This window comes from Strix aluco, chromosome 14 (genome assembly GCF_031877795.1).
Source record: "Strix aluco isolate bStrAlu1 chromosome 14, bStrAlu1.hap1, whole genome shotgun sequence".
Classification (NCBI taxonomy): Eukaryota; Metazoa; Chordata; class Aves; order Strigiformes; family Strigidae; genus Strix; species Strix aluco.
Genome location: NC_133944.1, coordinates 3395192 through 3463963, shown reverse-complemented (window position 1 = coordinate 3463963; position 68772 = coordinate 3395192). Strand labels below are relative to the sequence as shown.

Genomic DNA, 68772 nt, shown 5'->3' with positions numbered 1-68772 from the left:
TTTGTCTTGTAGCCCCAGTACAGCTGTAATCCTCCCACCTTAGGAGCAGAAACAGGTATTACACTCCCACCAACCAAAGGATGAAAAGGGCAGAGGGAGATGATGAAAACTGAGCATAATTTCCAGGCTCCAGCCCTCTGATACTGACCTGATAAAAGAGAATTTAACTACTTAACCATCACGAGTCTGCTCATCTTTGCTTGTTTCTCTAAGGCAATGTCACTCAACGTAAAGATGGCCCAGATGTGCCTCTTTTACTTGCATAAACTCAGGGAGGTGATGCTGAAAGAAAGGAAAGGAAAAGCTTAAAATCATCTGTCTTCTGTCTAAATGCTCAGCCAGCAGGCAGGCTGGCATTTAACCCAGCTGAGGATCTGGCCAAAGGACTTTGGGAACCAGTGTGCGAGGGGCGGGTGTAAAATCCAGTATCATAATTACTAGGAAGAGGCACAGGACCTAATTCAAACATAAGATTTCCTTTGCAGGGGTTTGAATGTGGCTTGTAGCCAACCACAGCTCCATTGCACTTTTCGGTGCTTTGCAAAGAGCTTGAGTAAATATTGAAACATGTTGATGCTCTGTGTAATTTCTATAACAAAAGCTGACAGCTATTGTTTCCTCCTTGAGGGAGCATTATTTGAAATGAAATTGCAATGAAAATTATTAGCATTGTGTTTTCAACTGTCTGTTTACTAGGAAATCTGCATTATTCATAATGCTTTCCAATCCACAGAAATTGCCCATGCAAGAAATAACTTGCAAATTCTTACTCGATTTCCAAAAATGTGGGAAAGTTTATTTATTTCTCCATGCATTCCTGATTCGCAATGTGCTCTCTAAAAATGTCGCTAAGATTTAGGCTAAGCAAGCTCATGCTAAATTTAGCAACTATATTTTAAATAAACATTCTTTACGCTTTACTGAACGGGCTTTGAAGCTGGCTTAAAACAAATTGCATTCACATGAACATTAACAATGTTTTACTTTGGACTAAGTGAACATCTGAATAAGTAATAATGTATTATTCAGTATAATCTGAAAATGGGATTTAAGAGATCTAATTCAGCCAATTTTGGAAAGGTTCCTATGAAGAATACCGAACCAGACCCATATTTGTTTCTGGAGGAGTCCATTCTGTTCTCCTTGACCACACAAAACTTTCTTCTGGTGTCTTATTAGACACTGCAAGCTACGAGCCGCAGTGAAATCAGCTGTGACTTAGCACGCATTGCGTTTGAGGAATCTGGCCCATTTTAAAGCACTTAATGATTTGTCTGGATAAAGCACTAAAAATATACTGTGGGGAGCAATTATGTAATGTCCAGACTGATGGATTGCATAACCTCATAGACCTTTTCCATCTGTAACTTCTCTAATTCTGTGATCTTGTCTCCTTGCTCTTTCGCTTAAAATCAAATATGTGATCTGTTTAATATCCAAAACGCTGTCTCCCAGGAGACCCCTTTTCTGGGTGTGCGGGGCTATGAATCAAGTAACGAGGCAGATCATTCTCCCTGTTTCATTTCGGGCATTGGCTGCTCTTCACAACAGGCTTAGGAACAATTAGCAGGAGGCCAGTGGGTTTTGGTGTGAAAAGGGATAATCTCTCCATTAGGTGTCTTCTTGGTAAAGGATGGAAAGAGAATTAACTATTAGAAGGGGATGGTTGGAAAGTAGAAGCAGTTACAAAGTCCCTTAGAGTTGTGTCACCTTGAAATCAGAGATGGACAGCCATGAACTTCAAGTGACAAGTCCTGAAAATGGCTTCTGCTCACAAGTAAATACTCGATTATTTTTTATATATGCTATGGGACCAACTTTAAGAGAACACACACTGAGCATATTTAAGGACTGGAAGCTGTATTTATGAGAAATTAAATTCCTGAATTATTTTAATATGCCAAATTTTCAGTTCCCCTCATAAGAAACCTGTGTTTGGAGTGAAGCTGGTCCATGAACTGAACGCCTCCACTCTGAACCTCTTCCACTGTGTGCTCTTCTCTGCCTCTATGAGTTAAAATTGGCTGCAGACCTTGGAGACGTGAAACCTTGCTCGGTTGGGAGAGGTCATTCCTCTCCAGTGGAACGGAAAGGCATATATATCGCCCACACAAGAAGTATGCTGTTTATACTGCATCGTAGGCTATTTTCTACATTTCTTCACAGTATTTCAGACTTGTGTTTATAGCCAACACCACGAGGTTGGGAAAGCCGAGAGGGGGAAGATTCCGGGGATGAGTTAAATACTGGGTGGCAGTTTTGTGTTTGGCAGCTGCTTTTTTGGGTCGTGGAACAGGTGTGAAACCATTGGCATCAATTATTTGCAGCTTGTCAAGTCCTTTATATTTGTATGACACGTTGTCTGGTTTGTGCTGCACAGCACCAAAATTCACGTGATGTATAGAGGATTAAAGGATGCTGAGTTACATCCAAGTGGCAGGTACTGGTGTATTGACAAGCACACTTAGTTCTCCACACTGAAGCGCTGTTGTTTTTATTGCACCATTACTTCTTCTCCTCTATATATAAACAGATGACGTGCAAAAGCCGTGTGCGGTTAGTCATTCTGCCTGTTGGCAATAAGATCTTTTTTCTTGGTATTCATCCCCTGCAAGTTACATCAATGGCCTGATCCCAATGAATTCCAAAATGCCACTCATAACTATTCACTCGGTTCTGAGTTCATCCGAGTTAGTGTCACTTTTGTGCAGAGTGTGTTAATTTTACTAATTTTACTCTCAAGTGAAACCAAAATCAGGCCCGGTGTGGCTTTTAAATACGGCAGCTGTATTTGGTCCCACTCCACTACAACAAAACAGAAATAAAATCAAATGTCACCATGAGCAAAGCTTCGCAAAAAATAAATTCCCATTTCATAGAAGAAGTTGAATCTCAAAAAAAACATGCCTGTGATAAAAATATACATTGTGTACATATCAAACTGCAGTCCTAATGTAAGACTTACTCCTTCAGATGGTTATTTTTGACCGGGACCTGCCACTAAAAACTGTCCTTGTACAGAAAGGGCTCTGAGGTGGAGGGAGTGCACCTGTACAGGCAGGAAAGGAGTAAAATCCCTGATGTTTGCAGGTCCAAAAAGGTACTTCGGGAGCTGGAATAGGAGCTGAGAGATTACCAAAACCAGGAGGGTCACAGCTGGGGTGTCAAGTTAGGAGAAAGGGAAGTAGAGGAGCCTGAAGAAACAGGTTAAAACTGCTTTGGGGAGGATTTAGTGGATTTTTCTTTGTGTGGGGCTGTCCTCACGCCCCATGCATGCAGAAGCAAGTACTCGCCCTCGCTGACAGCGGCTGCTTGCCCCACACAGCTCTCCCTGTGCCTGACGGGAACATCCACAGCTCCTTCAGGGGAGGGTTTTTAGAGAAGCAAAAAGGTTTTTCTAAGAATCAACCACCTTGTGAGACTGAAAAACCATGAGAGCATAAATAACTGCTTTCTGGGGGTAAAACCCTTCTGTGGGCCAGGCTGCAGGGAGACCAGAGATGTAGGATCCCCACCTGTGGGAACTGGCTCAAGAGCTTTATGGAGACCCAGCTTTACAAGTCCTTGGAGGTAAGATTAACCTCCTCTTTCACACACGTGCCCAAGTCCTAGCACATGCAAGCAGCTGGGGGTGGAGAGATGATTTGAGGTCTCTGCTGGGCAAGAACTAAGCTGGATCTTTTCCCTACCCCTGCAGCTTCCCGTGAGTGATGTTACCACACGGACTCCGAAAAGACTGGTGATGTCATCCCTGAGCCTTGGACAGAAACCTCCTTGCAAGGTGGCCACTCACTGAACTGGCTATAATACCTGTCTGATTACACACAAGAGTGGCACTGCAGGGACATGGGTTTCATGCAGAGAGCATTAACCCTCTCAGCACTTGCCCAGCCTTGTAAATTATGTTGGGGACATGTGGCTTTGACTGGGCAGTCACACCTTCACTTTTACAAGTGTTTTTTTGTAATTGAGTGCCATAGCTTTAAAGAATGGACTTAATAGATATTCAAACAGGAATTGTCAGAAATAGGAAGCATATATGGGATTTTATTTAAATAAAGTATATCTTGCAAATCTATATAAAAAGTCCCCATCTCCTTTTTTATTCTCTTTTTTCCTGGTGAGAAGTTGTAGCTCTGCCCATCCAGGGGTCCACTAAAAGCATCTTTCTTTTGGGAAACTCAACATTAGTTCCCACCTTTCGGAGATTTTCTGTACCTCCCCCCCAAGAGCTCTTTGCCTTGTATTGACAAGCCCCCCCCTGAGCTCCTGGTCCAGATGTCAAGACAGTTTGACGCCAGCCATCCTCTGCAAAAGCTGAATCACAACTCACCTGAGAAACCCAGATTTCCTATAGTCCAGGTGCTAATTTAAGGACAGGTTTTGCTACTGAGATGGGGTGGGATGGAGGAAGGGGAGAGAAGGAGAAACAGAACCATTGTGGGAAACATTCTCTCAGTTTCAAGGAATGGGTAATTGCCCAGGCCCCTGTTTTCAGCCTCTCCCACCTTTTCCCTCCTCCTGGCAGCGGAGTGCATCGTGCCATCACCAGGATGTTCGCACCAGAGCTTACTGCTGTGTCCGGCAGCAGGCCCCGCTCCTCGGCCCTCGGGCTGCACGAGCCGAGGGGTGTTTTACAACGCATCAGCCACAGTCCTGAACAAAATATTTTTATTGGATATAGGTTCGGTTTCATAATGAAAATTGAGAATATAGATTTTTTTTTTCCAAAAGGGCATTTATCCACTAATATACAAAAAGCCTCTATTTATGGCAAAAAAAAAAAAAAAAAAAAAAAAAAGAAATATTCCTGATTGCTTGTAATGTGTCTGGATTCTTCCTTCTTTAAGAAAAAAGAAAACTTTAGAAATATAGCTGGTGTCTTTTTTTTTCCTGGTAGTTGTCCGGGTTGTTAACACAGCTCCTTCAAAATGCCAAGACCAGCCTCCACAATCCTGCTTCAGTCTTTTTTGGTCAGAAGCAACTGATCCCAGCAAGACATGGAAATCGGCCGCATCTCCACATTCACAACGTGTTTGCTCGTCCATCCCCCTCTCTCTGGCCACATCAGTGAGACAGAAACGCAATTGCGATACTCGAGAAGCACAAGTGCGAGGCAGGAAACCAGCTTGCGTTAACGCCATGAATTATATACGGTGCTGAGTCAAAGCAAGCAGGATTGTGCAGAATGAGCCATGATTGTTTCATCTGCCCTTATTCCAGATCTGGTTACCTGCCTTTTACCCACTCAGGAGACTGGGCCAGTAGGGCAATATCAGGAATTATTACATGCAGGCACCCGTGGGTATTAATGGCAAAACAAAACTCAGCCTCCTCGCCCAGGGATGGACGAGGTGGGTCTGATTTTCAAAAGAAAAAAAAAAAAAAAGAAGAAAATCAGAGACCCAAAGGGCTTGGCAGAAACCAGGTCTGAGAAACCGGAGGGATGCAAAGACTAAAGGTGCAGAGCAAACGTGACGGGGGTTGGAGGCCAGCGTGCCCCCCGCCCCCACCCCCCCGCCTGACTCTGTACCTCCACCGCCCACGGGAAAAGAAAACTGTTTTACCTTTAAAAGTCGATCTGGCGGGGGGGTGGGGGGCAATCGCTAAAGAGAGCTCCGCAGCAAGACGTGCCTTGAAAATGCCCTGAAATCCTGAGTCACCTTTAACATCGCCTGGTTTGGGGTTTTTTTTGTTTGTTTTTTACCCGCTTGGTGAGGTCTGAGTCCGGTCTCCCCCTCCCATCGCGTCCCCAGAGCAGCAACCAGACGGCGGGGGGGGTATAATTATGGGGCAACTACTGAAAATTCAGTACCGCCTCGGAGAAGTGGAGAGGGAAGCAGGAGAGGAAGGGGATGCCGATGTGATAAAGCCTCCCGTGCACCTGGGAGTCGAGCATGAGGGAGGCATTGAGGGCCGGGCCGAAGCCGCCGCTGGCGACCAGGGAGCCACCGAGGCAACCGACGGGGCTCTCGCGGGCCGCCTTGGGGGCTCCCCCGGGGGGGGGCTGCCTCAGCCCCTGGGCGAGGATGCTCTCGATGCTGAAGCTGCGGCCCCGCGGGCCGCTCTTGGGCGGCGGAGCGGCGGCGGGCGGCCGGGGCGCGGCGGGGGCCGGGGACAGCCCGGGGGGGGCCGCTTCCCCCTCTACCCCCGTCTTGGGGACCCCGTCATCGCTCGAGTCCGCCGCCACGCTCCCTTTGGCCCTCTTAGGCTCGTCGGGGCGAGCGGCCGGCCCCGGTTGCTCGCCGGCCGCGGGGGCCGCGCCACCCTTCGGCTCCGGTGGCCCCGGGGCTTTGGGCTTCCTCTTCCTCCGGCGGTAGTTGCCGTTCTCAAACATGTCCAGGCAGCGGGGGTCGAGGGTCCAGTAGCTGCCCTTACCGGGCCGTCCCTTCTCCCGCGGCACCTTGACGAAGCAGTCGTTGAGGGAGAGGTTATGTCGGATGCTGTTCTGCCAGCCCTGCTTGTTGTCGTGATAGAAGGGGAAGCGGTCCATGATGAACTGGTAGATACCGCTGAGGGTCACCTTCTGCTCCGGAGCTTCTTTGATGGCCATGGCGATGAGGGCGATGTAGCTGTAGGGGGGCTTCTGCGGGGGGTCCTGCCGGGAGATCGCCGCGCTGGGGGCGAAGCCCAGGGCGGCCGGGAGATACACCATGGAGGGGCTGCCCATGGCGGGGAGGTGGCTGCCGTAGATGTGGCTCATCGCCGGCGAGCTCTTAGCTCCGGGTCTTCCCCCTCGGAGCCGAGCGAAGGGACGGGGAAGGGCAGAAATCTGGGACGAGTCCACCGGGGAGCTATTTGTGCGAGCTCAGATCCCAGCCCTGCCTGAAGGAGCTCGCTCTGCCTCTGTCCCTGCTTCATAGCTCTTAAAAAAAAAAAAAAAAAAAAAAAAAGGAGAAAAAAAAAGAAGTTAAATAATTGTTGTAAGTTTGCTATTATATGTTGACTTAGCACTGGAAAATAAATTGTCTCTGATAAACAGTCGTTTGTGTTCTCAGCCCACCCACATTAATTAAAATTTCATTGCTACAAAACTCCAAGCTCTCTCCACGTGTCTTGCTGGTACCAGCCAATGGTCTCCGGGTTATTCCTTCATTTGTTTATAGAATTAGTCTGTTGATAAGTCTGCCCACCCAAGTCGAATCAAGCTGTGTTTATTTGGAAAAATTTCCGGGCACCCAATATATAAACGCACTGATCTGATGTTTGAAATATCACGTCCACCCTTTGACGCTGTAAGCACACACAGCAGAGCAGGATGTACACTGCTGGAGCTCGGGGAGGAGCGGGCAAGGATCCCCGCAGGAAAACTGGGGCATAAACGACAAAATTTTAAAAATAAAAAAAAAAAAAAAAAGAAAGGAAGGTAGAAAAAGGGATGGATGAGGGGACAAGGCAGCGCTGCGACGAGGAGGAAGAAGAAGGGGCTGTCTGGAGTCCCGAGAAAGGGGGAGCTCAGGTGTGGCGGGGCTCCCCGGCCCGAGCTGCACCTCCCCGTGCGGGGACCCGGCTCGGAGCGGCAGCCGGGCCCCGGCCCCGTGTGTTCCCCCCTCCCCATGTCGCGACGGGCCACCCGGGAGCGGGCGGCGGGTGAGCCCCGGGCTCTGCCGCGGGCAGGCAGGGCCGCGCCGGGGGAGACGCCCGGGGGCTGCGGGGAGCTTCGTAAAAGGGGAATTTGGCAGGCGCGGGGAGGAGGGTCAGTATTTGTGAATGCGGGCCTGTTGCTTTATATTATGTACTTTCCTGTTTATAACAAGGAGGGGGATTATAACAACTTTACAAGTGCACACAGCTGGCCGGTGCTTACATTAGGAATTTGTGATGCTCTTTTTCTGTATAAACGTCCAGGTTTGGGGCTGTGTTTTCTGTTGTTGGATTTTTTTTATTATATATATTTTTTTTTTTTTTTTTTAATTTACTGATGTAAAAGCTTTAATCCGGAGCCCCGAGGGATTCCGATGCAGTTGGAGGTGCCGGCTGTTTCCCCAGCCCCCCCGTGGCTCAGACCTGCGTTAGGCCCCGGGGAGACTCTGCCGTGGAGCATCATTTCTCCGGGGGAGGGAAGAGGAGGCCTGAGGGGGTTCCCTTCTTCCTTCAGAGAGAAATATCCCGTCAGTGCAGCTCCCACGGCCGTGGTGGGACCTTTACCTGGCAGGGGAAGAGGTAAAAGCCGGGCCCGGGGTGTCCCCCAGCACCGCCCGGCCCTGGCCATGCCCCCCACCCCCCTCCCCGCACCTCCCTGCAGGTTCCCCTTCACCCGTGGGGTTTCTTGCCCACTTTTACTCCCTTCCTGCCGTTCCCCCAGCAACCAGCGAGAGAAGGGGCTTCCCCCCAGGGGTAAAAACCAACGCGATGGCTGTGGAGCCGCAAAATGAGTCCTAAAAGCCGCCATGCGAGCCTGGGAAATACAGCCGGGGTGCGGAGGGAGGTGGCTCCTCGGGCGGGGAGGGGGGGGGGGGGGGCTCCCCGATCACTGGCTGGCCCCACGCGTGGGAGGGAAAGAGGGAAACCCACCCCTCTAACACCGCCCTTGCCGGTGCTGTCGCATCCCTCCCCCGCGATGCACACACCCGCCGGCCCCCGAGCGCTGCAGGACCCATCTGGCGTGCCATAAATGCAATAAACCCCTAAATAAATCAAAAAAGGAAGGCAGAAGAAAGGTTGGGGGGAGTGGTGGGGGATCCCCTTGTCTTGATACTGGGGACCAGCACTGCCGGGCAGGTCCCTCCCCCCCCCCCCCGCCACGGTAGCATCCTCGCCGAGGAGGGATGGGGCTGCTCCAACCCTCCCGACGCATCCTCAGGGCAGGCTGCCGATGGTCTCCCCCCCACCCCGCCCCAGCTCCAACCCCCTCCTCTCCCCACCTCGGGGAGTCCCCCCGCTCCTTGGGACAGTCCAAGCACGGATTATTAAAACAATAAATACTCGCGTGTACGGCAGGAGACAGGCACACGGGGTCCCGCTCACTCCCCGAGCTCCCTCCCCCAGTAAAATTCTGGCTTCCTCCTCGTTTTCCCCTCTTGGCGGTCGGAAATCCTGGGAGGCGGGGATGCGGCTTTTCTCTCTGCTCCTTCTTCCCAGCTCATGTGCTGCCCTTGTCCCCCTCCAGTATCGCTGCTTTATCCGCACGGGATCAGCCTCCGAGCGGCTCCCACGGCTGCGGGGCGGGGGGAGAGCTGGGGAAGCGAGAGACGCGGCGGAGAGGGGGGGTTCTTGTTGATGTTGTTGTTGTTATCGTCGCTTTTACCCTGAACGGGGGGAAGAAAAAAAAAAAAAAAAAACAAACGCGGAGACGGCGGCGGAGGCGCTCCTGGACGTGTTTCCCCTCCTCTCCAACTGAGAAACCCCTTTTAAAGCAGCAGAGAGGAGCGCTCCCGCCCGGGCCCCCCGGGGGGGGGGGGAAGCGGGGGTGTAAATCAGTGCGCCCCACTCCTTGATGCATCCCGGCCCTGGGGGGAGCAGGGGGTGTAAATCAGTGGTCCTCACTTCTTGCTGCATGCCGGCCCTGGGGGAGGGAGGGGTGTAAATCAGTGCTCCTCACTTCTTGATGCATCCTGGCCCTGGGGTGAGCAGGGGTGAAAATCAGTGGTCCCCACTCCTTGCTGCACCCCGGCCCCTGGGGGGAGAGAGGGGTGTAAATCAGTGCACTCCACTCCTGCTGCAGCCCGGCCCCTGGGGGGAGCAGGGGGTGTAAATCAGTGCTCCCCACTCCTTGATGCATCCTGGCCCCTGGGGGGAGCGAGGGGTGTAAATCAGTGCTCCCCACTTGCTGCATCCCAGCCCCCAGGGGGATCGGGGTGTGTAAATTAGTGCTTCCCGCTCCCAAAGCAGCCTGGGCCAGGGGTAGCAAGGGTGTAAATCAGTGCTCCCCACTCCCACCACAGCCCTGCCTGGGCTCCCTCAGCCACGACCTCCCAGAGGGGCCCGGTGGGAGCTGCCCACCCCTTGCCGTGCACGGCGCTGTACGGTTGCGAGGTCGCTTGATGTTGACCCGGGCCTGGGGGTGCATTTCTGTCTCCTCTCCCAGCCCTTCAGCGCCTGGTTGGTGCTTTCTGCCAAGTCCCCTCCAATGTGACAGAAGAGCTGGTGGCCTTCCCCAAACTTCCTGGCAGGCACCTTCCTACAGCACGTTGCCAAGCTCTAGGGAAGGTGGGATGGCTTAGGGGGGACCAGACAGCTCCTGGGTTGTGCAGAGGCCGGAGGGGCTTCCTGAAGGGACTGTGTTTTACCTGGGTCCTGCAGCAGAAGGAAAATTGTCCCTTGGCCGGACTGAGGGAACACCCCATGCAGGAACCTTCCTGGTGGGGACAAGCTGGGAAACCCCTGTCACTTCCCCTCCCAAGACCCAGAGCTGTCTGGGCTTTCATACAGGTTTGCAAACCATAGGTTAATGGCAGTGCAGCAAGAAAAAAAAGCAAAAAAAACCCACCCAAAAACCCCCATCCACCATCCTTATCTGTTGCCCGGAACCACGCTAGGCCCTGGCCTGGTATAACCAGCCATGCAGCAGCTTCAGCCAGGCTCCCCCGGGGCCGAGCTTGGCCCTCCTGATCTGCTCCAGAGGGGTTTTAAGCTGGTCCTTCAACTGCGAGGGTCTGTGGAGCCCAACCCGGGCACGGCTGTCTGCAGCAGCTACGCTGGGCCTTCCTCCTTCCTCCCTTCCTCCCCCTCCGTCCCAGCCGGGCTGAAGTCACCTGTTGCGACAGAGGCCTATCGCATTATTGACCTCCAATCTCAGCTCTTCCATACAGCCCTGAAAAGATCCCTGTGTCCCACACGTGGCTCTCACCTCGCGTGCGAAACCAGTCCACCCTAAAGGTCTCCCCTCGGCATGGTGGGGGTGACTGGGGCTTGATGGAGAGGGACAGAGGGGGTCTGACCCCCACCCCAGCACGGGCCACAGCAAAGGGACGTCGGTCTCAGCCCCCTAGCCCTGGGAGGAGGGGGCTGGATGCCCACTCCACCCCACTGCAGCTCCCGGCCTGATCCTGCAAGCTCCCAGCCTGCACTAAAAGAAGGGTTTTCATTTTGTCAAAATCCTGAAATCATCTCTGAAAGCTGGTGTGCAGCAGGGTGAGGAGGGGGAGAGGGGCTGGGAGCTGCGCAGACCCCACGCAGGAGCGTCCCACTGGGACAAGATGGAAAAAAAAAAACATCAACAAGGGGTTGTGGGGGAAGAGGGGACCCCCAAACCCACCTCAAGCTGCACCACACCCCCCCCCAGGAACTGTCCAGCAGCAGAGGGGGGGAGTTGCAGAACCCCGGGGGGACACCCCGGCCCTGCACCCCTCGGCATCCCACCAGCGAGGGGAAGGGTCCCCGTGTGCCCAGCGCCCTTAACCAGCGCGGGAAGTTGTGGGAGCATCGGCGGCCCCAGGATTGCTCGACATGCATGGGAAAACCCACAGCAGCCACCTGACTTCAGCCAGCTCCGGGAGGGGGGGGGGCAGGCACCCACCCGGCGCTCCCCTGCTGCCGGGCTCCACGCAGGGAGAAAACCCGCGGGGGAATGGGTTGGGCCAGGGGAAAAGTTCTTCCCCGCTTTATTTTTTTTTTTAATCTTTTTACCCTATTTATTTTCTTTTTACCTTTTTTTTTTTTTTCCCTTTACCCTATTTATTTTCTCTCTTTGAAATAGCACTTTGGATTTTGTTGCATTAAAAAAAAAAAAAAAAAGAAAGAAAGAAAAGAAAAAAATAAAAAACACCCTCTGAGAGCCAGGAAAAATGGCAAGAGTTTTACAAGAATGTTCCTTAAAATACAGATCTAGTGAGGCTCGGACATTTTTTCTCATTTAAATAGAGAGTTTCAGTGCTTTTTGCCAGCTTTCTAGCGCATGTGAAATCTACCCGATCAAAACCAATTTATATCATCGATTTGAACAGGCTACCACGGGTACAACCGCTCTCTGACCCAGCCGGGGCTACGAGGGGTACTGGGGGGGCTGCGGGAGGTGGAAGGGGGGCACGGCCGGCAAATTTTCCCTGGAAACGTTGGACGACTGAGGCTCTGCAGCGTCTGGGCAGCTGGGAAAGGAGTCGGGCTCCAACAAGCTGGGCTTGAGAAGTCCCAAAGAGCCGTCCTAAAGTCTGCTTTAGGTTTTACCGGCATTTCCCTGCCTTGAGCATCGCGATTCCCCCGCTCTTCGGGGCTTGGGTAAAGCTGCTTTAACAGGTTAAGGTTGATCTGGGGAGAAGGCACGACATGTGTCAGTGCCCTGCACTGCGAATTGGAGGTTAAATAGATAAAGAAAAGGTTAAAATCAGCCAAATCTTCACACGGGAGAGGATTTAAAAACGGTTAAATGATTCTGAAGTGAACTTTCCGCCTTGTTTTGCGACTCCGCAGTGAGTCCGGGTTCAACCGATCGCTCTTATCACCCTCACCCACTCGTAGCCTTTCAAAAAAAAAAAAAAAAAAGGGGGGGGGGGGAGGGATTTTGTTTATTTTCTGTAGTGGAAAGAGCCGGCTCCGGGCGCTGAGACACGCGAAGCACCGCGCAGGGCCTGCGCTTGCGGGGACGGGGCAGGGGAAGCAGAAATCCTCCTCCCTGCGGCTCCTTTTCTTTGCCCAGTTCTCCCCCTCGGAGGTCTGGGAAAATGTCCCTAAATTTCAAGCTGGCCAAGGATTTGGGATCGAGGGAGAGAGCCGGTGCTCAGACGCAGCCGCCCCCACGGTGCCTAATTCGTTTCCCCCTGCAGATGTGTATTTTCCAGCTCTGCACGTGAACTAAACCTTTTATCAAAGGAATAATCATAATGAGAAAGCTTTAGGCTCCAGAAAAAACGACTTTGTTTTGAAAACAACCAGTTTTCCCCATGAAGGAAAGGTGAAAGGAGAAAAAAACCTGCAAAACCCATGTATATACACAGACAAGCGCCAGACTTGGAGCAGAAAAAAACAGCATGGATTTATTTTAAGGTAAGTACAACAATTAGGACCACATAAGACAAACGAACTTTGAAGCAGGTTAAAGCAAATAGTCCTTAGGAATGGTCACGGTGAAATCTATTATACAAAACATCACACGTCGTAAATAATAATAAAAAAGTATCAGATACTTTGTCTTTTTTTTTTTCTTTCAAAAAAAAAAATCCACCAGCAAAAAATAAATTATTTCCTCGTCTTGCGGAAAGAACAGCTCTAAAACGAAAGAAACTCTATTGCATAATTGTACACAGAAGAAGAAATCACTTGTCATTAATTTGGAAGTTAGGAATCGTTGGGCGAGACAAAAATAATCCAGTGAACTCAACTTTAAATATTATATTAATGGCTCTGAAAATCAGCCTGATTAGAAATCCACACATTTTTTACAGCACAACAGAGAACTTAAAAAATACCCAGGACATATATTTATATATATATATTTATATACTTTTTTTTCTTTTAAAACGTATAATGGTCGTTGTGATATTGGTCCATAACTTATTTTTCTGAGACCCCCTATACTTTAGCATATAAAATTTGCCACTTTTAGATAGACATATATATATAGAGTTTTCCTTTTTTTAATTTTTTTTTTTTTTTTTTTTTTAAGGAGAGATCCCCTTTTTCAAGTAGAATTTACTTGCTTGGAATTTAAGGAGGCCCGAAACGGGGCTTGGGATCTGCAAACTCTGTGGCCCCCAGCTCCACGAGGAAGCTGTCAGATTTATTTTGGGTTTTGTTCTTTCGTTGGGTTGTTTGTTTTTTTTTTTTTCCTGCGTCTGAAGCGTTTGGTGTGGTTTTATTTCTCCTGATCATTTTTAATAATTAATAATTTTTTTAAATTTTTTTTTTTTTTTTTTTTGGCGGGTGGCCCTAGGCGGGGGGTCGCGGCTACTCAGTACTTAGTGCAGTCGTAGGAGTAGGGGGCGGCGTGGCGGTATAGGGAGGGCGCGGATCTGTAGGGGATCTGACAGGCGGAGTTGCTGCTCACCTGGTGGTCGCTGAGCGAGGCGCTCTCCATCCCGAGCCGGTGCGAGGTGAACATTTCCCGCACGTTGGGAAAAGTCTGCTGCTGGGAGCCAAAAGTGTGGCCGGGCAGGTGGCTCAGCTCAGCCCCGTGGTTGAGGTACCAGGAGGCGGTGGGCTGTCCCCCCCCCGCCGCCGCCGCCGCCCCCCCGCCGTGGGGATGCCCGCTCCCCAGCGCACCCTCCTGCCCCGAGGGCAAGCTGAGGGTGCCGAGGGGCGACGGGGCACCCGTGGGGTGCTCGGCCAGCCCCTCCTCCAGCGGTGCGGGGGGCACGCACATGTGGCCCGGCCTCTCGCCGCTGTAGAGGCTCATGGCCCGCATGCTGCAGTGGTAGCTCCCACTAGTGTCCAGGGCCTGGCTACACGCCGCGCTGTAGCCCGACGGTTGCCCCGGTGGGTAGCCCAACGGCATCCCGGCGCCCGTCCTGCCCGAGGCGGCACTCACCGGGCTGAGATCCCCCGCGGGGGAAGTCCGGAGGGTCATGATGCTCTCCACGCTGAAACCCGGGAGCCCGTTACCGGCGGGGTGATGCTCGGGCAGCGAGGCCTCGGGGGAGGCGGCGGCGGGGGGCGAGGCAGCGCTGCGGGGGCTGTCCCGCAAAGCCCCGCCGCTGGCCGGGCTCAGCGTCTCCACCTTGGTGATCACCGGCAGCTCGGGAGATGCTGTCTCGCTCTTGATCACCACTTTCTTCTCGGAGGCCGGCGCCGAGGCGGAGGAAGAGGAAGAGGAGGAGGAGGCTTCCTTGGGGAGGTCGGCGCCGGGCAGCCCGGGGGGTTTGGGCTGCTCCTTCAGCAGCCGTTCCCGGGCCTCCTCCTTCTCCTTGGAGACGTCCTTCTTCTTGAAGCGTCTCCGGCGGCGGAGAAAGCTGCCGTTCTCGAACATGTTGTAGGAGTCGGGGTCCAGGGTCCAGTAGCTGCCCTTGCCCGGCTTCTTGTCGTCGCGGGGCACCTTGACGAAGCACTCGTTGAGGGAGAGGTTGTGGCGGATGCTGTTCTGCCAGCCCTGCTTGTTCTCTCGGTAGAAAGGGAAGCGGTCCATGATGAACTGGTAAATCCCATTGAGCGTGATCTTCTTGTCGGGGGCGTTCTGGATGGCCATGGTGATGAGGGCGATGTAGCTGTACGGTGGCTTCACCAGGTCCTTGGGGGCGGCGGGTTGGTGGGGGTGGTAGGGTCCGTAGGAGCGCCCCATGCCCGCCGCGTACTGCTCGGCGTGGCCAGGGTAGACGCTCATGGGGTTGCCCATCCCGCCGTACGTCCCCGCCGTCCGGTAGTAGTTTTGCTCGCTTAAATACGGCACCACTCCCAAAGCGTTGGGGTCCGAGACGGAGTAGCGAGCCTGCATCATGGAGAGGGGCTTCCCGCGGCCGGGGAGGAGAGGAAGAGGAGGAGGAGGAAGAGGGTGGAAGGGCCTCACCCCCCGTCCTCTGCGGAGAAGGAAGAGGGGAGAGAGGGGGAAAGAGAGAGAGAGAGTCTCAGAGGCGAGCTAAATCCCAGCGTGTCCTCTAGCAGCGGCACCGCAGCAGCATCCTTCGGGTCGCCGGGGGCAGGGTGGTCTCTGGCGGCCTCTCCCTCCCTCTTTATTACTGTGATTCTTGTATACACACCTACGGCCCGCGTCGGGCGCTGCTGCGGAGCTGGGGGGGGGGGCGGGGGGGCCCTGTCCTCGCAGGAAAAGGGAATTATTTAAAAAAAAAAAAAAAGATAATAATAAAAAAGGGGAAAAAATGTAAAAAAGAAAAAAAAAGCAGCCTTGCGGAAACCCAGTTCTTGTCACAACAACCGCCCGAAATCTTCCGGAGCCCGCGAGGCCCCGCCGGCTCCTGGCGAGGGGTGCGGGGGGGTGCGGGGGGAGGGGGAAGGTGGCGCGGAGCCGCCGAGCTCCTCGGCCGCGCTTGCGGAGCTTCAAAACTCGCCCCGCGCCGCCGCCGCGCTTTTACTCCCCGCTGGCCCCGCCCCCCGCCGCCGCCGCCCGCCAATGGGGGAGCGCGGGGCCGCCGCCGCAGCCAATGGGAGGGCGGCGGCGGGATGCGGTGGCGTTGGCGAGGCTCCCGCGCAGGCACGCGCCACACGCGCACACACACTCACACACGCACGCGCGCGCGCGCCGCTCTAAAATTATACACACGCAGGGAAAAAAAAAAAGTTATATACGTTCCTCCCCTTCTATAATTTTAACGTTTTGGCCCCAAAAGAAGCCAGCGCCGAGAGGCTCTGCTCGCCCGCGGCACCTTCCCTCGCGCCTCACCCAAAAAGCCAAAGTTTTTAAGCACTTTCCTTGGAGCCAGGTTGATCTCGAGGACGGCGGGAGTCGCGACACCGCGCTCATCCCCGCACCGACATAACGGTGCCCCTGGGCCGGGCAGGTCCTTCTTCCCCCTTTTTCTAAATATATGTATTTTAAGTGAAACGGCCCGGCGGTCCCTCGCCTGACGCCGGGAAGGGCCACCGGGTTGCTCGCCCGGTGGCGAGTGGCATCGCGCCCCGCTTTGCCCCTCGCACCCCGGCCCCGCCGCCGCTGGGGGCTGAGAGGTTCCTCCGCCGCTTCGAGGGAGTTTGAGGGTATTTTATTATCAATATTTTTTAAAAAGAAAACAGCGAGCGCACTGAAGTGACTTCTTTTTTTTTTTTCTTTCGTTCCGGCCATTGAGGCGGATTTTCTTGTGCCTGTGAAATCCGCCCCTCTGCCTTCTCTCTAATGATTTCATTAGAGGCAATCAGAGGGGGACAATTAGGGACGCATGGCGACCAAGTGTAAACTCAGGTATCGGGAAAAACTGCTGCGAGCTGCCCTGTCCCACCCGGGAGAAGCGTGGATCTGCCCAGCGAGAAAATAAAGGTGGGAAACTGCGATTTCCCCCCTCCCCGCTCCCCCCCCCCCCCCAAAAAAAAATATAAATTAGCCACTGCAAAATCGATTCGAGCCCGAAGAGACCAAGATAAGGTTGTAATTAATTAGCTGTCACTTCGGCGGGGCTCCTTCTCGCTGCCTCCCCCGAGCCCGGCTGCGCCGGCTCTGATTTCTAAGCGGTGATTTTTTGGTTTCTTACACTGTAATTGTGCCTTTCCCTCCTTGCAATTTGTGTGGCTTCGTAAAGCTTTAAACAAAGATTTTTTTTTTCTCCCCCAAAGTCAGATTGTGATTTTTGCTGGCTGCTGGTACAAAGAGTCCGTTCCCCGCTCCCAGCCGGGGCGATGGGACGAGACCGCGGCCGGCTCCGGCCGTGGGAGCTCGTCGGCGCTGTTAATTACCGGAGATTTTCTTAATAAGAAAGGAAACGATTTTATGCGATAGGCAGTGAAAAAAAAATAAAAACAAAAAATAAGAGGCAGCTCTTCTACAAGGAGGTATGGTTAAAAGCGATCCGCCGTGGAAATATTGTCTTGGAAAGTTTCGCCGGACGCTTCGAAATTGTTATTTCATTTTGATGGAAATAAATGTAAATGTTCTGCGAGGGTTTCAGCAACCGAGCAAACGTCCGGGGGATTTTTTTTTTTTTTTAAACCGATAGTAAATTCTGCGAGGTCTGTTGATACTTTGCATGTAAATGTACGACCACCGAGAAAACTTTTTTTTTTTTCCCCCCCTGGAATAATTTGAGAACGACTTCACGGTTTTATCTTCAGTTTTCAAAGAAATCATATTTCTCCTACAAACTAGGGCGTTATCTTAGCATACACAAACACACGGGGTTTATTAAACAATATAACTTCTTAAAAGGCAGGAATTTTTAACTGCAAAAGCTTGACGAATGCCACCCCTGCGGCGTCCTAGAGCTGTCCCTTCCTAGAAGCCTGGGACGCTCTCGAGAAATAACCTTGATTGAATCTTACCTCTCCTCGGCTAAAAACTTTACTGAGATGAATTTCTACAGAAAACCAAGAAGCAGCAATAGGTCTTTGCTTGCTGCAGCTGAGGACTTAACCGAGACTGAATCAACGGGCTCGGAAAAGCCCAAACTTCAAACTGCAGGAAGAAAAAAAATACAGAAAAATTCATCATAATGAAAAATAGCCAAACGGGGGAGCGCAAAGAGAGGAGAGTCCTTTCAAGCGAGAGGGGACGAGGCACGGGGAAAACGCTCCCTCTCCCCAGGCACGGCGGGTTTTTCTCTCCCCCTTCCCCTGCGGGGCTCCGGGAGCCGCGTTTGCCCGCGATACCGGGACGGCCGCGGCCGGGGAGGCGGCGGTTTGCCCTCCGCTGCTTTTATTTGCCTTTGGCGAGCACCCGAGAGCAACAACCTGACCCCATTCCCCTCCTCAGGGGCTCTCCCCTCTCCGGCTGCCCGGCTCCCCGGGCGGGCGGGTGCTCGGCGCGGCCGGTCCCCGGCGGCCGGTCCCCGGCGGCGGGCGCAGCGCTCACCTGCCAGCCCCGGGGGCTCTGCGCGGCGTGTGCTGCCCCCCAGGGGAAAGCGGCGGGCTTGCACCGCCGGCCCGGCACCGCACCGGCACCGGCTGCCCGCCCCGGGGCCTCGGTTGTGCGGGGGGACTGGGCGGGGAAGGAGGGGAGATGGGGAGAGGGAGCCAGAGGAGGAGAGATGAGGAGAAAGGAGGCGAGGGGAGAAGGAGAGAGGGGGGGAAATGAGACAGAGGATCAAAGAAAGAGAGGGCGAGTGAGTGAGCAGGCAACAAAGAAAGAGCAAGAAATATGTGAGACAGAAAGAGAATGGAGAATGGGAACAAGAGAGAAAGAAAGTGTGAGAGCGGCAGAAAGAAGGAGAGAGAATGGAAGAAAGCAAGAGAGAAAAAGAAGGAAGGGAAGAAAACAAGAAGGGAAGAGAAAGAGAGAGGGGAGGAAAGACAGGAAGAGGGCAAAAGAGAGAGAAAGGGGAAGAAAGAAGGAAAGAGAGAAAAAAAGAAAGAAAGAGAAAGGAGAGCAGGAAAGAGCAAAAGAGAGAAAGAAAGAAAGAGAGGAAGAAGGAAAGAAAGAACAGGAGAGAAAGAAAGAGAGAGGGGGAAGAAAGAAGGAAAGAGAGAGAAAGAAAGAGGAGAGGACAGCAGGAAAGAGCAAAAGAGAGGAAGAAGGAAAGAAGGTGAGAAAGAAAGAGAGAAAGGAAAAAGATCAAGAAAGAGAAAAGAGAGAGAGAGAAAGAAAGGCAAAAAAAAAAAAAAAAAAAAAAAAAGAAAGAAAAGGAGAAGCTATGTCTTGGCCATGTAATCAGTGGCACCAGTCCAGCTAAGACCTACCGATGCACATGGCTTTCTGCTTGTTCACCAGTTTTGCATCTGTACTGGTGACCAACCCAGGAGAGGGCACCCACCGCTGGCTACAGGGGCTGACACAGCCCCCACACATCTTTTCCAGCAGCAGGCGATGTTGCTGGGCTCAAACAGGTTAGTCCAGACCAGCCCCACCTGCCCTAATGTGCCTCCTTTGCCGGGTTATTTCATAAGCACAGAAATTCAGTCATACACGGTTTATTCACGCATGGAAATCCATTTCACAGTGGTCCAAAAGACCAGTTTCTAGGACCCACCTAATATGCTGTATGAATGAAAACCTCGTTAAAAACTGTTGCCTTTAAAACCTGTAGCCAATTTTTAATTTTAATATTGAAAACCCAGCAGAGTGATATCGCCAGTTCAGCACTCCTCTTTGGGTGCATTCTGGCTTTTTTCCGGGGCTGCCCTTGTGTGTTCAGCCTGCACTTCAGAGAAACGATTCCTGCAGCACAAGGCGTTTCTTTCCACGTTGTTCACAGGGTTTGTATTAATCTGGTGGTCCCTCTCTCTAGGTGTTTTCACAAATTGTGGGTGTTTCAAGCAAGAGCTGCATTTTGTCTTTTGTATGAAAGCCTAGGATCCTTTTCTTAACCCCTTTCACTAGAGTATTTTATTCAGTTTGGTAAAATGGATATTAGAAGTGATTCGGGCACCTTCAGTAGACTAATTCCAATTACAAGGATGTTGGTGGCCCTATCTGCCTCCCGCTGAAGAAAGAGGCTTTCCAGTGGCATCCGTATGAGCTGCACCAGGCTGCTAGAGCTGATGCTAAAGGCTGAAGTACATGTGATAGGAAAGACCCTGGAAAAGTAATTTGGAGCAAATTTCAGACCTGTAGAATCAAAGCAGAGAATGGAATCAGCAGAAAAGACATCACCTATTAGCAAACTCCTCATTTGCTTAAGGCAAAGTACCCTGATTTCTGGAAAGCGAGCTCAGGCTCTCTTTTTTGGAAGCCAAATCCATGTGAGGAACAGCTTTACTGAGCGTCTTGCATGGAGGTTGGAGGGAGAGGTAGGTGGTCTGGTAGGATCTCAGCCCCCCCTTGATTGTTAATGTATTAATTAACAGCACTGTTGCTACCTCCCTCGCTTTCCCTTCCTCAAAGGAGAGGAGGAAGAGGGCGTGTTGGAGTGGAAACAAGTCCCATGAGCTGCGGCGTGGCGATTTTGGGTGACAGCGGACAGACGGACAGCGTCAGCACTCGCAGCCCGGGAGTGCAAATCACGATGCTGAATTACATTAGAGGTTGTAAATTGCTCACCAAAGGCCCGATCCTGAACTCCCCGCAGAGATATCAAAGTCGCTGGGAGTTTTCCGTGAGTAGGAAGTGGAGGAATGAGCTTCAAACATTTAGGCCCAGCTCCACATGGGTGGTCTATTATGCCTGGACGGATTCCCACTGGCTCCAGCAGCACTCTGAGGTAGTGAAAAGGCTCTTCCTAAATGCACCCCATTGCAGAACCAGGGCTCTAAGTACTTTCTTTGAATGCTTACGAGGGACTTCGGTGGAAAGGTGAAGCCTCAGGCTCACCGCAGCTGCTCCACAGCATTTAGCGCAATACACTGATATTAAACCGAGTTTGAAAAACACACATAGCTGGGGGGGAAAGACTCCTGAACCCAGCAGAGTCCTGGCCTTTGATTCGCACTGCGAAAAAAACAGTTCAGCAATCAACAGCAGCCGCAGAGAGAAAAGGCGTTTGCATCTGCCCAGCTACATCTGTAACTATTCAGAGAAGAGCATCCGAATTTGTTCCGCTTTTTGGTTGGCAGAGCAACAGTCAGCTCTGACGGTGGATGTGTATTGGTAGCATCCAAGCCAAGCAGATTAGAAACCAAATTCAAAAGCTGTTTCTCCTCCCTCTTCCCTGACACACTTTAAAATAAACCTCCGTTTCATTGTTCCCATGACCCTTCCATCCCACTCCGCTCAGGAATGTCGGGATTCTCAACGTCCTCCCTCTTCTTGGGGTAATTGTCGAATACATTAATTCTATAAATAATAAATCATGCAAAGAAATCATTTACTATCCTATTAAATGCAAGTGAGAAATGTATTTTCTGAAAGCTGGCAGACTTGGAAGCCCACCTAAAGGCTGGATATTTCTTTATTCATGATCACCCAATTTTAAATGGAAAAATAATTGATTTGGGAGTTTATTTTATGAAAAGTAGGGTGTTTTTTTCCCCAGCTATAACACTTGATCCAAAGACCATGGTATTTCTATAACGCTGGGGGGGGGCACTCTCACATGAATGGTACTGCATCTCCCTTTCTATGTTTAACTTCAGAAAGAACGGCGATGCTGTTGCAGATTTTGGGGGGTGTGACCCCTCACACGGCTCCCCTTGAGCCCAAGCAGGAAGACACCTGGCAGCCCTCTGGAATTTTACAGCCTGGAAGCTGCCCGCCAACCCAGACACTCAGACAAGGGAGCTGAGACCGTCCCAGGCGCGCATTTTGCGTGCAGCAATGTTTTTTTCCTCAGTACACACCGCTCCCACCAGGCCTGATGCCCTGAGGAAAGGGCCCCGCACTAGGCCCAGCTCCCCTCAGGGGTTTTACACTGCAGAAGGGGGCTCCGGCGGGAGCACAGGCTTCCCCCTCCCCGGGGGCTCACCTCATCCAGACAAACGCGGGCCAAGAGCGACCCTTCCCCAGCCCGGACAGCCCAGCCATTCCCATACACCCTCCCTTTTCCCTTCGCCTTCGAGGCTTTTTGACCGCTCCGCACCGCCGTAGACGCGCGCGCGCGGGAGACGGAGGGGCGGGGCTAAGGCGGAGGCTCCGCCCCTCGCCTCCGCCGCCGGTCGCGCCGCCATGGAGGGGGGCGTGCGGCTGCGCGCGGGTGAGGGGGGGTGCGCGCGCGGAGGGGCGGGACGCGCGCGGAGGGGCGGGACGGCGGGTTACGTTACGTCACGTCACGTCACGGCGCGGCGCGGGGGGAGCGCGAGCGCGGCCGTTGAGGGGCGATCGTTGGTCTGAGGGAGCGGAGCGGGGGGGGGGGGGGGGGGGATGGAGGGCCCGGCCCGGCGGCGGTCACAGCGCTCCCCCGTGAGGCGCCCGGCCGTGCCCTCAGCTCTGCCCTCCTCCAGGTGCCTCCAAGGGGGACGTCCGGGAGAAGGTGTGGGACTACCTGGAGGCCAGCGGCCTGGCCGATTTCCCGCGGCCCGTGCACCGCCGCATCCCCAACTTCAAGGTACGGCGACCCGCCAGCGGGTCTGCGCCGCTTCCTTCTTCCCCCGCCAGGCCTCGGGCTCCCCCACCTCTCCCCGCCCTTCCCTGCCTGCTCCCTGCCTGTCGCTGCAGCCCCCAACCAGGCAGCTGTGAGCCGCACTTCCCCGCGGTCCGCGGCGTTGGTGAGTGACCACAGAGCGCGGCAGAGCTCTGAAAAACGTCACGATGCAAACAGCACGTGTATATAATCTCTAGCAAGTAAAGAAGTGCAGGTAACTGTACCCGACGAGATGTGGCAGGTGCGTGCTGCATTCTATCAGTGAACACAAAAACACCTTGTGAAGGCGATAAAAATATTTGTGGATGGGGAGACTGAGGCATTCAGAACTGGATTTCACTCCCCAGGGCCTTCAGCAGGTCCGTTCAGCTGAGGTCACCCATCTTACAGGGCCTAGCCTAGGAACATACAGTGTGTTGATAAAACGTGAGTGGTGGCCAAGTTATCACTGGGTGAAGGCCTTAAGTTGCGCCAGGGAAGGTTTAGACTGGATATTAGGAAGTATTTCTTTACAGAACGGGTAGTTAGGTGTTGGAATGGGCTGCCCAGGGAGGTGGAGTCCCCATCCCTGGAGGCGTTCAAGAGGCGGGTTGACAGAGCACTTAAGGATATGGTGTAGTTGGGAACTGTCAGTGCTAGATTGACAGTTGGACTAGATGATCTTCGAGGTCCCTTCCAACCTAGATGATTCTGTGATTCTGTAAAGCGTTGCTGGGCTGCGGTGGAGGGAACTTTTCCTCCTGCTCTGGCTTCATTGTGTCACTAGTTTGATGGGTGGGAGGAAGAAATAAAACTTCAAAGTATTCAGTTACTCAGGGCACCACTTTACCGTCTGCCTGTTCTAATCCAAGCTCAAGGTGTGCAGCCATGTATCTGCTGAAGAAATGATGATGAAAATAGCATTGTGGGGATGTGTGCTGGGTGTTTTAGCCCATGAGCAGCATTAGGAGATTGGCTCTGCTTTTGCTCAAGGCACTGGCAGAAATATTCAGCCTTAGTTTGGCGCTGAGGTAAAATAGGTGCAGAAGCACGTGGAGGAAGCCTGAGGCTTTATCATGCCCTTAGGGGGATATGAGAGCTGAAATTAAAAGGGGAGTGTGTGCTCTGCTAAGCTTGAGCACCTCACTTAAGAAGTGAATCTTCTGAGTTCAGTGTAGTCTCTCTAAAGAGAGAGCCTTGTCCAGAAAGTCTTCACCTAAAAGAATCTGTGACTATAGCTTGTGTTTAAAGGAATCTCTTTGTATTCATCACTAAAAAGTGAAGTTGATCTCTGGCTTTCAGTGAGGTGAGAATGAGGCTGAAGTCAGGCAAAGTGAGTGTACCTGGATCCCCTCTTTTTCTGAGGCCTGCAAGGTATTAATCAAGCACTCAGCATCCTTTAGTATGTGCAGGTTTCTCATAGAGAACATCACAAAATTAGCAGTATGTCCCTCATATTTGAAATCTGGGGAAATCAGCCTCTCTGTAGGATGAAAGAGTGTAAATTTCCCTTCTCTGCTGTGAACTCCTTGGTGATGCACTGATATCTTATGAAAACAGGGTGCCTCCCACGCTGCGACAAGGCTTCTGGGTTTACAGGAGTTCAAAGCTGCCAATACTGTAAAAATAAATCCCGATGCTCCCCAGAAGAACGCTCGCTTTCTAACACTGGAAGTAAGTGAACGTATTCTCTTCTCTCTTGATTCCTTTCTTCACGCAGGGGTCTCGCCAGGCTTGCTGCTCTATTAAAGAGCTGGATGTGTTCAACAGAGCACACGAGGTTAAAGTGGATCCTGACAAACCTCTAGAAGGTGTTCGGCTGGCTGTGCTGCAGGTAACGCACCTTTGTACCCCTGAGGAGGAGAGTGGGACAGCAGAGCAGCGCTCGGCAGCAGCTCGTGGTCAACACCTGCCATGTCTCTGGCAGGAGCTTTACAGGTCCTAACCCTCGACAGGTTGTTCATGTAATGTAAGGATGTCTTTGCCTTTTTGGCAAATGGTGAAGGTGCAGGTAGGGTTTGGGGAAATTAATGTGTTTCTGCAGAGCAATAGCTGTTTCACCATCATTCTATTCTTATTCCCCGAAACATGTAGCCTTGCCTCAATTTGCCTTGTGTTTATCACAAGGTGAATGTGTGACAGACTTACCTCAACCCAATGCGTGTTCACTCGCTTATACGAGTAGCTCATTTGTGGACACGCCCTTCAGATCAATAGGTATGTCTTGCCATCTATTTCTTAAATAAGATCTCATCTAGAATTTTGCTGTACTGAAGGGGCTTCATCTACAAGCGCTACACAACAATGTGAACTGCTCTGTAGCAAGTAAGATGATTGACCACGTGAAGGCTTACGGGACGGTAAAAATATTTCTTTAGTGCATAATGAGCCCACCTCCTAATGTGATAACTTCTTTTGTTACACAGGCAAGGAAGACTTTGTTGGTTCCCACACCACGTCTGAGAACTGGGCTGTTCAATAAGATTGTTCCGCCTTCAGGTGCAACTAAGGAGATCCTGCGAATATGTGCCACGTCTCAAGTAGGAATGAAAAACGGGAAGGGTCTGAATTAACTTGTGAAGAGTGTTGAGTTATGATAGTCCAACGAGAAGTTGGAAAACCAGATGCTACCTGAAATACTGTTCTACTAGTATGTTATTCCTGGGTTTGTGTACACATCCCCCATTAATATTTTTTTTTGTTGGTACTTAAATCATGAGGAAATGTAGTCTTTTTGCTATATTTTATTATCAGAATGGTATCGATATTTTGTGAATGCTTTTTGGAACATTCTCAGCGACTTTCATAGGTGACTTAGAATTAGTAGTCCTGTATTCTGCAGTTTTGAGCTAGTGAACCCTATAAGGAATACTTCAGCGTTTACAGTTTTCACCTAATCTGGTTGGTAAAATACTAGACGTTACTAAATAGGAGAGATCAGTTCTTTTAGAATCCTAAATCTAAAGAAACATTAATTCTGTCATTTGTGTCAACCGAGGTACAAAAGTGTGTTAAGTTTTCTTTTGAAGTGTGGTATGTTGCTGCCCTCTGGTGTTAAAATACCATACTGTACAGCTAAAGTCGTTTGGCAGAGAAACTTGTGTTATTTTATATGCATCTTTATTTGATAGAAAAACGTAACTGGTACAAAATGAATAGGCCAGCTATATAGGTTTTATTTTGTTCTTTAGCTCCTGCTAAAGGCAATAAAGTTCTACAGTAATCCTGTATACAACTGAGGGTTGTAAATGGATGGTAATTAGTAGCGACTTTCTTTGTTGGAAGTTCTATTAAAGTCATTAACTAATTAAGCTTTTCAGGGTTGAAGAGCACTTTTGAAAGAGACCTTTCTCTTGACCTGCTTCGCGCCTCATATCTGATCTGTGATCTTACCACCATGTGTCTGGTTTTTCTCTCAACCAGGGTACTAATGAATAAATGCTATTAGCAGTTTATATTTACAAAGCACTGTGCAAACAGTTCTTAGCACACTCCTGTGAAGTGGATAATGAGCGTTATTACTGATAGTCAGCGGAAAATTACTGATCTTTTTGGCTTTGTGCTCTACACAGAAAATGATTGCCTCTTTATTGTGAGGACCAACTTAGCACAAAGTTGTGCTGGTGTGAGGAGGATTTACATTACGCTGTACACATATATTAAGAGTGAATAAATCACAAGATATCTTTTAAAAAGTTCTAAATCTGATATTTGAAAACCTAAGTAAGCACCATTTTTAATTTCTGCAGGTCTGGGCAGAATTTTGTTGGCATGTGTTCTTTAGAGAGGAGCCTGAAGAGGGCTGGGTGGGGAAAAGCAGGGAGAGAGGGGGAGAAAAAAAGGATGACAGGGCTATGTAAGGTTTTTCTTTCCACTTGTCAGGAATGGTGTGTTCTTCTGTTCATTAGCATCTTAGATAGAAGGTTTTGGTAAAGATAGCCGTGGCACATCCTGAATGATGATCACCCAGGAAAGTGTTGAGGAATGCGGTCTCGGGGAACATGTAGGCAGCTTTGGAAGGTGCTTTTAAAGATGCAGGTGTGGAGAAACTGCCAGTGCGGTGGATGCAGTGTGAAATGGAGAGTGATCCAGCTCCTGTGCCTGGTTGTGCTTCAGTAAAGCATTTTAGGTGACTTCAGGAAAGCAGCTTAACATCTTTATGCTGTAGCTGTGTCTAAATTAACTTTGTGATTTGCACGTGAAAATTAATTTAAGAATTTGTAGTGCTCTGATATTCCTCATGGGCATGAAGTTGCATATTACAACTTTAAGTTAGTAGGGTAGGAAGTGTCATTTGCCCTCATTTTTAGAAATAAATGTTCAATAAAGAGTTTCAAAGTATGAGGTTTTGATCCTAAATAAGTAACCTTGCTTAAAAAAGTGCCCACCTCCTTTAGCTCTTCTTGAAGTGTGCCAAAATTCTTGTCACTGTAGTAGGGAATCTATTCTAGGATTCCCTTGAGGATAACTTTCCAGACATGTACAGCTTGGCTATACATGGAAGAAACACTTTGAAATGTGGGGAGTTACTTGGTTTTATCAAAATATTCTGAATTTCTGCCTCACTGGTTGGAAGACTGTGCATTCTGTAAACCTACAATTATGCTTTTTCTTGCAGGGTATAAAAGAATACAGTGTGCCTGTAGGTCTTGATGGGAAAGCACGAGTGGACTTGGTTGTTGTAGGATCAGTGGCTGTCTCTGAAAAAGGTAAGATAAAGCCTTGTAAGCTTTTCAGGAGGAGGGTCCCAAGTCACGATTCACAGTGTCAGTAGGCTACACTGCGTGTTCCTTTTGGCAGACCTGAACCTGTCTCTGGAACTGAATTACGGTCTTGAGTTCCGTCTCTTCTGTGTGACAAGTCACTGATCCCGCTCCAACCAGGAGGAATCAATGCCTGCTTTACAACAATGCCAGCAGGACTTAGTGGACACACAGCAGTGTGGTTTAGAGCATGCGGGCCGGTGTTTTGGCCTTCAGTAGAACTATTCAGACAAATTTTTTTTTTTTTTTTTAAAGAATCAAAGAGGGCTCCCTGTTCAGAGGATCTGCTCTGCTCTCACAGGGTGTGTGAAAGGACATGTGTTCCAGCTGCTGATTCAGTATCTATTTGGGGATCAGATTTTGCGTTTTCTAGTATTTTGAACACTTGCTGGTGGTGAAAAATTCTCCCCTGACTTTATCCATTGTCTAAAAATTACATGCTTTTTGTATGTGACCCAGACTCCTCTTCACCCACGTGAAGTTAACCTATGTTTGACATGGAGAGAGGGTTCTAATTTCAGTGGGTAAATAGGCTTCTGTGTTAATTGAATTGGACTAAATTTGGTTTATTCTCAATGGGAGGCTCCTGGGATCCTTTAGGAGTTCACTGAAACTAATATATTATTTAAATTTCAGTGCTGATTACAAGGAAAGTTGCATTCTGTGAGAGATGCTGATCTGAATTTTTCCCAAGTTCTGAGCTTGGTTTATCTGTTGCAGACAGCTTAGTTTGACTGCATGCTTTTAACAGTTACCAGCCTTTTCACTCTGCTGTTTCTGCATTTACTGTCACTGTTTACTTTTATGTATTTTAGGCTGGAGAATTGGAAAAGGGGAAGGTTATGCAGACATGGAATATGCAATGATGGTGTCAATGGGTGCAGTGCAGGAGGATACACCTGTAGTTACTATTGTGCATGACTGTCAGGCAAGTGAAAACATCCGCTCCCGAGTGACGAGTCAGAACTGTGTGCTGCTGAGTGGTGTGTCTGAAGAAGAGACTTGGCCTGATGTTGGAGTGGCATCTTTGTTTCCACTGTCATTGACAGATTTTCCTATGTTGTGAGATGTCAGGAATGGTGCACAATTTTAGTGAATTTGGTTTTAACTACTTATCACATCGCTCGTTCCTTGTAGGTGGTTGACATAGCAGAAGAGCTTCTTGATGATCATGATTTAACCGTGGATTATATACTCACTCCAACGAGAACTATCAAGACTAACTGCAAACGACCGAAACCTCAAGGAATAATATGGCATAAGGCAAGTTACCTCTGCTAAAAGTGGCTTACTGGTACTGACATTCTGTTGTTAAGTCCCCCATTTTTACATATAAACACATTTGTTGTATTAGAAACACTTGGAAAATGAGCAAATGTGTTTGTCAGATGAATGAAACAATGGCATCTGTGTTCAGCACTTTTTAAGTGGTAATGGTGAGGAGGAGAACTACGTTACTGAAGCTGAGGTTGCTGTATCAAATGAATTATAGGGTGAGAGTCCCTGGAAACATCGTTCGTGGATTTTTAAGGTAGACATCATGTCTTGTAGTCGTTTGCTGTATTATAATAGTCTATATAAGCTGAGGGGCTTCTTCACCTTATGTGTTTTATTCCTCAGTGCTCATTGAAATTGGCTCTGTTCATTTTCTGGAGATGGTACCACAGAGAGGAGTTCATGGCCTTAGGCCGTGGGGAATGGGTGGAATATGTGCTGCTGTGGTGGTGAAAGGAAAACGTGACCTAGTGGCTGGTATGTTGCTGTTTACCTAGTGGCTGTATGGGATTAACTTTCAAAGGATAGCTGAATTTGTCTGGAGCTTGTTTTCAGGTGGAGGAATAGCGACTTTATACTGCTTAAAATCGTGAATCATTATTGACAAATATTGTTTTATGGGTTTGGCTCACCACCTCCCCAGGATTGTCAGAAACTTTAGCAGCTTCACAAATGGTTTCAGAAAAGCATTTAGTGAATTGTTTTACTGGAAGTTCATGCTGGGAAAACTTTTTCTTTGTCATTAGATTTTCATTCCTAAAATCATCCAGTTAGGGAGCAGACGTCATCTTGCATGACTGAGTAACAGTAGGAACACTGAAATGAGGAATAGTACACCCATGTCTTGCAGAAACCGCTGAGGAATTATTAGTGAATGCTTCTAGGGAAATCAAGAGTTGTTTGTTAAGCACTTGCCAACTAGCAAAAAGAGTTAAATTTGTTAAGGTAATGTATCTACAACAAACAATTCTAGCCAGTACTATTTTTATTCCTATGCTGGGAGAGTATTTTACCCTGCCTGTGGTTGAGGATTTGAGGTTATAAATAAATAAATAAAAGCTCTGTCTGTACTAGTGCATTTTTTCCATTGAATTATTTTTGAATCATAATTTTTTTAGGATATTATTGAATGTAATTGTTTTGAAGGCCTACCCCTTGTGCTCCATCCATCTTGCCAACATACTTTTGATCACAGTCTGTCTGTCTTAGTGTCAGACTTCAGTCTCATAAGTGGCCTTGCTAAGACTTTTTTTCTTCTGTCTCATTCCCTTTAGCAGCGACATTTTTCAAAGGTCTGGGGAACACAGTCTCTTGCAGGGGCTGTTGACTTTTTTGTGAAACCTTTGCCACTCATGAAAAGTCAGTCAGTCCTAAGCGACATATCAAATTTGATCTTACCTTTGTGTTTCTTTGCTTCTCAGAGGAAAAAAAAAAATCAAGATCAGTATTATAATATATGCCTTATAAACTAATGAAGTACCTGCCACAGCTCTGCATTAGTGGTGGTGTCTGAAAAATACAACACTTGCTGAATTTTCTACAGCTTTCACTGAGAATGGAGCACATTACACGATTGAGCCTTTATTTGAATGTTTAAATGTTGATTTAACACCTAAAACTGCTTTTGGCTGTTCTTCAGATCATGTGTTGATTAGATAAGAATATTGGAGGGTACTAGCCAGAGCAGGGGTAATCATTACATTTCTGCTTTGGGAGGAGAACAAAGTGTTGTGTCTATATAAAGAAGAAAGAAACGAGCATTATTCTTTCACAGGGAGCTGAACGACTTGTATAAGTTTTGTTTGTGGTTGTGGTGGTAACTGTATGATCAACTCCTGCACAGAGGGTCTTGGAGGTGGGAGGTCCAGTTAATCGACAGGGTGTTAAAAATGCAGGATTTGATACGGGTTATTTAAGTTGTTTGTCCTTTGACTTTTCCTGGCTGCTTCTACATCCTTTTCTCACTCTTTTCTCTACATCCTTTTCTCCTTGAAATCCTGGATTTACTGGTGCATTCCTGTTCCTCAGAGCAAAACTAAATGAACCAAGAGGTAGTGAGTAAATAAATAACCCACTTCTAACTATGGTGTTTTGTCAACACAAAGTAGCTTAACTCTGTTGTTTAGATGTGTGATGTGTAAAATACATTGCAAAAACGTTCATCCTTCAGGAACATGGCTGGATCAAGCCAAGACAATGATTTAAGAGCTTAAATTAAAGGTGTTTGCAAACACAGGATTACAGCTAAGCATTGTTGTAAAGGATGTGCTTTCCTGAAGCTGTTAGGATAAATAGCCATTAATACATACGCTGTTTTCAGCTCAAAAGGGGTAAGAAGGTACTTATGCAGCAAACAAAATCCATGTCTCCGGGCTTGATTTCTGTGCTCAAAGAGGTACTGCATTTTCTTGGCATGGTTTTCTTATGTGCTATGTAGGAAGGGAGTAGATATGGGGATGGGGTAAATACTTGTTCCTCTGTGAGTAAATGAGTCCCTTCTTGGGGTAATTGGCATGACTTGCCCTCAGTTGCCTTCTTTCAGTCTTCAGTGCAGAATTTCCAGCTGAGCTATTTCTTGCTGTCGAGGTTTTCCAAACAGGAATATGTGAATTACTTGCTGTGATTTTAGTCACAGAAATGCTGATTTAAAGAATTCCAAGGAAGTCTAAGAGCTACAATATTATCAATACCAAAGAAGCATTATCAGTATCAGTGCTGGGCACTCTAGAAACACTTCTAAATACAAAGTCAGTACGGGAGTGTGCATAGGGGTAAGTTTTCTGCATCTGAGTTCAGGGGTTTGAGAAATCAGTGTGTGCTCTTGGAGGACAGCAAGAGCTGCTAAGAGCTGAGCACTCTGGAAAACTTTATTTGGATGCCAGTGGAGAATTATTTGGCTTCATCTGTCTTGAAAATCTAACCCATTGTTTCTGGGAACTCTAAATTCATGAAACGACTTACTTTCTCATTTAGTATTTTGTATGGGTAGCAGTGATCTTTATCTGTGACACTGTCTATTATATTTGTCACAATTATGAAGTTATTTGCGCTGTACTTATTTTAAATTGAAACTGTACAGACCAATTAAAATATTTGGGGTCATGAAGAGGGAAATGAGAGTAGTTGGTGGAAAAATCACTATATTCTAGCAAGCATTTCCTTCTGGTTTTTAAATCATTCTTTTGCTGAGAATTTTATAGAAGTAGGAAAAGATTTTTCCCGAAATGAAATGAGCTGGGGAGAATCCCTGGGTCTGATGTTGAAAGAGTTTAGTATGCAGTGGCAGAGATGGAAACTATCTGACAACAAACAGCTTTTGATTCGGGTCTGTGATAGACTATTTGGAAAGTTTTAAAGCTCAGAAAATTCACACATTCAAGCTGGCAAAACCTTTAGCAGGGACACAGTGTTGCTATCAGAAGAAAATTGCCATTATTTTAGCCAAGGTTTGGTCATGTTTTGTTTTTTGGAGGGATAGCATGAGCAGGGCATGCTTCCACGCATGGTTAAACGTCTCAACACCTTTGCAAATCTGACCCTTGCTGTGGAGTCCATGGAATCAGTTTTTGCTTGTGAATTCCAAATGTGGGTTGCATAAGTTTCTCCTGAGGGACACTAGCAGACTTCATGGGCTGCCAGCTCCCAGAAATATGCCCTCGGATTGCGTGCACATATTTGGACATTTTGTACAAATGAATGATAAAGCGTTGGACTGTGCTGGCCCGTCCTAGCTGTCTTGGCTTTGTCTGTGCTTTAAACCCCTGTGAGCTCAGTGCTCCTTGAAACAAGCAATTGATGAAGGAGACAACATGAAAAGTGGGCTCTGCCCTGGAGGCCTTTAGGAACAGTCTGGGGTCAGAGACCCCTCAGGATTGGCAACGGTGACTCTTTCAAACACCTTCTGCCTACCAGCCTCAATACTTGGAAGGGCTATTGGACTCACTGTAGTAAAGACTGTTTGGTCTTGTTCGCAGCCTTCCAGGGCAGGGCAGCAGCATCTGTCTCCATCTTGAGCCACATTAGTCGGTGTGTGCAGAAGGGTAGCTACATGGAGTAGAATTAAATAGCAGCCCTAGCATGCTCTCCAACCTATAGCTGTCCTTCCCTCATCTGCCGTACATCAGAACCGCGCCGCCTCTGCTGCCAGGGAAATCAAAGTGGTGTTTGGCTTGGCCTGCACTGTATCAGGGGTCAGCATTACTCATTCTGTCAGAGGACAAACACATCTTTCATTTTCCCCAACTAAATATTGAAAGTGGCTACGTTCACTGTTCTGGAATAACAGCGGTTGAAGAGAGCCCTGATGTTCCAGCAGAGATGTTGCAGAAGTCCATCTGCCACTGCGTTGTTTTGGGACCAAACCAGGTGTCATGAGAGTGGATGCTCGGGGTTAAGTGCTGGGAGATTTGTATTGGCACTCAGCATCCAAGACTCTGTTTTCTTCAGGTTTCAGTCAGAAAGGGGCCACATTTCCCTTCTCAGCTCCTTTCCCATAGCCTGGTAATTGTGTGCCAGAAGAATTCATCTACCCTGCTGTCCTCTTTCCCCAAGGCTCTCCCAGCTATGGCAGGGAGTAGGCAGGATTGTTAAATGATTAATTGCCTTTGGTGGAGTTATTTTTAACCTGAATCACTTCAGTTACTGAGTTTATAGCGCAGACCCACAAGCGCTTCTGTTGGCCAACCCCAGAGGGCTGAAGTATGGAACTGGCCTGGGAATTGGTGGTCAAGGGATAATAGGAAACTTCTTCAGCTGGCTTCACTGCCAAAGCCAATCATTTAGCGAAATCCCAACACTCAATACAAAGTTTACAAACATCAATAAATGGTTTGGCCTTGACTTTATAAAGATGAGGGGAGCAAGGGAAGAAGCTTCCACTGCTGGGTTTGCCCAGGTCTGCATAACTGGATCAACCAGACTGGGGGTAGAACCCAAGGCTTAGCCTAAAGCAGTAGGCAAAGCTAGGGAGGAGGGACCAGCCGGCACAGGACCAAGAAACGTGCAGCTTGTTTGAAAGAGAGGAGGAATATCTTTGGCCTCTCTCCACATGGAAATAAATCACTGCAATCCTCCGCAGCTCACAAGACAAAAGAAACTTTTTGCATGATCGTAATTAGCAACACATTGTACTACCACAGAGTTCTTTTGTTTGCTGTTTTGCAACAGGGCAGAGCAAGCTTTTTCCTCTCCTCTGCCACCCGCTGCCCCCTTTGCCCTTTTGGCTCTCACCCCCCGCACCCCAAAAAAGGTAGTGAATTGGTTTGTTGAATTGAAAGTGAAATCCCAAACTCAGTTTCCGCCATTCTTTGACATAAAAGTGGGGAAAAATAAGGAAGATCTTGGAAGGTTTGGCCCAGCTGAAAGATTCTCCTAGACCCCAGGGAAAACAGCCCTTAAGGTAAATCCTCTGCCTCTCTTTTGTGGCAGAAAGTTGTCAGTTGACGGTGTCAGAACTTGTCTAATGTAGGTTTTTTACGGAATGTTGTCTATTACCAGAAAATCCCAAGTGCCAAGCCAACTGCCTTTGTTGCTTTGGTAGTGTAAAGGCTATTTACAGTTATATCTGCACAGGGCTGAATTTAAGGTAATGACAGGTTCACTTCAGGGTGGTGTTTGATCAGAGGTTCAGCTTTTACAGAAAGCAGCAGTTCATAGCCCTTATAAAGCCATATATGCTGTTGTAACTGCATCTTCCTGAGTTTGCAGGGAGCCTGAAACAGGAGCTCCAAGAGCTCCAGCCAGGTGCCAAAAACTCCTGGTCACTCTAGTGAGAGGAGAGGCCATGTTGAAGCCTGGCCAGTTGAAGTCTCTTAGAGAGTATGCTGGTCCCTGGATTATCTAAATCCTCTCCTTGGTTTGGCCTTGAAAGACTGGGAGTTCCAGAGATTATGCTCTCAGTGCCCATCTCTTTCATTCCTTTAATCTACAAAGTGGTGAGGCTTTGCCCTTGGTAGCACTGATCTTTCTAACTAAACACCCAGTCCATGCCCTGTGAACTGAGTTTAATTTCAGGGTGAAAGGAACTGTACGTACACTTGGTAAGAGGTTGAAGTTGTGCTTTGGGCTCAGGAGTGATTAGTTGCATGAGAATAGAAAAATGTTTTTCCTGTTTGGTTTAATTAGCATAGAGCTTACATTTCACATAGAAATTTGACAGAGGACAACAAATGTTCCTAATTGTTGGCCAGTAAAAACAAAGTAAGATGGCTTCAGCCATTGGTTTGATGTTGTATCGCCCAGGGAAGGGGAGTTTGCTGTCAAACACAGCAGTCTGAATTCTTGGCTGAGAAAAACAAATCAGTCCAAGAATCCACAGAGCAATAACTCTTCAAAATCTGAAAATGGCATGTACCTTTCAGAGTGCGGAGGCTCCCAGAGCCCCAGAGGAAGTCCTTGCTTCTCTGTACTGGCTGCCAGATCAGGCCAGTGTTATTCAGAAATTGTTCTGAGTCATAAAGTTTGCTTGTTTAAAGGGCCTGATCCCAAACACCTTGACTTTGGGTCTGCAGTGTAGCAGAATGGAGGTGGCCTCCACCCATACTGGTGTAGTCTTATTCTGCTGTTTAATATTGTATTAACAAGACAGAGCTAGGATAGGCTTTATGTAAGTTATATTTTTGTTTGGTTTCAGCCTGAAATAAAACTTGTTTGCTCCTCAGAAGAGGAGCCTTGAGAATATTGAAGAGACTTCTGTTGACTGGCTTTCCCATTACCTAAACCTGACATTGCCCCCACCCTGTCTTCGATTTTACTCGAGTCACTTCAGAGCTGGGCTACTCTCCCTAGAGATCTGTACATTTTCAACTTGATGTGGTGCAGCCAGATCCAAACTCACTCTGACTGTAATTGCAGGACCAGGAATCCAGGGGCCCTGAGGTGAGCGAGATCTGAGCTGGGAGATGTGCAGGCACGTTCTAGCCAGGGTATGCTGGTGCTAGTCCAGCGCAGCCTGCTCAGAAGTAGTGGCTCATAAGCTTGGGTGCAGAACCCTGCTAGAGTGGCTCGCTCACACTGTGTGGGCTACTAGCTTGGGTCTCTGCTAGCTCAGGCATCGCTTCCCTAGGCTCTGTTTTGCTCCCTAAATTTAAGAATTGGATCTTGTGTTGATGGATGTTCTGCTTGTCCAGCAGCCAAGTATGAATTATTCCTCCTTCCAACTGCAGTCTGCAAGCCAAGAACTAGACCACATGAGCTGGGGAACCACTGCGTTTCCTGCCAGCCACTGAGTGCAGCCTGGGGCATCTCATGCCTGAGATGGATAGGGTTCAGCTGTTGAGAGGAAGAGCCCTTCCAGAAAAGCTGCTTGTGAACCGGGGGTGGATGGAAGGGAAAGAGGGTTCACAGTTTTGAAGTAGAGTGTCCGGGTGCTCTTCCGTTCTGTGTACCAACCCAGCAGACTGATGTGGGATCTGATGAGTAGCTGCGGGTGGTGTGTGAGGTCGGATGACAAGAGGGAGGCTGCGGTGATGTGCCACAACCAGAGAACGTGCCTCCAGCTGGGCCCACACCCAGAGGAGCCCCGCTACAAGGCACGCTCCCCAGCTGCAAGCTTAACACCATCGTCCCTCCCCATTGTGCGACCCAGCCTACGGGATATCCTGTTCTGGGGCAAAAGAGCGCAAGGAGGTCTGCAGAATGGAAGTGCCTGATGGTCTGATGAACTGTAGGCATGTAAGATCCTGCCAGATCAGGAGCACAGGCCCTCGGTCAAAGCAAATATTAAGGGATAACAATGCGAATGCAAATCTGAAAGCACTCTGATAAATAAATGTCAAAATCGAATAGTTCTGAGTTTGGTTTTGATTTTCCTGCTGGATCTACATTGTGCTGCTTGCTTAAAGAGTAACTAATGTTTATTTTTATCCTGCAGTGTGTATTTAGGGAGCAACTTCAGAATCAGGCCAGCAATTAGTAACATTTTGAATGCTCTGGCACTCTGAATGGTAGCAATATAATAAGGTTCCTCTCTTTTTATGGCACAGATGGATCCTGATGGTTGTCGTCTTTTTTTGGAAAGTGAGAAATCTCTTAATTGTATCTGTCTTCCTCCTTTTTAGGTCAGCTATGAGATGTTGGGAAAAATCCCCATCCTAAAGAGTCTTCGATACAGAGAGAGGCAGACTGGCAAGGATGTTACCCTCCAAGATGAACATTCAGACTTGGCAAATGCCAACACACCAGCAGCGTTAAATGAGAAGGCGATGGCTGAAAATACAAGACCGCAGGCTGCTACGGGCTCAGCTCAAATAGGACAACATTATGTTGAAAGTGATTCTTTAAGTCCCAGATTAGAGGGATCTGGCATGATTACTACTGTGTATGTGGGGAACATATCTCCCAGCGTAAGAGTGAGCGAGCTGAAATGTGCTTTAAGGGAATTCCATGCAACTCCTTTACGACTGAATTGGCAAGGAGCACAGCACAGGGCTTTTCTCGATTACAAGGATAAAGCAACCGCAGAGAGTGCTGTATCCTCTTTGAAAGGCTTGAGCCTCGGGGGTAATACTTTGCGAGTTGAGCTGGCCAAGAATCAGAGAAACAAAGGGCAAGTAGAAATCAATAGTCAGAAGTGAATATGAATAGAGGGGGGGGAAAAATAGTCATGTTTTCATCGTTTTGTGAGAAAGTGACCTAAGTTTTCAAGGATATTAGTATATCTTCTGATTCCTGCAGGCTAAACAACACAGTGCAAAGCCAACTTTTCAAAGAAATGAGGCATACACGTCACAGCTGACTTGCCTGCCTCCTTCCTGCACATGTACATGCAAAGTGTGTTTGTCAAGACAGATGTCAAGAGAGGCCCTTTCTCTAAACGGTTATCCACAAGTCCCCACACTCTGTCTATTTGTTTTTCATTGGCCGTGGGTTGATTTGCTGTTTGGTGTTTGTTAGGCCTGGATCACAAACCTGCCCCTTGGTAGCTGTGTGCAGCCACATGTAGCAAGGTGGTTATGTTCTGTCATCTAGAGGTTGTACCTGCAAATTTGTACTCGTGATCTTAAAAGCCAGCTGGAGAAAATCTGTCTTAAGGGTTACAATTCTGTTTACTGAAAAATGGGGTTTGCCCAGTGAGAGTTTTCAGCATATTTTTCATAAAAATGGCTGGGGGGGAGAGGTTGCCCTTTTTGTGCTCTTGAAGAACGGCTGTGGAAACACTGGCTCAGCTGCTGAGTTCTAGTAATAGCTATTAACATCAGGTGGAAGAGATGGTAGCCCCTTTCTCAGCTTTGTTTTGGTAACTCAGCCCTTTGTAAACCTTACCTTTCTTTTTTCAGTCTGGCAGAGGAAAGTGAAGACCAGTTTTCTCCTCTGCTTTTCCCCAAAACACTTCAGGTGCCTTTTTCACAGATGGAGATAATGATAAAATAGATGTTTTTCCTGATTGTCTTGTCTCTTATAATTCGGTGTGATTCCATTGCCTCTGTGAAATTACATTACTATTAATCACTGTAGTGGAAATGAAAAGCAGACAGACCATGCTCAAAGCTTGTGGGTGACTGGTCTGGCATGGAGTTGTTTGAAAAGTTGCTGGAGATAGTAGCAAAGCCTGTTCCTGCTGTGCCTTTGTCACCACCAGTGTGGTCTTCCTGCACCCACAATGTCAGACAGGGATGAGGGTTAGACAGCAGCACTGGCAGTTTTTCATTGTGAAAGTGCTATCAGGCACTAGCTTGAACAGCTAGATTTGCACACACGTGAACATTCACTTACAGTGTAAAGGAGAATGATGATGTACTTGGTATGGCTTTTCTTACTTTCTTTTTCCTTCAGTTTCCTATTCCTGAAAAACAAGTTGAATTTTGGCTGAACCATCCTTTCTAAACAGAAGCACTTTTGCCATTGATGCTGGGCACATAGTCAAAGTAAGCATCTAAATGGATATTTTTTTTTAAGTATGAGTTGGAAACTTTTTTTAGCCAGAGGGTACTGTTAAGTATATTTTAAGCACGTTATTATGCCTCAAGGGTCAGACATTTCATATAGTATAAAATAAAAAGTTCTCATCGTTATCATGTACTCAGTACAGAGGGGCTCAAGGAAAGCATTGCTTCAGCTTCTTGTAAGGTGAACAAAGGAAAGGTTTCTGAAAAAAAATAGTGCTGTGCTCTAAAATGCTCTCTTTTTCTCCAGTTCAAAATTATTTTCAGTATCACTTAGCCTGAATTAAAACATAAGCACTGCAGAGTCCTCTGCATCTTGTTTCGGTAGTTGTGCACTTCAAGGGTAAGAGTCAGGGGTTATGTTACTACTTAAACATCATGAGCTTAGAAAGAGGAGGAAAGAAAAGCAAAAAAACAATTGTGCATCACTGCCTTCCCCTTCCAAATGATGGCAAATTAAGTAACATGATCATTTGGTGTTCTTTTTGACTCGTGCAATACTGCTTGCTTTGGTGAAGATGCCCAGGTGACCTTAAAAAGCAGTTAAAAAGCAGTTTTTCTGCCAATGAAAACCTCCAGCATCTCAAACTTCCCCTGTTGTACTACAGATGGAACCAGCCTTTTCTGGTCAAATTTGTGAGAATTTCATCCTCTTCCCTTGTTTTGTTTCTTAACCTCTGAAGTTTGAGTGCAGATGCGTTTCCATGTTATGTGATAGGTAAATGTGTTAGCTTTGCTTGCTTTGCTCTCAACACCGCATGCAGTCAGCGGCTGGTTTTGTTTGGACAAACCTGCCTGGATGAATTTCTGTTTGCGGTTGTGGTTCTGTGTGTAACCCAAGGGTGAGCCATGCGAGGGTGGATCCGCGGGGGCAGATCTCTGCAGTTCTCTTCCAGCCTGTCACTTTTTCCTCTCATGTATTGTGAGGCCACATTTCACAGTACTACCTAGTATCTTGTTATTTTCCCAACAGACTATTAACCATGCAAACCCTGCTAAGGAGAAAATATTAACTGGACAGAGGTATGTAACTGTAGTTAGGCTCAGAAGAAAAATAATTAATATAAGCTTAAACTAACACACCATTCATTATCATTTTGAATGGACTGGAATAATGATGTGATGATAGTTTCATTTCCAACTTAAGTAGTAATTTTTAATCCAGGTTGTTAATAAACGGTGAGGTCTTTTGGGCCTTGCTCTCATAAAGTCATTAAAGAGTGTTTTTAATTCCAAGGAGCAGCTGCTCCAGGTCAGAGATTGGCAGCCTGTAGCAAACCCTCCTGCACCAGCAGCTTCAGTGAATCGGTGGCAACTGAAGCACAGGTACAAGTTGCTGTCACCTCTGCTTCAAGAGCAACAACCTGCAGGGAAGGAATTAGTACAGGCAGCTGCTGAAAGGAGAGCCTGAAGCTGCAGAAGGCTCACCAGGGTTCAGAGCAGAGGTTTAGTAGAAGGTGGCTACATGGAGATGTAACTAGTCCTCCGAAATCCCCTTTGGGTGGCTATAGGATTCCCACGAGGAAAACAAGAACTTGAGTATTTACATTCTGAAAAAAAAAAGCAGCGTAGCTTGCAGCAGAGCTGTTCTATAAGCTTACCTGCGAGGAGGAGGGCACAGCTCGTGCTTTTTGAAATGGATTGTGTACCAACACAGCAGGAGTTGGAGCCTGTGCACCCTGAGGTCTGCAATTTCTGTCTTGGGAAGCAGTGACAGGGATGGGGCCCTTACTACTGCTTGGGAAGTTCCTCATCCTTAGCTAAAAGACATTTCAATGCAAGATGCTAAATTGCTATTTAATTAAATAATGCAAGACTGCCCAAGGCACACGCCTACATGGCCTTCTGGTGTCGTTAGCTGTGTGATGTGGATTTTTTCTTGTGGGCTGACCAAGTTCCTACTTGAGGAAACAGCAGATTTTGAAGAAAAAGTGAATGGGGCAGTCTGAATCTCTTAGATCTATTGTTTCAGGCTCTCTGCATGCTCAGGAAGACATCAGTTATACATGAGTCACTTCTGACTTTTCCCTAAATCCACAAAATTCTGAAAAGCGATACATTTTAGTGAATCTTTGGACTCTGATCTCGCAACAAAACTCGAGGAAATGAAGCCTCGTTATATTTTACTTTGGCCCAGACCAAGACTATGAAGATATTTTACTGACAATCAAACCATAAAGTCCACGCCCTGAAGAATTTACAGTGTGAATTAACAGGCTTTGAAGATGAGAACCTTTGCTCGAATAATAATTCTTCATTTTGTACCTGCTGTAGTGGCCTGAGGATGGAGATGTAGTTTGTGCCTCATCTCAGGTGGGCACTGGCCCTCGAGTCCCCTCTTTCTTGCTGTGACTGAAGTCAAGACTTCAGAGGCCTCAGTGCTTCAAGCCAGTTCTCTGATGGCCTTTCTGTGAGCACTCGTGCCTGGAGCAATGGGGAAAAGGTATTTTTAAGCACTTTAACCCCCAGTCTCTCTCTGTAAGGACAGTGGGACATCCTTGCTGCTTAAGATTCTCGTGATAAAAACATCTACAGTGACAAAGGAGTGCCTGGATGCTGCAGAAAAGTCTGAAACGCTGGTGATAGATGGGTAGTCTGCTTTTAATAGGGAATGAAGTGATCCCGAACGCTGACTTGATTTTTGCTCGCTTGCAGCAGCAGAGGAGCCTGCGTTTCACTGCTGTGTGATGAGAAGAAAAGTTCAGCAGTACAATGGGAAATACTTTACTGAGCCAACTTTGTTCAGAAGTAATTAAAAATGAGGTCTTTCTATTCTCTGCGCAGCCTGATGTCCTCGCTTGTCATGTGGTTCAGTGCATTCTTTCCAGCTCCTTTCATGGCACAAACAAGTTAGGATGTTGTTATTGCACGCCCCTCTTTTTGAGGGTTCAGTGGGGAAAGATGCTGAACAGCTCCCGAGGCTGGTCGGTGTGAGTAAACCCAGCTCCGCTCTCCTGGCAGTGGGGACGGTGTGGGATCCAGCAGCGACCACCCGAGGGGTTACAGTGTGGCCGTGAGCTCCCCGGGGCCGTGCTGCCCCTCTTCCCATCCTTGCTTAGGGGAGAGGTGTGGAGAGACAACGGTATCGGGTGAATGGAGCCTCGACCAGATCCATTAAGCTCCAGAACATGGTGACTTTGGAGGGGATTTTCTTTTGTTGAATGATACTAGTCACAGCGTGGTGTGTGGCACAGAGCAGTGAGGCAACTCTGTAATCTGTTAACAATAAAAGCGAGGTGGCTAACTGCCACTCGGCGCTGAAAACTATACAATCATTAGGGTTTTCCTTCAGACAGCTATGTCCATGCATTTCCTGGAACAAGGACAAGGCCACACAGCTTCAATCCACCGAAGACAACAGCGAGTAAACAAGCCATGTTGCTGTGTAGTCTCTGAGTGACAAGAGTCAGAGATTGCTTGTTTCCATGGAGAGAAAAAGGAAGAAAAAAAATCTCACCAAATTTCATCGTCTTCTACTGCTTCAAAGTGACAAACAAATGGTTTTTAGGGGAATGTTTCCATTGAAAAAATCTAGCACTGGGGCTGCGTTTTCTCTCCACAACTACAGCAAGAGGTGAGGAGTGGGAGGAAAAGCATGTGCTGGGATTTCTCTCATTCCGGTTCCTCAGAAGGAACAGCCCTGTGCAGCAGTTCTGGCTCTGGAGGAAACATCTGTGACTGTGGCCATGTTACTCAGGCAAACATACCCCTCCGTGAGGTAGGCTGTTGTGTACGAATGCTTTTATTTCCTTGTTGCCATCTATTAAAGATTATCTCCCTACAAGAAAAGTGCCCCATTTCCCATGTTTTCATGTGTAATGTCCGTGATGTCTGCTATAAACATCATGAAACGTTTCCCTGCCCCTACGCTGACACAGGTATAAAAGTCACTGCTTTTCATCTTTCAAAGCACTGTAGAAATGTTTAGGGTCGTGTATCCTGCCATTGTTCTGGGCTGGGCATCCCACAGAAGTCACTGGGAGAAATGAGTTCAGGATACGGACCTATCTAGTCAATCTTTACAGTGGCCCCAGTAACATCCACGTTTTACAGATGGGAAAAAGAGGAAGGCGGCGATGGCTCCTGATAGACTCAATCCAACGGGTGATTCCTACCACTTTGGAAAACAACTGGAGAGAACAGGCTGGAAACTCATCAAAAGCTCTCAAAAAACCCACCCCTGTAGCATGGTGGCCTTTGGACTTTTCTATGTGACAGATACCTGATGTCCCAGACGGGCATCTTGTTGCTTCCAAAAGAAGAACTGCAGCCTCGTGGTCACTTTGTCTCCACACACCGGCCAGAGCCACCGGCCAGCCCTGCCATGGCTGGGAAGCGTGTGATCCTGCGGGTCCTCCTGCTCCAGAGGAGCCTTCCAGCCGAGGCACCCAACAGGAGCCTCTTTCCAGCCCAGGGACGTAAAACTGCAGCTCTCTCACCCTGCGGGACAAGACATGAGAGAGAAACTGAGATACTTTTCCCAAAACATGCCTCCTCCAGAGGTCAAGCAGGTCCATCGGTGTGTTACGGTCCACCCATCCCATGCAGGAACTCAAGTTGCTAACCGGCTAATTTTCTCTCTTTAGGGAATAAGGCAAACATACAGAACTGTTACATGGGAGAAGAAAAAGGGCAGGGAAAGAAGGGAAACATTCATGAAGTGCTGCAAAAGCTCCTCCATTTCTAGGCATTAGTGTATCCATTGCTGCCACTCCTTAGTATTTTCAAGTGAATAATTATTCAGACAAGAGTAATACTTACATTTTTCCAGAGGGATATCGTGTTTTCAGAGTGTTTCCAGGCACCTGCAGTGCTCAGAGGCCGAAGTGTGGTGTTTCCATCTCTCTGAAGGAGGCAATTACTCAGGTAGCTGGTCTGCAGCAGCTTTTCTTTACCACCACAGAGGAACACAATTGCTGTAGCAAGTTCTGCTCCAAGTGAACTCTTGGTACTGTAAGTCCCTGCAAAACTTTCCAGGCCCTGTCATCTTGCTTTCCCAGGTGTGTTTGCTTATTTTTTCAGTAATTAGCCTGAAGCTGAGCTGAGCCACAGAACTGCACTTTCTGTACCATTCTGGGTTTTCCGACTCCTGCTGCTATAAAGAAACGCCTATGTTCAGGCTCATATATTTACACCATGTAAGAACTGCTGAAGTAAAGTGGCACTGCCAGTGTCCCCGCATCTCTTAACATGATTAAGCAGAGATGGTTTGACCTCTAGAATTGTCATTTGCTTTCTGATGCTTGTACCAGTGGCCTGCAGGCTCCTTAGGACCTCTCAAAGGATGTGCAAGAAGTGTCCAAGAAGAGGAAATTCATCTTTACGACACAGCGATTCACCTCAGTGAAGTTTTCTGAAGGATCTGCCTCTCCCTTGCAAATGTTTAGCTCATTTTAAGATTGGGTTTAAAACATTTATCAGAAGTTTGATGGATCAGAGCAACCTGTGATAATGGAAATTGGTCTGAAAGAGCGTGTGCAAATAGACAGACCTCCAACCCAGAAGCTCAGTAACGATAAGGTTTATTTCCTTAATAATATTCTGATTTTAGTTTCTTACTGGGCAAGATGAATACTGGCGGTGAAAGTTACTTAAAAAACCAATGGAGCTGCGTGCCTTTCCTCACTTGTTGAGCCAATCTGATAATAGTTTCTATGAATAGCATCAGCTCACAATTGCAAAGCTGCTGCCAGCACTTGAGGTATCTCCTGCTCATCACAGGGTCTCCTTTAGCCAGGCACACGCTCACCTGCATCAGGTATTTTGTCCCCAAGGGTGACTCCCAGTGGCAAAGAATTCTTGGCAGGGATGTGGAAATGCAAAGGCCACAGGAGCACCCCAGCACTGTCTTTTCCTGCAAAGATTGGTGTCAGGCAGCAGTTGTGCTTGTAAATATGCATGGAAAGGGAACAAATGTTCAGGTGTGGTCTTCCAAAAGCATTTCAGTGACATAGAAATCAAAGTCCCCTTTTCAAAAGTGACAAGAACTGTGGCTCAAATCCCCTGAGATTAAGTAGATCCTAAACTTCTTGGGTTTGAGGGAGAAATCAGGCACCCAATCATTCTGATGGAGCTGAGCCTTTACCTGCTAAGAAGCTGGTACCAAACTCAGAATTTGGCCTTTCCAAATACCCGTTCATGATTCAAGGTGTCTCTTCCCACCAGTTAAGTCTCCAAAGTGCCCAGTTTTCTTCTAGTCTGGGTAACCAACCTCATCGTGTGCTGTGTCTGTACTCATGGGCTGCTTCATGCTATCCTGTGCCAAATATCCCCATCTGTCCCACCTGGACATGGAACAGGCCTGATCCAGAAACATCCCATAAACGAGTTTTGCCTGGCACATTTAATCACCAATATCATGATGCTAAACCTGAAGATAAAGGGACAGTCACCTTCGGAGCGCCGGATGCCAGAAGGAGGAAAAATAAATAAATAAATAAATAAATAAATAAGTAAAAGAAAGCAAACCTTTCACACTCACTCCGTGGAGAAAAGGTCAGAAACCGCCAGAACCGGCCTGGTTTTAGGCCCAATTTGGGGAAAATCGGGGCTGAGCGAGGGGCGGGTGGTGCCGGTCCCCGACACGAGGTGGCGCTGCCGCCAAGGGAACGGCACTGCCCCCCCACCCCGACCCTGCTCCCCCCCACCCCGGGGTACCCCCCCCAACCCCCGACCGGTCCCCGCTGCCCCCGGCGGGGATCCCTCCAAACCTCCCTCTCCTGCCCCAAGAGGCCCCTCGACAGCATCCCCACCCAGATGTTGCCCCCTCCCCCCCCCAAATGGACCGCAGATCACGCCAAATGTGTGTGCCTCCCCCCCCGCCCCCCCCCCTTCCCGGTTACCCAACCCCTACACTTCCTTTTGGGGGGGTGCCTGTCCCTGCTTTGGGATCCCTGCATCATCCCACGCTCCCTCAAGCTGTTTCCCCCCCCCCCACCGTGGGAGCGTGTGCCCCCCACAAGCAGCACTGGGGACACGAGCCCAGAGGCAGGTGACAACGCCAGATGAGGAGCTCCAGCTCCCTGGTGGCCCCACAAGGGTGGGAGGAAGCACCCCAGGAGGAACAGAGGGGAGCGTTGAGGTTGCCAACGCGTCTCATCACCCCAATCCTTGGTACAGCAGCGCGTGGCCCTGGGTGCAGCACATCTGGGGACCCCCAGGTCCCCTGAGCCGGGGGTACATCTGTGCCAAACCCAGCTGGAGCCACCAGGCCCTGTTTCTTGTCATGCTCCAAAATGCTCCAGGCCTGGAGAAAACTCATGGGCCTGCATAAGGCATCTGCAAGGAGAAACTCTTTCCTCTAGCAGAAATGCCAAAAAAGCAAAGAAACCGGTGTTGTTGTAGCACCTACAGGTTGGGAAGCGGGTGGTGAGGAGCGGACAGCAGATGGCTGATACCAAACTGAGCCCCAGCAGCCAACCACGGTCTGATCTGGGCCATTACGTGAGCAAATAGCGCATTTCTGAGCAAGCCTCTGTCTCATCTCCTCTTACAGGGCTCCAACAGCATTTCTGAGCAAGCTTATTCCTCCTCACCTCTGACCAGAGCCCGACCGATCCTGCAAACGTACGAGCGGAGCTGGTACAAAGGCACCACTTGTGATAGCGGCGAGGCTTTTTGCCATCCCCTGGGACAATATATGCAGGGAAAAATCAAGTTTTTCTTGTGCAGAAGAAGGGCTGGGGGCAGCAGCCTGTGGGGTTTCATCCTCTCCTCCCTGATGTAGGTGTCTGAGATGGAGAGCTGTCTGTTTAGACTGCGCTCACTGGCTTGAGGAATATGTGGCGTCCACGGTATGCAGTGGTTCTGTTTGTCCAGGTTTGGAAACCAACGGGAGGGGGGAAAAATGAATCGTATAAACCTTTGTTGGGGGACCAGATATCAAACCCTTTCAAGCTGGGCCTGAGGCTTGCAAGGTACCTGCCTGCCCTTTCCAGCCCAGCGAAGGCCAAGCTCTGGCAGCATTGGCACTGCAGGCAAACGAGAGTCCAAAGTTAACCTAAAAGATTAAAATGAACCTTAGAAGGGACAGAGAGATTTCAAGGAAGGAAGAATCACTTGGCAGAGACTGGACTCCTAACCCTGGTCCTTTATCTCAGCCACACCTAGCACAGATATGTGCTTCAGGAGCAAAGACCTTCGGCTTGTATATAAAAAGGATGGTAAGAAAGCGGCTCACCTCAACTGGGATGGGCAGCAGTGCCGACGGCTCAACCCATAAAGGCATAAAAACAGGGAAACCCCAATAAATACTGCAGGTTGATTGCCACTAGCTTAAAGAATCTACTCTCAAAAACAAAACAAACAAAAAAAAAAACCAAAAAAAACCCCAAAAAGCACCACTCCCCCAAAAAAACCCACAACAACAAAAATCCCACTCTCTGAGAAAGGCCTCCACCAGCTCTGATAAAGCCTTTCCCACCTGCTTTAATTAAAGAATAATTAGATTTTTTTTTTTTTCTGTTGTTACCAGCTAACTTTGCTTTTAATTAAGCTGATTACACAGAACTGGGCTAATTAGTGTGCAGTAACCTAACTTCCCTGTATAAAGACAGAAATACACAGCTAAGTAAGCACATTAATTTGCCTGCATCTATTTTTTATGTGCATGTATATTTGTGATGAGTGTTGATATACACATATTGGCCCACGGATTAAAGCAAAAATTCCCGGATATGGTAGTACCCTTAATCAGACCAAATAAACCCAAACTTTGCAGAAAATTTTTCAGATGAGCCGGGTTTGTGTCCCCGCTGCCTGCTCTCCCCTCGCTGCGGATTTATCGCTGCCCAGCGCAGGACGGGGATGGCGCAGGAGTTCATCTGCTTAATTTTTATTTTTTTTCTTTTTTCTTCACGTGGGGAAAAACCCACGGGAACTTTTAGCGCTCTCCTCGGCGCGGCCGCGGCCGTTACCAGCGGAAATTCCGCGGGGATGCGCGGCTCTGGCTGCCCGAAAAATGCGCGTGTCCCTCCCGGGGTGGAGGAGGAGAGAAAAGAAGCCGCAGGCTCTATCCCTGCGGAGACACGCCTCGTCTGCGAGTAGGAGGCAAGGAGCTGTCAAACACCCCCTTTCGCTTTCTCCTTGGGGGAAAAAAATGAAATAATAATAATAATAAAAAGATAAAAATAAAAATCGCCTCCGGTTTTCCTCCCTCCTCGTTTCATTATCCTCATTTTAAATATTTCTGCGCAGAGAAAAGGGTGACCAGCCCCGGACACGGGACCACTCGGAAGCCGCAGCCAAACCCCAAAAAGGCCTTTTCGACCCTACACCGAAATGGGGAATTATTGCACCAAACGCATGAAGGGTTGTAGCGGCCGGGCCGGGCGCTCCGCGGCCCTTCCGCGCACTGCGGAGCGCTCCGCAGAGCCCGGCGGAGGCCACAGACTCCTCAGATATAATTACGCGTGTTACACCGCATGCTCGTTTATTTGCTGCTCATACAATCGTGAAGCCCATGTACAAATAACATACATGTTTTATTTCGGTTCGATTTTTTTTTTTCTTTAGGGGCAAAACGTACACAGAAGGGCAGGGCGAAAAAAAAAAAAAATAAAAACAAAACAAAACCCACATAATTACAATTTTATACAGTGCAGAAAGAATTAAAATAGGTGTCACCGAACTGTACAAAGTCAGGGCGAAAAAAAAATATAGAGGGGGAGGGAGGGGAATAATCCTTCATTATATATATATTTCTATAAAAACATATGGAGGATTGTCTTTACACAGAGACCATGATCGGTTTAAAATTTACAAAGGTTAACTAAAAAAAAATAATCTATATGGCAAATATTGCCAACAGATTCACCGATTTAATACTGATCGACTGAGACTACTCGTGTCTCGATTATTAGCAACAACAAAAAAAATGTAGAATAAATAACAGAATGAGCATGGCTGTCTCTTTTCAAAGTGCCTTATTCTCTCTGCATAGGGTCTGATCCTGCAGTCTTTATGCAGGAAAAAAAAAAAAAAAAGGCTTAAAAAAAATCCCTCTGAGAGATTTTTTTCCCGCTGTGTGTTTGCCGGAAAAAAAAAAAAAAAAAAAAAAAAAAAAAGTATTTTTCAGAAGAAGGGGTTCGAAGTGAGACGGGACCCAGGGGGTCGGAGCGGGGGGACCCCGGCGGAGAGCCCGCTCCTCCCCGCGGCGCAGCGCGGAGAGGCCGCAGGCGCGGGATGCGCCGGCTTTGGGGTCAGGGTCCTTTCCATTCCCCCCCCTGCCCCCAGCCCGATCCGGCTCTGCGCCCACCACCTGGGACGGCAACATCGCTCCATGCCAATTACAAAACTGAATCAGTAATTTAATTTTTTTTTTTTTTTTTTTTTTTTTTTTAAGAAGCATCAAAACCTCATTTATCAAACCCTTAACCCCAAACTCGCAGTCGGGGTTTTCGGGGGGGGTTGGTGGGGCTGCTTTTGCTTTTGCTTTCTTCTCAACCCAACCCCAAGCGAAGAAGCAGAAGATGAAGGCAGAGACCGTCTGTGATTTAAAGACCCGTGTTGGAGGCCGGGTCCGGCCGATGCTCAGCTGCGGGGCAGGCTCAGCCCCGGGGGCCGCACGCCCCGCTCCTCCCGAACAAAGCCAGGCTGCAGAGATCCCCCCCCCTTCCACCGAGAGGGTCCTGGGGAGGGGGGGCTCGATGCCTGGGTCAGGCTTTGCCGGCCCCAGGAGGTGTTTTTTCCGCCCCGTATCACATAACGCACGGCTTGATGTCCTGGTATGTCACTTGTTGGTGGTAATAGGAGCCGCTGCCCGCCGAATGCATGGAGGAGGAGGCCATGGCGTTGAAAGAGAAGACGAACTCCTTTCTGTCGCACATGCTCGGAGACTGGGAGTGATACCGCGGGATGCCTGCGGGACGGGGGGGGGGAAAGATTGTCAGCCATCGGAATTATATTTAGGAGAGGAGGTTGAGCGCGGGGGGGAGAAAGCCGCCGTCTGGATGAAAAAACAAACAAACAAACCGAAAAAAAAAAAAAACCCAAAACCAAACAAACTAACCCCAAGCCCTCCGCAGCCCCCGGGTCTCAGAGCAGAATTGGGTATATTTCTGCATGCACACAAATACACAGGCAGTCCCGGGGCTCCGCGGGCGCGGACAGGTGCGGCGGAGGAAACCCCCTCGGCCCCGGGACGGCGCGGCCCAAGGACGCTTCGAGAAGACGGGATTTGGGTTGGGTTTAAAGGGTTTGGGGTTTTTTTTGGCCCTCTTGAAGCTGCCGGCTGCTTTTCCCATCGCCTCCGCCCGCGCGGAATGTCCGCGGGGTGCGGAGCGGGGACGCACATTCGTCCACCGGGGCCGGTGGCGGAGAGGCCGAGGGCGAAAGGCCGCGGGGAGCGGGGCTGTGCCCGCCGTTTCTGCCGCCACCCCGGGACCTCCAAACGCCCCATAAAATTGGGGTGAGCTGGGGAGAAATGCCCGCCCGGGGACGCCGCTCCCCGCCGCTCCGGCGCCGTTAATTTGCGTGTTAATCCGCAGCATTTCGGTTAAGGCCGCGGGTGGGCCCCGTGGCTCTTCGGGGCGGATTTTTCCTCCGTTTTCCAGCGGATCTGGGTGCGCTGAGCCGGAGCCGGGACCCACCCAGGCGCAGGAGGGTGCCCACAATCGGGCGCTGGCCCCGGCCCGGCCCGGTGCTCTATACCGGGGCTCGGCCTCTCCGTAGCGGCCCGGTTGACGCCTTTATCCCCGCTCCTGTTCGTGGTTTTGACCCGCTAACGCTTCGTTTCACTCCCGTTTCTGCCAGGCATTTCCCGCTCCCCCAAAGGCCCGGGGTGATGTGCAGGGACCCCCAAAACTCTCCCCTTCACCCGGCCACGGCTCCCAGGGCTCTCCCCGTGCCCCGAGAGCCCCCCCGAGGTGAGTTTGGGCCGCAGGGCGAAGCCCAGCGCCGGCCTCGTCCCTCCCGAGGCCTCCTCCTGGCCAAAACACCGTGTGTCGTGTGGCCCCCCCAGCTCTAGGAGCCGGGGGAAACCCACCCGCGGCAACTCCATCCCGGGGCCGGGGCTGTGGGGCGCGGGGGGCCCGGGCCACCGACTTCCGCATGGGCGGAAGAGCGGAGGGAGGCGATGGGCCTGGAAAACATAGCCCCGGAGAGGAGCTGATGGCGGGGGACGGGGACGAGAGGGGGCGGATGGCGGACACCCCGGTGGGGAAATTTCCCCCCCCCCCCTTCCTCCTCTTTTTCTCCCTCCGGAGCCCTCCAGGTCCCGATGGAGGTGGAAGACCCCCCGGGTCCATCTCCTTCCCGCAGCTCCCCGCCTGCCCGAGCCCACCGGCCCCAGGCCCGGGGTAGCCCCGGGGGAGCGGAGCCCCGGCCCGGCGGGGCCCAGCCCCGCGGCGAGCCCCGACGGCTGTCCCGTTGCCCCTGGGAAGGGAGGCGAGGAGCTGGGCGGGGTGGGGGGACACACACACACCCACGGCGGCTTCCCCCCCGGGGGGTGCATTACAACCCCACGAAGTGGGGCGGCTCGGCGCGGCCGGGATCCACGCGTGGCCGGCTCGGAGCGCTCCCGCCCGGCTGGTCTCCCCCGTCCGACCCCCCGCGGGGTCTCTCCCACGCGTGTCCGCGCCTTACCTTGCAGCTCGGCGGTATTGTGGCTGTTCTGGTGCAGGTAGGACTGGTCGAGGGAGTGCGTGGAAAGGCTGGAGGAGAGCGGGTTGGCCGTGGGGTTGCAGGGCGAGAGGGGCTGCTGCTTGATGTAGGACGCGCCGGTGTTCAAGGCCGCCGAGGCGGTGGGAGCCCACGCCGAGGCCGAGCTGGAGTAAACCGAGTGGGGCTCCATCACGCCGCCGCCGGCGAGCAGCGGGGAGGCAGGCACGGAGCTCTCGTGGTGCGGGTAGTCCCCCGCCGAGGAGCCGGTACAGCCGCCCATGTAGGAGTGCCCACCGTTGGCGGGCAGGTGGGGCACGGAGTGTCCCGCCAGGCCCATCCCCTCCACGTTGCTGGACAAATGCCCGTTCATCATCCCCAAACCCCCTTCGAGGGAGAGGCTGTTGGGGGGGCAGGAGAGCCCGCCGGCGGAGCCCTGGAAGCCGTAGCTCTCGGGGAGGTGGTTGAAGCTGAGCCCGTTCATCATGCTGTACATGGGCTTCAGCGCTTGGCATTTCCTCCTGAAACCGCGGGGTCGGCGCCGAAACGAGCCCTCCTCGAACATGAACTCGCTGGCCGGGTCGATGGTCCAGTAGTGGCCCTTGCCCGGGCGCCCCAGCCCCTTGGGCAGCTTGATGAAGCACTCGTTGAGCGAGAGGTTGTGGCGCACCGAGTTTTTCCAGCCCTGGTAGGAGCCTCGGAAAAAAGGGAAGCGGCTCTGCAAGAACTGGTAGATCTCGCTGAGGGTCAGGCGTTTGGAGGGCGAGCTCTGGATGGCCATGACGATGAGGGCGATGTAGGAATAAGGCGGTTTCTCCGGCCTCCGGATCCCCGCGTTGGTTTTCTTCGCCTTGGGACCGGCGCTGCCGGCGGCTCCGCCGCTGCCCGCAGCGCTACCGGTCGCCCCGCCGGTGGCCGCGGAGGCGGCGTCCATGGCCGAGCTCTGCGGCTGCTTCTCGGCCACGGAGGACATGGGGCCGTAGCTGCTCTGCACCGGAGGAGGAGGGGGCTGAGAGGACAGAGCCTGTTGCGCTTCTGCAGTCATCTACGGCCAGGTCCGCGGCGGCCAGCCCCGGCCCTCCTCCCCCACGAGCCCCCCCAAAAGGCCACGCTGCTGGGGGCTCGCCGCCACTCACCCCCCACCCCCAAACCTCCTCCCGGCCCCCCGGCGGGGTTTCTTTCCACCGGGAGACTTCACCCCTCCGGGGATAAACAAATGGAAGCGACGACACCCCCCTCTACACACACACACCCCCCCACCCCCCCTTTTCCCTCCTCCTCCTCCCACTTTATCCCTAAATCCGAGCCCGGCTGCAGAAGGCGAGCGAGAGGCGGAGGGTCGGGGGGGGCCCGCAGGGAGGCGGGATGGGGGGGGGGGGGCGGGCGGGCGGGTGGAAGCGATCTGAGCTCGGCTGCTGCGAGAGAGAAGCCGGCGGCCGCCGCCTCCGCCTGCCCCGCTGCCCCTCGGCGGGCCGGGCTCCCGGGGCCGCCGTCCCGTCCCGTCCCCCCCCCCGCCCCGGGCCCCGGCTCTAGCTGGGTTGTCGCTGCCGGTGCTGCGGAGAGCTGCTTCCCATGGCGGTGGCTGTCGAGTCTGCCCCCGGTCCCGCCGTTCGCCTTTTACTTTATCTCCTTGCAGCCGCGTCTGCCGCTCCTTGACAGACGTAAGAGCGGAGAGGAGATCCCCGCCCCGACCCGCTCCCCCACGCCCTCCCGGGCGGCCCCCTCCGCCGCCCTGTCCCGGCCCCCCTCCGCTCCCCGCTCCAGCTGGTGGGGCAGCTTTTAAAGAGCCCTTTCCACGCCGCCCTGCCCGACCCGGGGGCTGCGCGAAGCATCCCTGCCCTCCGCGGGTCGGGGGGGGAGAGGAGGAGGAGGAGGGGAGGGGGGCGTGTGTATATGTGGGGTTGTGCCACGCGTGACCGCGGCGCTGCGTGGGGCTCCGCCACCCGTGTGTGCGTGTGTGTGTATCCCCCTTCCCCCTTCCCCCACGCCGCCTCTGCTGAAAATCACCGGGAGGGTGGGAAGGGCCCCACGCGGGCCGTGGAAGGGGCCGAGGCGCGGCAGCTTCCGCGGGAGGCGCAGGACAGCGGCGGCCGCCGCGCAGCGCGGAGTTTCACCCACTTTAAACCCCCTCTTCGTGCGCTCTTTTAAGCTCGGCGGGCCCGGGCAGGATGTTTATACTGCGCAATGTAAACACGGGCTCGGGGGTGCTTTAATAAAAAGAAATCGGCGAAAACTCCTGCTGTTTCTCGAAATGCCCTTTTCTGCCTCCGCCGCCGGCCCGGGGATGGGAACGGGTGTCGGACCCCTCGCCTGCTCCGAGGCTTCTTTCGAGTTGAGGGTGGGACGGTTGATTTTCGGGGTTTTTTTTTGGGGGGGGGGTGTATATAAATCTATGCTGAACGTTTGCAGTTGAATGCCAGGAGCCTGATGCTCAGCTCCGGCGGATGCCACGGGCACGCGTGAGGGGTGGGGGGAAGGAGAATAGGAAGGCAGGGGGGCAAAGAACCGCTTTTCTCCCCCCCCCCCAAAAACAAAAGCCCACCCCACCCTTTTGAGCATCGTCCCGTCAGGAGAGCTTTCACTCGAGGTAAGTCGCTTGAAACCTTTGTCACCGTCTTGCGCGTGGAAACCTGCGCTCCGGGGGTGGAGGGGGGTAGGGGGGGGCGGGATGGGGGCTGGCAGGGCTGGGAGAGCCTGGGCTTTCAGGGCTGCTGGCTGGGAGCGGAACAGATGTGCTGGCTGCCGCAGCCCGCTCCCTTTCAAGATTAGGGAAAGGAAGAGAGAAAGAAAAAAAAAAAAAAAAAAAAAAAGAAGGAAAAAACCTCCCCCCCCCTCCCCGCTGCAGGCCGCACCGCAATGCTGTGGGTCCGTCCCGCTGCTCCCTCTGCAGAGAGAGAGGGACACCCCCCTCCAAGTCCCCCGTCTTCCAGTTTCGCTTTTAAAGTTTTTCATGATAATTTAATACCTTCTAAAAGAAAGATAGATACCGATCGGGTTCCCAAACTCTCTCCGCGTTATTCGCGAGGAGTTGTGAGCAGCCTCCGGGGCGCCTGTCACATCTGTGACACAACCAAGAGGGATTTCACATCAGGGGCTTTTTTTTTTTTTTTTTTCCCCTCTCTCCTTCCCCTTCCCACCGTCTGCCCCCTCTCCGCAAAATAAATCCTCTTGCAGAAAGCACCGGCCCCCCTGTTCCCTGGGCAAGGGGGGAGCTTTGGGGACGGGGACAGGCGGGGGACAGCCCTGGGCAAACCTCAGGCCGGGGACAGGTACCCGGGGAGGGGGTGGCAGTGGGGGAGGGACAGTTTTTTGTGGAGTTTTTCGCTTGAGGAGGAGGAGGAGATGGGGCTGCTCCGGCTGCGCGGGGCGGCGGCGGCCGCTGTTCCCTTCTGCCGGGCGCGGAGCAACGCGAGGAGCAGAGCAGCCGCTCAGGGAGGGGGAAAACCCACCCCCAAATTCGCTTTTTTGGGAAACGATCACCTTCCCCAGGTGCTTACAGTCCCGGGAAGGCTGGTGTAGAATAAGCCCTCTGCTTCTCGCTGTATTTATTTTTATTTTTGCGAGGCGAGAGCATCGCTGACCCTGAGCTTTGCTCCTCATCAAATGCCTCCCTCCCCCCCCCCCCCCGCCCCGGGCCTCGAAAAGGGTGTTTTTCTTTACTTTATATCGCTCTGCAACTGAATCTCCCCGACCTGCCCCCAAAACACCCGGGGATGGAGCTCGAAACACAACACAAAGAGCTCGTGTAAAAGCCACGTTCAAACCCGTCGCCACCGGCAGCATTTCCACTAGGAAATAAAATACCTGCGAGCGAAAAAACTCTCCAAAAATCAAACCATTCCCCTTCAAAGAATATCAGACCCCGCACAAGTGCCCTTTCTCACTCTCGCAGGCTCTTTTCGGAGTGTGATGGTTTGGTTTCCGATGTGTTTATTACAGCCAGCAAACGTTAAAAATGGAAATATATCGCTCCGGGTTTTACAGGCCTTGCCGTGGGAATAGCAGAAACTTTGGAGGGTTTTAAACCCACCCCGTGAATTGGGGAAAAGAGAATTTTGGGGTGGAAAAGCCGGGCCAATGTACGAGGGGGGTGATGGTGTGTGGGGCTGGAGGGACCGTGTCGGCCTTGGAGGGATGGAGGGGAGAGAAACACGCCGGGAGAGGGGTTGGTGGTGACACTTCAATGCTTATAAAACCTCCGCGGAGGTCCCAGAAGCATTTTCAGGTTCAAAATGGGCCTGGGATGGGTTTTTGGAAGGGAGAAGATGGGAAAGTTTCTGGGTTGAAGATGCGGGTTGGCCCCCGCAGATGAACGGAGGGAAAGATGCAGGGAAGGGGGTGGGAAAAAACCCCCAAACCAAAACAACAACAACAAAAAACCCCAAACGAAAAAAAACACCCAAGAAAAGATCATCTAGAGCAACTAGCCCTGCTAATCTCGGCACCGTTTGGAGCCCGTTTTGCCGGCCCGGCCCCGCATATTCCCCGCAACCACCCTCGGCCCCGCCGCGCTTCCCAACCGGGTCCTTCCCAAACCCGCTCCCCTTCCCTCCCCCTCCCCGAAACTCGGCAGTGTTTTGTGTAAAAATAGACAAATCCGAGCTTTCTTCCTTTTCCTGCGCCGAAGGTATTTTTACTAGCTAATTGCTTAAGTGAAGTCAACTTTGCAACCAGGCCGGGTGTAATCCGAGTATGGAAATGTATATAGGTAGTATTGTTATAGGCGGGCTGGGTGCTGCTCGGAGAGGGGCCGGGGTGTTTCTGCGAGCCCGGACCACCCAGGGCGAGGGGAGTGACCGCCCCATGTCCCCCGTCCCCCCCCCCGCTGCTCCTGCTTTGCATTAACACCACCCGCAAGACCCCCTCCCCTCCTTCCCCAGCACCAGCCCTTTTCCCTCGGTTGGTGGGGTTTTTCTTCTGGTTTTTTTTTTTTTTTTTTTTTTTTTTCGCCCCAAATCCGTGGCAAATTGATCCCTAAATGTTTATTTAAGGCCGAGGGGGTGCGTTCAAGCGAGGGGCTTAAGGCTGGGGAGAGCGGAGCTGCGGGGGGGGTGTGAACGGACCGAGGGAGAGGTGGTATTTGGGGGGACATTCCCCCCCCCAACCATTTTTGCGGGTCCATCACACGGCAACGCTTTGCCCCACGCGTGTTCGTGTGTCCGGTCGCGGGCGGGCCTCTTCCCGGTGGCACCCAGAGCCCAGCTCCGGCCTCCAGGACCGAGCGGGACCTGGAGGAGGTTTTGGGAAAAAACAAGCCGAAATTGGGAGCGGGTGCGAAGCAGAGCTGCCGAAGCGCCTGACGCGGCTGCGGGAGGTGCGTGCTGGCTGGCAGGCGCTGCGTCTCAGGCAGAAGTTCAGGCTTTGGTCAGAAAGGGGGGAAAAAAAAAAAAAAAAGGAAAATCTTACACTTCCCCCCCTTGGTCCCCCTTTTCCCCCCTCTGCCTGTCCCGACACTGCGCCCCCCCTCCCCTCTCCAAAAGCCCACATTTTCCATGACGTCCTTCGATGAAATATTGCAGCACAGGAATTTACAGCCTGCTTCAGCGCGGGATTTTTTAGGAGTTTTCTGGCAGGACCCAGTCCCCGCGACACAAATCGGTTCCAGCGATAATAAGCTCCGAGCGCTACCACTTAGACACGATCGCTTCCCACAGAGATCTTCAAAATATCTCCGGGTATTTATATCCCTGCTCAGGGACGGATAGCTGGAATACTTTCCCGGAGGGATGCTTTTTGACTGGCTGGGATTCAGACCCGCGGACCTGGGTACCGAGAGAAACAGCGGGGCTGAGCCGGAGCAGAGCCGGGACGCGGCGAGTGATGCTCCCGGCCAACCCTCAGCAAACAAATTCGCCCTTAAAGGCGGCCCGAAGTGTAAATTCAGGTGTAAATCCAGGTGTAAATCCAGGCTGGCATCGCTGAGCCATCCGTGCTTTCTCCGACACGTTTTCTTCCCTGGGGGGGCTCCTCTAGTGACGGGGCCGGTGCTGGGGATGCCCCCAAATCAAACAGGTCCCTCGGGAAGTTATGTCCCCCCTTGTGGCACGCAAACCAAATGAGTAGCCATTTCCAACTTTTCTAGCCCCAAACTCGGGGGGGGGGGGGGGGGGGGGGGGGTAGCGGTAAAATGGGGACAGCGGTGCCGAAGAAACATTTCGATCCGCTGAGCTTTTGAGGTGGGGAATCACCCCCTGCCCTCGACGTCTCCCGGAGCGAAAAGCCCGGCCGGGCCGGGCCGGGGAGTCCCCGCGAAACGGGGAGGGCGAGGGGCTTCCCCGGGGCTCAGCTTTATTTCCAGGCTTATTGAAATTGGGTTTTCGTTGTTTTCTTCCCAACTTTAACCCCAGACCCCGTCGAAATCGCGCCGATGTGGCGGTGCGAGCGGCAAGGGGGGATTTTTAGCGTCAGGCAGGCGAGGGCCACCGGCCCCCCGTTTCGGGGTATCACACAAAATCCGTCTGCAGGGAGAGGAGAGAGGAGTGAAAACGGAATAGCCCAAAACAAGGAGGAATGGGTTATTTTCTTCCACGAGTGGTAAAAGCCGCGGGGAAGGTATATTGTCGGGCTAAATAATAACCGAGCTTCGTCTACGATTAAATACGGAGATGCTGAAAACAAACCCCGACGGACGCGGGGAAGGACCCGGCCTCCCGGTGCTGAGCACCGGGGCACAGCAGTGCGGGGTACCCCGGTTCCCCGGGCTGGGGGTGCGGGCAGCGGGATCCCTAAGAGGAATATTGGGGGGGACCCGCACGGTGTCGGCGACCGTGCAGAGCCCCGGGTGGGTCGCCGGTGCTGCGGATCCGCGTGGGCTCCTTGGACCCGGGATCACCGAGGCCGGAGCATCACCCAGCCTTGGGAGGGAGAGGGGGTGTCAGCAGCCGAGCGCTGCCCTGGGGTCCCCAGCACTGAGCCTTGTCGCCTGCCGAGCGGGGAGAGAGGGCTGCGGCGGCAGAGCCATCCACGCAGGACGCCGCGGTCCCGCGTGGGGAGGGATGAGGCTGTCAGGGAAGGATGCTGAGGGCAAAGCTCCTCCGGTGGATCCGGGCGAGGCTGGCACCGTCTCAGCCACCCGCCGGGAGGTACCGACCTGCCCAGGTACCCGGCCGGGGCGGGGGGGGAGGAAGCCCCCGGCGGGTCTCGAAGGTCCCTGGGGCTGCAGAGGGGTTTTGTCCTGCCCACGGAACTCCCACGCTGCCCCGGGACCGGCCAGATCTGCCCCACTTGTGAAAGCGGCTTTGGAGGGAGCCCCGGAGCATCCCTCTGGGGGGAAAAAAAACACCCGTGGGCCCTTCCTCCGGCTCCTTTGCTGCGGGGAGTGGGGCTGGGCTGCAGAGCGGCCTTGCAGCTCCCAGGCAAAGGGGCTGCGGCGGGGGACGACGACACTGCACCGGCTAAGGGGAGACCCCCCTGCCCGGACCCAGATCAGCCCCCCCAGATACCGCCTGTGGCCCAGGGCGACCTCTTGATTTTTTTAAACCTCGTTTCTATAATAAATCCCGCATCTAAACTCCGTCCTCCCCCCTCCCTTCCCCAACCCAAAGCGGGGTTTCGGGACTCATGTTCACAAACAACGTGAAAACCCCCCCGCTGTGAACAACTGCAGCTCCCCCCTCGCTGCTCCCCTGGCTGCAGAGACCTGCGGATGGATTTCCTTGAAAGCTCTCCCTGCAAAAACTGTTTCCCATCGTTATTATGATTTTCTTTTTAATGAGTAAACTCCCAGCTAATGATGTATCTCTTAATTGTTGCACCCGGGCAGCTCTGTAGCGCACCAGCGGGCTCTGGAGCCACACTACGGGGTGCCGCAGCTTCGGGACCCCCTTTGCTTTGCAGTTACCAGCGCAGAGAGTCAAAAGACTCCAAAAATTGTTTCATCATGCTTAGAAAAACAGAAGACCGAGTCGCAAATCGATTCCTTTGCACAACCGGTCCCTAGTTAAATATTATAAGCGATGGGGGGGGGGGGGGGGGCTTTAAAAAATGTTGTGCAGGGGACAGCGTGCTCGGTTGGCATTCCCGGGAAAGATGCTCAGTGGATACTTGAAATGCTCGACCCGAGGTGGGAAGGTTTTCCGCAGCACTGGTTATTATGCCCCGAAGTTAACCGATTTCTGCAGCAAAACTGGCTTTTTGTGAGAATCGGGCTGATAACGGGAACGGGTACATCCATCTTCCCGTTGGGCATCTGGGTTTCTTGGGGAAGGGGATGTGCGAAAGCCGGGGAGGAAAGGGAAAGAAATCTGTAAAAAAAAAAAAAAAACTAAAAACCAACCCACCAAAATTGGTGTGGAACTCACTAAAAATTCGAATAACGAACCCAGAAATGGTTTTGGTTTTCTTGTTTTCAGAATCTCCCGTTGAGTTATATCCCCCCACACACTCCCAGTGCGTTTTGCAGAGCACCCTCAGCTCCGCGCTCTGAATCTCCTTTAAATTCCACTTCTTAAAATATGCAAAACCATTTTGCATCTAACCGCCTTAAAATCGGTGAATAGGGGAAACTCCTGCCTGCCCCCCCAAAGAGCTGGAAGCAAATCCCTTTCTGCAGCAGATTTTGCCGGCTACCTGCGAAGAAAGATGCTGCCGAGGGCTTGGGTTGCAGCATAATAATTTTTTCTTAGAGAATCACTCGTTTCTCCTTTAGAAACGATCGAGTTGGACAGATTCACTCACAGCACCGCGGGCTCAAGGACTTTTCTCCCCCCACAGCGGTGTTTCCCCAACGGAACGGGGAGGAGGGGGGTGAAGCCGCAGCCGCGGAGCTCTTGCGGGGACGGGGTCGGCGGAGCTGCCGGTGCCGGGGCAGAGGCAGTCCCGGGTCACCCGTGTCCCCCCGCCACGCGTGGGACCCCACAGGGTGCCGTCGGGGCAGGGTGCTGAGCCCTTACAGCGTATCGAAATCCGCCTGCACAGCCCTGGCGCTGGGGAGGGAGTGGGTCCGACCCACGGCGGGACGCGAACCCTCCCGGTTAAGGTGAAGCGGCTGTGATTAAACCCAATACAGGCGTGTGCTGAAATCTGCGCGGGCAGAGCAGGAAAGGGCATTCTTTACATCGGGATGAGGCTTTAGAGCAGAGCTGGAGCGGAGACCTGGGTCTGGTTTGTCCCGCAGCCCCAGAAGAGGAAAAGAGAAATGCCTCCAAATACTGAAATAGATAAACGGGTACAGTGAGACTGTCCTGGAGGGGAGAGAAGGGGAGAGAACAAGAGAGTGAGGAAGAAGAAAGACAGAACAGACAGCACAGACAGAACAAAAGACAGAACAGACAGAACAACATACAGAACTGCAGAAGGAAAGAAAGAAAGAAAGAAAGAAAGAAAGAAAGAAAGAAAGAAAGAAAGAAAGAAAGAAAGAAAGAAAGAAAGAAAGAAAGAAAGAGAAAAGATAAAGAAAATGAGAGAAAGAGATAAAGAACGAAAACTAGAAAGAATTTGAAAAAGAAACGGAGAGAAAGGAGAGAGAAAAGGAGAGACATTAACACAGAGAAATGAAGAGCAAGAGAGTGAGAGAGAAAGGGTGAAAGAAAGGAACGGGGAAACAGGGAAATGGAGAGGCAAAAAAGAGGGAAACAAAAAATAAGAAATAAAGAGAAAAAGAAAAATACAGAGAAAGAAAAAATAGGGAGAAAGAGGAAAATCTGGAAAGAAGGAAAGAAAGAAAAAGGGAGAGCAAAAGAAAGAAAGGAAGGGAGAAAGAGATAAAAAAAGAGAAGGAAAAAGAGAAAGACAGGAAAAAAGAGCGAAAGGGAGAGAGCAGAAAAAGAAAGAAAGAAAGAAAGAAAGAAAGAAAGAAAGAAAGAAAGAAAGAAAGAAAGAGGAAATGGAAGGAAGAAAGAAAATGGAAAGAAGAAAGAAAGAGAGCGAGAGAAAGGAAGAAAAAGAGAAAAAGAAAAAAGAGAAACAGTGAAAAAGAGAATGATTAAAAGAGCGAAAGAAAAGAGAAAGAAAAAAAGAAAGAAAAGAGAGAATGGCAGAAAAGAGGAGAATGAGAGAGAGCACGAAAGGGGAGGAAAAAAGCAAGCAAACAAGTACGAAAAGGGAAATTAATTTCCTGCAAAACCAGTGATAGGACATAGACAATATAATTTTTCCCTGGGAAACGGGGGTGAGCAGGGAGGGAAGCGCTCCCGCGGGCAGAGCAGCCCGGCCCCGGGCTCTGCCCGTCCCGTCCCGTCGGGGCCGGGGGTTCCTCCCCCCCGGTACCTGCCCCCGGTACCTGCCCCCGGTGCCGGCCGCCCCGACGGCGGGCAGCCCGCTGCCGTGCCCGGTGCCGTTAACCCAGCCCCTGGACGGCGCGAAACGGGGGGGAAAAAAGCCTAAACCAGCCCGGGTTTGGGTTTGGGTAGAGGGGATTTGGTTCCATGTTTTAGTGTTTCCCTAATCTTGCCCCGGAGAGGGGAGTTGGCGGTGCCCGTACACCCCCGCCCCGGGGCAGGGACACGGAGGAGAACCGCGGTTGAACACCGAATTCCGCGTGGGTTTTCCACGCAGCTCCTGCCCCGCCGTTCCCCGGGGTGCGCGGCCGCTCCGCGCCCCTTAAACCCGGCTTAATACCCGCGCTGAAAGCGGCGCGACCGGCTCCTCATTTACTTCACCGGCTTAGTAGGTGGCCGTGTATATTTTTGTTGAAGTAGTGTTTATGTTAATGAAAAAGGCTGAGATTACAAACAGACCACTGAATGCCCGGGATGTTGCTGCCGGATTGGTCTAAGCTGTGTACTTTAAACCTAATCAGGTTTTGGGAGCAAATATGATTTTTTTTTTCTCCTTTTAAATTTATTATTTTTAGCAGAAAGACATTTGGGATCTTTGGGGAGCCCCATACCGCCTCTTCCCCCCTGGTTTCGGGGCTGCGGTTCCCGGCGTAGCGGGCAGGGATGGAGGAGGGTTGTGGGGAAAAGCATCTCCAAGAATCAGCCATAAAACCCAACGAAAACGAGCCCTGGGCTGCTGGAGGAGGGCAAGGGAAGGGGGGGTTCAGCTCGCCTTCCCCGAGTCCCTCCCCGACCCCTCAGAGGGGTTCCCGGTGGCAAACGGGAGTGTGTACCCCAAAACTTCGGCTGTGCGGGGGGAACCGCGGGCGTGGTGGGGATGGGTCGTGCTCAGGGGTTTGTCCTTGCCGAGTGGAGTTAGGCAGAGCCTGAAATTTGCTCCAAAACCCCCGGTAATTTACCCATTTAGGATGGTAAAACCATACATATATAATTCCAGTCCTTTTAAATGTTAACTAAGCAGGAATCAATTATTAAATTCACATGAAAATAAAAATACACAAGTTTTTTGGGGGGGGAGCAACAATCATCATCCTGTTACTTTGATTTCAGAGTCTGGCTTTGGGGTCAGTCTCATTCTGTTTTTCTTAACAAGGAAAATTTGTTAAGAAGATTGTTAAAATTAATCTCTCCAAATTATTCCTTCCCCCCCCCCCCCACTGTTTCTATCCCCATCTGCATTTGCATGCTTGAACTGATTTTTACAGCCTTTTTTTTTCCCCACTCGATAATTTCCCCGCATGGAGGGATCCACTTTGGGTCCCAGCGAGTGGGTTTCTTCCCCCCAGGAGCTCTGCGAGCAAATGTGTGCGGAGCGTTTGGCATCTCGCTCCTTTTCAACACTTTCCTTTTGTGGGCAAAAGCTCTCGGCGGAGAAGCCTCTCCTGCAGAGCCAGGCAGACCTGGAGGATTTGTACATTCAGATGTTTTACTACTGTTATAATTCCTCATTGACTAAAGCACAAAGAAAATTGGGGCGTAAACAAGTTGCCGTTGGAAGGGGATGCAAACAAAATTCGGGGCGAGCAAAACTTTAGCAGGGAAGGGATTCAAGGAAACAAGGGAAAAAAGGAAAAATGAGAAAACCCTACCCAAAATTTTCCCCATGCAATGGCTGTGGTGCACTAGAGCTGCAGGGGGGATTTCTCCCTGGGTTTGGGAGGTGGAGAAGTGCTCTGAAAACAGCTTTTTCTCCCTTAAAATATCTTTAGGGGGTCAAACCATCTCCCTGCGGAAAGGGGAGACTCCCAGCGTGGGGCTTAGCGCGACTTCAGAGGAGTTTCTTTGTTCTTTCCTCGCACCTGGAATTAGCCTTTATTCTACGATGCTCTTTTTTATCTTCTTTCATTTTTTTTTTTTTGAGGGGGGGGAAACTATTTTGTTTTCCCAGTGACATTAAGCGATACTGTAGGGGGGATTGACAGGGAAAAAAAACCAAAACAACAATCCAGTAGAGCTGATGGCTTCAGAGAAAATGTCACCAAAAGTAAGCCCATGCTGTTGGAGCCAGGTAGGCCCTGCAGAGGTGATGGGGGCGGGGGCAGCAGGGCAGGGGGGTCCAGGGGTCCCCCAAACACACAGCCCCTCGCTGCTGCCTGCCGTGTAGCAGGGACAGCCCTTGTGCTGGTCGCTGTGGGCAGCCCCAGTGTGGGGACCAGCTAAAGGGTGGGCACAGTGGGCTGTCCCCTACCCCGACAGACACCCGTGTGTGCACACACACGCACACGTACGCACACCCACAGACACCCCCCCGCTCCTCTAACCCCCACATCCGACCACGCTGCTCTCTAGAAGCACTAATGATGCCGCAGACCAGCTATGCAGTGTGAGGTGAAAGCAGATGAAAGTGATGTCACATTAATGTCAGCTCACAACTCGAGCCCACACAGCCTTGATTGCTCTTATTAATCTTGCCAATTTGTCTGTCAGCACTTGGCTAATCCCTAAATAGCCTCCCAACAGGTGCTTTATGCTTCCGCCACATCCCTGCTCCCCGGCACCCCCCGGGAGCCCCGCTCGCCCTCCCGGGTGACACCGGCTTTCTCCTGTCCATCTGGGACCGGCTCTTCTCCCCCAGGAGGGCTGGAGGGGAGAGAGGCGACTTTGCAGATGTTGTTTAGTCTGTCAAAAGCGGGGTCGGAGCTTTGGGCTTCCCAAAAGGAAGCGATGACCATGGGAGGGGAGAGGAGATGCTGGAGAAACTGGGGGGTGGCAGAGGGGAATTACCTGGGGGTGAGCAAACCCTCCCCGCATGGGTTTAGCCCCGCACCACAATTAGGAACCACATTTACGGCACCCTCCGCCTCAACTATCTCACAGAACAGTGAGCCGCCTTGATTTTATTTGTCATGGGTTTGGTGGTGTTATTGAGAGGGGAGAGAAGATGAAAACAAAACGTCCAAATTGAAGTTGCAGTGGAAAAGCCACATTACACCCTAAGCAGTTTTATCCTGCAGTTAAGTTGAGGGTTGATTATTTTCTCTACTACGCTATCAGAAAATCCACTGGCTTATTATAGTGTATATTTAGCCATAAAATACCAGCCATGTATTCAACAGAAGACTAAAATTATTGTGTTGCAAGGCTTAATCTTCCCAGCGTTGTTATTTAGCACAGTAGTCTTAACCACAAAACACAGATTTTGTGTTTAAGACTATTAACTGCTAAACCCAATTAACTGCTAAACCCCGTTAACTACTAAAGCTCCAGGCTGCTTTCCTCTCCCTGCATTGAGAGAGAAGAAAAATGTTTTATTTCTGTTTGGCAACTCTGCTGCGTTAAAGGGTTCGCACACACATTGCAAGCCCTGTGCATTCACCTGGGAGATGCTGTGGTCTGGAGGAAGAGCTGCCAAACCCAGCTTCGGTGCAGCGGGCTCCTATTTTATATCCAAAGTTGGCTCAGGCTGTTTCTAACCCTGTGCTCAGCATTGCAGGAAGGAAGAGCTTTCAGAAGCATCTTCAACCATTTCTCCAAGAGACTGGTCCAAAGTGGTCTGAGTCACTAGGGAATTGAGCTGTTCATCATTAACCCTTGGGTGCTTCGGATCAGATCCTAAAAGCTCTCTAAAAATACCATTCATGACTGCAAGCTGTTTCACTCCATCCTGACCTGGATTTATCATCAGGAGACAGATAGATTTTTTTTTTTTCTTTCTCCCCAAGCCATTTATTTCATCCAATAAGACTATCCATCACAGTGCGCTGGAACCGACCTACGATCCGAGGATATTCTTAGATATGCAGCATGTCAGGAAACGGCTAGCAGCCCCGCACGATGCAAATATTTGGACGACCGAGAGGTAGGAAGGATTGTCCAAATGTTTACTAAAGGCTGTTGATAGCCTAAGGATTTATAACTGGTGTATAATGTCTGCCCCCACACAGCTCCTCTAGCAGGTGCATCCAGTTTCAACATGACACGTGGTATGTGTGTGCTCTGGGAAAGGGGATGCAGGAGAAAGTCCATCTCACAGGTCTCAGCTCCCTTTTCCCAGCTCTGTTAAGCTGCTCATGGGTTTGGAGCCCATGGAGTAGCAAGATGGGAGCCCAGGATCAACTCCAATGACGCGTGCCCATGATAGCAATTCAAACCATTGCTAACATTTAAAAAGAAAACACAAACGTTGATCATGTTTAGTTGGAATTTCCCAAGTGAAACCAATGCTCGGAAATATTTGGGCCCATCAAAATATTCCCCTTCACACTCCTTCAGTGCTGTGGTGGAGGAAATTCATGACATTGTTCTAGTTATTGTTCTTGGCATTTCACTTCCTAATTTCCACTGCCAGGATTTGATCTCTTCTGTCTCACAGTAAGCCCTAATTGCTGCTACAGGCATATCGGTTTTAACAATTTCTGGTGTTCAGATACCTACAGCTTTCCCATGGTGGTGCAAACCCCACTGGAAATGCCCCATACCTATTGCCAGGTAGGCTCCACCTCTGTCCTTCCAGCCAAAAGAGGAGTGCACATCCAATATAGACCAGGCTGACTGACTAGAGCTGGAAATATAGTCAAGAGAAGATTTAGCACCTTGCCCAAAGCCAACTCTGGTGCCTTGATATCCCATCCTGTAACCTACTGTCCCATTGTCACTGCCTCAGCAGGTATCTGAGACAGATGTCCGAGGGCTCCAGCCCAACCTTCTGCTCAAAGCAGGTCCATACCAGTGCCAGATTGGGTCAGCCATGGCTTTGTTTAGCTGAGCTTTGAAAACCTCCAAGGACAGTCCAACAGTCATGAGTATCGATAGTCCAGGTAGCAGAGGAGCTGTCAGTGCACCTGTGTCCATCCAACCAGGTTGTCAAGCTCTGCTATCAAAGCAGCAGCTCTTTTGGTTGCAAGTGTTCCTGTAACCACGTTATTGAAAAACGGGAGAAATCAGCATAGAGTTGAGTCACTCGAGACTGGTAATCACCTTCTCCTCCACGATTTTGCAAGTTTTGACTATGCTGGGAACATGAACGCATGCATTTAGTGTGCTGCAGATGCCCAGACAACGTGCTTTTCTTAGTAACAGCAATTGTATCTTCTGTAGAAAAGCCTTTAATTCATTACAGCCCCGCACTAGTAAATTTTACCGATTGCTCAGATGGGGAATACAATGGCCCTATTGTTTGGCTAAGGGAAGATTTCTTAGTCACATGCTGTTGCGTAAACTGTATGTTTTCTATTTGTTACCTGATTCATTTCAATGAGCTTCCTCAGATGGGGTTAAGACCATTTGTTGTCCTACGCTGAAGCAACGAAAGAAACTGTCACAGGCTGTGGACCAGATTATTAGTATTACCTCTTTCAGTTTGTTTAAAAAACTGAGAACTTGGTGTTCTTCTAGGGAGAAGAAATTGCGTAATGAAATATATGGGAAAAGAGAAGTAAGTGCTCAAATTCCAAAGTCATCTGTTGTGCTCGGTGAAGGTTTTTTTATATATTAAAAGAATTCAGTCCTGGGTTTGATGTCACATTCTCAGTGTGACCTTAGATGTGGAGTCATAACTCAGCCTAATCTGGACTCCTCTGTCTTTGAACGTATTTCTTAACAGTCACCCACCAGTCCTGGAAATATGTTTCCTAGGCAAGGATGTTGAGCCATTGGCTGGATCCAAGCCAGAGGGATGCAAGGAAGAACCAGTCGCAACTGGTAAAGCGGTTGGTTGGTAGCTCCATGTTCTCACTGGGGCTGGTGGCATCTGGACCGGGTGGCCTAGGGACCAGCACTGCAGGTGTAGAGAGATCAGAGGCAGAGCATTAACTGCGGGATTGCTTTTACTTCAAGAGTGACTGCTTCTGCAAATGGATCTTATCTTGTGGTCATGCTGTGCACAGCCTGAAGCTTTCTTAACGGTCATGCCAACCATGTTTAAGCATCAATATCTTCAGTTTTTCTTAGCTGGGAGCTTTGAGATTATATTTGCACTCCAGTGGGGATTTGCTATGGGGCTGGAAGAGTCTGCCTTCAGGTCTCCCTCCAATGGAGACGGGCCAGGGGGATCGCATAGCACTGTGGCTGGCTCTCCCCTTCCCCCAGACCCAGGGCTGGCTCAGTGTGTGCAGCATGGTGAGAACGTGAGGGATGAGGTGAAGGGAATGGCAGGCTGGGCTGGTGGGGACATACAAACCATCCTCCTGCCAAACTGCTCAAAGAAATTCCCCCTGGAGAGAGAATTCAGGCTCTGGCTGTGTTATCTTTCCATACTGCTGGGCCTCTGGGTTGGGAATTCATACACTCTTTTCCAGCCAGCTGTTTTGTGGATGGGTTATGACTTTTCAAACACTGTAGATACAGTAATTTGGGGATTACAAAAAATGGTAAAAAGATTGGATATAAGGCATGCCAGCCCAGAACTGCAATCCTAAACCCTTGGTTTGCCTGTTGTCTGAACCTAGAAGCACCCACATTGCATGGGGGCAATTGCAGGCTCGAAACTCTCTGGCAGAAGAGAGAACCTGTCGCTGACCCATTGCAGGTCTATTCTCTAGGCTCCATGTCAGAGCAATTTTAGGAGAGAAAGGCCACCGATACCAGCTTTCAGAGAGGGTGTTCAGGGATGGAGGCCACTCTTCTGCTTTAGCAGTCACTGCTCTCTTCCCAGCTGGCCCAAAGCAGTTGCATTTGGAGTTGCTGGTTTTAGGTAGGTGTATGGTCAACTTGGTGGGGGAGATCAGTCTGTTTTTGAAGCCTTGACCTTCCCAAAGCCCTGAACTTTATGCATCTCACATAGGCTCTTCTCACCTGGAAGTGCTGCTGCACTTTGTTTCACCTTTGCTACTGAAGTCCAACCAGGAGAAGGTTGCAAAACCAGTAGGATTTGGCCCAGGGTTAACCAAAGCAGAAGTAAATGAGCTCAGTCCCTGGTACATTCCAGTGTGTTTGGGCTTGGAGGCTGTGAGCGATGGCTTGTGGTCCAGACCAGCATGGTTCTTTTAGCTACATATAATTAGATGTTTTTCTAAACCAAACCATTACTGACAGATCGAAAGGTTTTAATTCTACAGGACTTTTCCTGCCTCATATGCCAGGGAACATGCAGGAATCACTCAAACTCTGCTTCCTTGGAGTAAATCACAGTGTGGAGCTGCCTTATCTCAACCAGAGACCCTGAACAGGAATGTTGCACTCTCCAGCCCTCAGGCCACCCACCCCTGATCCCAGGCATCAGCATCTGCTCCAGGCCCAAGCTCTGACCCTTCAGAGACATATTTTTGCAAGGTCAGGAGGTTGGGTGGTAAAAGGGGAGTGGGGAATAGCAGAGAGACAGTTGAGGCTGGCTCTGCAAAGAGATTTCAGGGGGATGTTTACACTGGCCACTAAGTGCAGACTTGAGCCTGTTCTCCTCTCCAAATTTGCTGCCCATCTGCATTGTTTGCATGCAAACATGCATGAGGCACTGACAGTCCCAGCTTCAAAGTCTTCTGGATGAGGGTGGCCCATGCATGCTCTCCACCCTTGGTCATGCAATTTGGTCCAAGTGGACCAAGGAAGGATCGCGCAAGGCAGCCAGCCCTGCTAGGCATTGTCTTATCCCTGATTCCTTTGCAGGGCAACAAGGATGCTTTTAGCATGAGCCACCACTGAGATGCTG

At 50.6% G+C, this 68772-nt stretch overlaps 4 protein-coding genes and 1 long non-coding RNA gene across 6 annotated transcripts; 2 read left to right on the top strand and 3 right to left on the bottom strand.

The window, feature by feature from the left end:
* Positions 1 to 4789: 4789 nt before the first annotated feature.
* FOXL1 (forkhead box L1) lies at positions 4790 to 8168 on the bottom strand. Its single transcript, XM_074839546.1, has one exon. It carries the CDS (start codon positions 6701 to 6703, stop codon positions 5798 to 5800), a length of 906 nt encoding a protein of 301 aa, XP_074695647.1. The 5' UTR covers positions 6704 to 8168; the 3' UTR covers positions 4790 to 5797.
* Positions 8169 to 12885: 4717 nt separating this feature from the next.
* On the bottom strand, positions 12886 to 16171 carry FOXC2 (forkhead box C2). The gene is made up of 2 exons (XM_074839423.1): positions 15564 to 16171; positions 12886 to 15383 (listed from the first exon to the last, which is right to left on the bottom strand). The coding sequence occupies exon 2, from the start codon at positions 15302 to 15304 to the stop codon at positions 13826 to 13828; it is 1479 nt and encodes a 492-aa protein (XP_074695524.1). The 5' UTR covers positions 15305 to 15383; positions 15564 to 16171; the 3' UTR covers positions 12886 to 13825.
* A 5789-nt stretch (positions 16172 to 21960) lies between these two features.
* On the top strand, positions 21961 to 39534 carry MTHFSD (methenyltetrahydrofolate synthetase domain containing). 2 transcript variants are annotated; one of them, XM_074839766.1, is made up of 8 exons: positions 21961 to 22031; positions 22279 to 22382; positions 24118 to 24231; positions 24824 to 24937; positions 27016 to 27106; positions 27976 to 28088; positions 28298 to 28423; positions 36493 to 39534. In XM_074839766.1, the coding sequence occupies exons 1-8, from the start codon at positions 22004 to 22006 to the stop codon at positions 37006 to 37008; spliced, it is 1206 nt and encodes a 401-aa protein (XP_074695867.1). In that variant the 5' UTR covers positions 21961 to 22003; the 3' UTR covers positions 37009 to 39534. The 2 variants fall into 2 exon arrangements, with proteins under 2 accessions (XP_074695867.1, XP_074695868.1); XM_074839767.1 differs by lacking the exon at positions 24118 to 24231 and adding an exon at positions 23958 to 24071 and having other exon boundaries at positions 21995 to 22031.
* On the top strand, positions 28681 to 35168 carry LOC141929824 (uncharacterized). Its single transcript, XR_012625107.1, has 3 exons — positions 28681 to 28912; positions 30464 to 30486; positions 35067 to 35168. It is a non-coding gene; the product is annotated as an uncharacterized LOC141929824 (long non-coding RNA).
* An 8267-nt stretch (positions 39535 to 47801) lies between the features above and the next one.
* Positions 47802 to 51958, bottom strand: FOXF1 (forkhead box F1). The gene is made up of 2 exons (XM_074839503.1): positions 50899 to 51958; positions 47802 to 49174 (listed from the first exon to the last, which is right to left on the bottom strand). Exons 1-2 carry the CDS (start codon positions 51956 to 51958, stop codon positions 49014 to 49016), a joined length of 1221 nt encoding a protein of 406 aa, XP_074695604.1. The 3' UTR covers positions 47802 to 49013.
* Between the last annotated feature and the right edge of the window lie 16814 nt (positions 51959 to 68772).

Excerpts from the sequence above, each read along its gene's own strand:
- MTHFSD (XM_074839766.1), top strand. The coding sequence starts at position 22,004 with ATGGAGGGGGGCGTGCGGCTGCGCGCGG. Across the intron at positions 22,032-22,278 it reads GGGCGTGCGGCTGCGCGCGG|GTGCCTCCAAGGGGGACGTC; the intron begins GTGAGGGGGGGT and ends GCCCTCCTCCAG. Across the intron at positions 22,383-24,117 it reads GCCGCATCCCCAACTTCAAG|GGGTCTCGCCAGGCTTGCTG; the intron begins GTACGGCGACCC and ends TTCTTCACGCAG.
- FOXC2 (XM_074839423.1), bottom strand. The coding sequence starts at position 15,304 with ATGATGCAGGCTCGCTACTCCGTCTCGGACCCCAACGCTTTGGGAGTG.
- FOXL1 (XM_074839546.1), bottom strand. The coding sequence starts at position 6,703 with ATGAGCCACATCTACGGCAGCCACCTCCCCGCCATGGGCAGCCCCTCC.
- FOXF1 (XM_074839503.1), bottom strand. The coding sequence starts at position 51,958 with ATGACTGCAGAAGCGCAACAGGCTCTGTCCTCTCAGCCCCCTCCTCCT. Across the intron at positions 49,175-50,898 it reads CAATACCGCCGAGCTGCAAG|GCATCCCGCGGTATCACTCC; the intron begins GTAAGGCGCGGA and ends CCCGTCCCGCAG.